Below are 72,089 nucleotides of genomic sequence, written 5' to 3'. Positions count from 1 at the left end.
ATATACTTTTTGTTATCTCTATTAACTCTCGTTATAATTGAAAATGTGTTCATTTTTAAATTAACAGATAATTAAGTAATTTCAAGCAGTTTTTTTTAGTTTTTGAATGTTTTTTTATCAAGTTCAATAATTTTTAAATTTTGCTTCTCTCTGTAGTTTTTTACTCAATATTTAGTTTAAAGCTATTTTTTGGTACAAATCATGCAATTGAGGCATAGTCAGTGCAATTTTGCGTTATGATATCTTGATCATAATTGAATTACATCACCCAATAAAACTGCATGGGAATTCTACAACCTAAAAACAAGATTGAATAAGTTTAAGGACAAAGTAACTCATGTGTGCGAAAAAGCTCCAAATAAAAAGGCATCTTCGTATCTGTTTTTAACTATCTTTATTAAAATATAATTAAATGATCTTCCCATTTCTTTTTTAGTGGCACTGGTAACTTTTTGAATTTATGTCTGTATCTGTTTTCACCTTTACCAGATGACACGCAAGTCTATTTTGCAGCTACTGCAGCAGTTTGCTGGCCATTTTCTTCTTTTTCTGAATAATTTTTCACCGATAATTTATGTTTTGTTCGCTAAGTTGTAAGTTTTTTTTATTTTTTTTTCCATTTCGAGGAGCAATGCAAACTTTTATAGCTAGTAGTGGAGTTGACGTGTAAAATTAAGGAAAACAAAAATGCTTTTGATATATTAACAATTTTTTCCTTGAAGTCAACTGGTTAACTTCAAGAATACAATGATTTTGAGAATCATTATATTCTTGAAAATTTTGAAAAGCTTGGACTTTTTTGAATTTATTTTGAGCGAATTTTCTGCAAGCCTGCAGTTGGGTAGATTTTGACCATAACCGTTGATTTATATTGTATAGGTATCAAAAATTAAAACCAGTTGTTAACGAAATTTTTCAGAAAAAAAAAACATTTTTGCGATTAATGATTCCAATGACCAAAAAACTTTTTCGAGCTTAATTTTGTTTTCTCGTTCATATTTTCTTTACAGAACGCTGCTTTTGAGGGCATTAATAGCAAGAACTTCTCATTTTTAATTGCTCGCCAGCGAAATTTGTAGCCTTTATAATAGTACCGTGTTCTTTTCTATGCGAGATTTCGATTGACTGGTAGTTCGTCTGAACTTTATAGCTTTTCGTACTCAGAAACGGGATGAACTGGTAAGCCCTGGGGCATTATGTTGCTGCGCAGCTATCAGAGCTCAGCTAGTCTTAAGTGTACAAGTCGTCGAAGCTACGGAGATGACATAAAATCATAGTGTAAGGGGCAGGTTTTGGCGGAGAGAGTTTTCAGACGCCCATTCCCGCTCCATTGCTCCCAAATTTTAATACAATATCTTAGCATGCGCCGCTCGTTTGTATTAGATTAAATCAACCATCGCTAGTTGCTTTTTTCCTGTTTCTTGCTGTATACCAGTGTCTTCTTCATATCTCACGGAGTGCTTCCGTTAGCGGCAAATGATCTGTTATGACATTCTTCCTTTTTGATTGAAAAAAATTGGATTTTGCCGCTTACCCCCATCCCCGTTATGCAACTACGTTATGCAACTCCCGTTATAGAGCACTTGCTGTTGAATATCAATTTATTATTTTAAAATATGGCACGTGAGCTTGGGGTGAAAAAAATATGCAATCACTAAGCTGTGGGGAAGCAAATGGAAAAATCCAAAACATTCTATCTACGACAAAAAATTACGGATCTTTTCTGTTTGTGGGGATCTATAGGTGAACACTATTTGACGTTCAAAAAATTTTTTTCCTTTACTATTAATTTTTTTTGGAAAAATATTTAAGGTCCTTTTGAATTTTGATCAGTTTTTTTTGTGTTATCACTTGGCGTCATAAAAGAGAAGTGTGCCACCAATTCTCCAAAACACTTGATTTGATAAAACTCTATGACATTATTTGATAAAATTTGATAAAACTCTATGGCCTCATTTGTTTTACTACATATCCTGCTCATTAAACGGCACATTAGAATCATGAATACGCAATGGTACCAAAAAGCCACGAACACTAGAGAAATTTTCAAAAAAAAAAACGAAAAACAACATTCTAAAATCATTCAGTTTTTTGTTAACGAATTATTACGAAGCCTTAAGGAATATCTACTAGGCTATTGGTACAGTTTTCACACAAGTTTGTGACGGCATCAGAGTAAAATTTTGACATTTTTTCGACGATAGTTTTTTTAAAGAACTGTCTCTTTTCATAACAGAAACAGATGCTTTGCCGTTGTCTACCTTTTTTCACGCCTCAATTACTGGAGAAATCTTTTTAAATGACTTTAATTGGAGTGAGTTTCGAAGCAGGTAATGAAACGAGTCAAAGATTTGGAGTCGGTTGGTTGCTGAACGAAATTGAAGAGCGAAACGAAAACAGCGTGGTTGTTTGTTAATACCACTGTTTTGGAGAGAGCGAGAAACTGATGCATGAAAAATAAACTTCTTAGCGAGCATTTCGTTCACATGCAGATTTTAGAAGAGTTTTATTAGTCAAATTTATTTATTGAGATGTTTGATTATAATATTTTATTAATTTTTGATTTCTTTGATAGAGATTTGAAAGTCTTCGTTTGTTTTTTTTCTCATACCAATTTTGATGAGTAAATGCCTGAGTAGAGATCAGTAATTTTAAGCAAATTTTGGCCTTCCTCCATCTGGTTTCTTGCTTACTGCTGATTTCTTCTAATTTTCACTACGTTTCCCTGTTCAGTTTTTATTCTGAGCTATTTTAGGGGTGTTACTGGAAGCGTCAATGTCAATGGAAGCGAGTGGGCACTTTTCAATGAAACAAATAATACGAATTTCTATTTTTTTCTTCTTTGCTTTTTTCGTTGTATACATCTGCAAGGTGTTTGGTGAGTGCACGTTTGACCGGAAGCCGTTATAACTGTTTTTTAATATAGTGATTGGGGAATAGCATAATGGAAATTTCAGCATTGTTTTTCGCTGAATTGATGAAATTTTGCTGAAATTTTATTTTTTTGTCCTTCATATCCCTTACCTCCGTTTTCTCTACTTGGAATACTTTTGATCGTTCTTCTGTCAATTTATACGCTTTTAAAAATGAAATTTAAACGTGTCGCATGGTCGGTTGCCAATAGTTGTTTTGGAGTCTCAACGCATAAAACATTTTTTTATCAGCTGCTTTATCAGATTTTCTGCTCAGATACTTATTCATTGTTCATTTTCATGCTATTGTTTCAAAGTGATTAGTGTTAACAAGTAGGATGTTCTTTATACCAGTTAGGGTGACCAATTTCCTCCTTCGAGTTGTTTACGGAATTCTTCTGACTATGTTTTAAATTTAAAATTGAGTCAAAATGAATTAAGTTCTACAAAGTTGTCCGGTCCTTGGACAACCCTCGCGTCAAACAATTAGCATTGTTATAACTTAGCCCTGCAAGTATTTCTATTTGCGGCGGGGTGTTTAGTTAGTTTACTGGTTCATACAAGAGGTTTCCTCTAATCTGACCTTCAGATGAAACCCTTTTTGTCTGCTACCATTGGATTTTGATGCTTGAACTCAATTTTCTTTGTAACAGTGTAACATTATTTTTCTCTATAATTTATGTAGAGTGGGCGGAGCATTACATGAAAGCAGCAGCGTTTTCAGTTTTAATTTTGGCAAGATATATTTTGTAGAACTTTTGAAGCAATAAAAAATGCTTAGTTTACTTTGTCATTCTGCTCATCCCGCATTTTTAGTTGTTTTGGGATTCTATTCCACAAAAACTAGAAAGCGTTGATTTTTTGGACATTCAATTTATAAGACCTTAGTGACCTTACAAAATTAAAGATAGGTTACGTGACGTTATAATTAATTATTGTAGCATTTATAAAATGATTTTTAACAGTCGGGGTTAAAAACGATAGTGTACCAAATTTTTGTACGCACAATAATCTTTCTCTTTCTCCCAACCAAAACGACCAGCTTCTCTAAGCTTCAGCTTGCTACTAGGAAACCAGATTCCTCGAAAGTCAGTTGAAATCAATTAAACGTTAGACGGGCATTTTTAAGTTTACAAAGATAATATTTCCCATTTGTGCCCTCGGTACGTTATGGACCTCCTTTACAGAGCACATACCATTGTAATTAATACGCGTGTACTTGTGGGTGCAATTAATATACACTCACTATTGTAGAAGAGATGAACCGAAAAGGTCATACAAAGATTATATGACAATTTTGTATATCGGTTCGAAGAAATTAGGAAATTCCTCTTCAAGGCAGTTGAAAAATAATTTTTAGAAGATATTACAGATAGCACAGCTAGAACTATTGTATAGAAGGTACACGTGAGCTCGGTCAACGTAAACATAGCTCGAGTTATGGAGCACCACGCAACGAACGATAAGTGCAACGGACCTTGTATGTGTACCTGGCCCAAACATAAATGTGTTTCTGATTGAGCCGATAAAGAACTTCGGGATTGCATATTTTCCCAGCACTGTGCAATCAGGCCAGGAGTGCGTTTATTTATTAAATTGGGTTAATAATATGGTGGTGGTCAAGCACGCCGATAGGCAAGCAAGCCGAATTATGAAAATGAGGCAAAGTAACATTATTATCAAGTACATTCAAGTTCAATCAATTTAGAAGGCATCAATAAGTAAAATAGAAAGTTCGCAATTTCGGAAAGATGAGTTTATGCCCCCGTTTTTACCGAGTTTTTCCTTTAAAACCAATTGATTGCTCTTGTTGATGGGAGCCATTTCAAGCGCAGGGAAGGGCTTCTGCTGGCTCTGCTTGGTTTACTCTCTTTCTTGGTGTTCTTGGCTAGCCTCGTAGTAGTTGATTAATTCGTCGTTTTTCTATGCGTGGTAAGATATCAATAAATTTTTATTCAAAGTAAAAAAAAAGTCGTTTATTAAGATTAATTATTCAAGAAGTAATAATGATTGAGAGTGGGAAGAGTAGATTAAAAAAGTAATCAAATAAAAAAATAGGACTGCGCTCGCGTTGGGGATTGAATTGCTGCGCCTCATTTGATCAAAGAATTAGAGGGCTGCGCTAGCCATGAAAAGTTTAATCTTGTTTAAGAAGGCAAGCGTTAAGACGCGTCAAAAGGAATTGTGGGAAGGTAAGAAAAAGTGCAGTTGCAACTTTTAATAACCTGTCTTCAAAAACAAAAGTGAAGCGTTTTGAAGAATGAAGTGAAATACTGAAGGAAAAATAAGAAGCAGTTAAAAGTGCTATGCTAACCTAAACCTTAAAACCACTGAACCAAACCACGCACAGCACTGTATTATGTCATTAGTTGTAAAACCGTATTTTAACTTTGTTAGAGATATCAGTGGACTGAATGTGAAAGATAGGAACGTTTAAATGGTTTCAAACGATGTTAATTGATTAATATTGTTCAGTAGATAAAAACTGTGTAAATTGCTCTTGTTTTCCTTGTGTTTCTCACATTTGAGCCCCAAATTTACTAGGTGAGCGGCTGGCTTAGCTGTTCGGTTACGACGTTGTTTGTTCGACTTTTGCCACGAATGAACTAAGCAAGCGGCTGGCAATAAGTCGTTGGATGATGGCTGTTCTGGCTTTTTCTACAATATAGGAACTGGTAAAGAACATTAATAGAACAGATGGTCCAGTGTGCTTTGATAACTGTTTTTCGGACGTTGTCGCTTCTTCTGGATGAGTTGTATTATCGATTCGATCTTGTTTTCTTTTGCACGTTTCAGGTACTCATTTGCTAATCTAATCTGAAAGTCTCTTACTGCAGGTATATTGACCTCGTCATGAATTTTTTTGACACTATATCAGTGGGGTTTCCTCATACAAATTCTTAATGCTCTACTTTGGTCAGTTTTATGATGTTGATAAATGAATTAGATTGGTCAATCCAGCAGGCATTTGCATAGAGAAATAGAGGTCGAACCCATGATACATAAAAAGTCAGCAAGCACTCTTCGTTAATGTTGAACTGACTTAGCCGCCATATATGGTAGATTCCTTTGTTTGCTCTTGCTACCAAACTTTTGGTGTGTTCGTTCCACTTTAGATGTTGGGTAAGGTTTACGCCAAGAAATTTGATTGAATTAGCGCTTACAATTTGTGTGCCCTTGATAAAAAGTTCTAAACTGAAAACCTTCTTTGACGGTTTTTTAAAAAACATAAAATTTGTTTTGCCTGGATTTATTTTTGTTTTCAGTTTTTCGCATCATTTGATCAATTTGTCTAGTGAATATTGAAGTTTCTCTTGAATTATTCTACAGGAGCGCGACCTGTAGTTAAGGGCGAAATCATCAGCAAATTGAGAAATGTGTGCAGGAGTTTCAGGGATGCCGCAGACATAAACCAGGAAGAGTATTGGTGCAATGACTCTGCCCTGAGGTACTCCAGCTAGTGTTGAAAATGTGCTACTTTTTGAGTTAGTATTTTTCACGAAAATGCTTCTCTGAGAAAGAAAAGAGTTTACCCATTTTATCAGAGGTTTATGCTCAACAATTTGTAGCAGTTTGTTTTGAAGTCCTAGTCTCCACACTGCATCAAACGCTTTTTCAATATCTAGGCAGACAAATCTAAACATTTCGGACCATTAAAATGCTTCTGTTACGTGCTGAGTAAATTTGAGCAAATTATCAGTTGTGCAACGGTTCCTTCTATACGCACTTTGCTTTTCACCGAAGACATCATTGCTTTCACAGTGCGCTAGGACAAAATTTTCTTACTGCTGTTTTACAACGTTTTGCAAAGCAATTGGTAAGCCTGATTGTTCGGTAAATTTCTGCACCTTTTTTGTTTTTGTTTGGCTTTGGTAACATTTTGACTTTAGACTCCTTCCATGTAGTTGGAACATAAAATTTGTTTATTGAGCTAGTTATCAGGAGACGAATGTATGCTTTGATGCCTTTAGGTAACCTTTTCAGGATGTTATAGCTGATTTTATCCGGTCCTGGACTTGATCTTCTTGTTTTGTTCACAATTTCATCATAATCGTCTACTTCAATAATACAGTAGTTATTTGGTTCAATATTTCCGCATTGAAGAAACGTTTTTGTCTCGTTTTCGACTTTCTCGAAGTGTTCATTTAGATCAAGTTTTGTATATATGATCTTTCATTGTATCATGTAGAAGCATTTTGAATATTTCGCATTTCTCAATGTCTGTGTTTGCTCTGATTTGTTTATATGAGACTTCATCACTTTTTTCAGTTTCATTTGGTTTTTTTGAGTAACTACATAAGACTTTAACTGCTCTCCAAACGCGTTTGCTCCCTTTATTTTGAGCACTCGCCATCAATTTTGATTGTTTGATTTTTTCTGATCGTTTCATGGGCCTCTTTATTTCTCGTTGGAGGAAATTTACTTCCTTTTTCAGGCATTTTAACTGTTCTCCGTTTATTTTTTTCTGCTGTCTTCTCTTTTTCTTCTTTTCACGGATATGTTTAGTAGTTTAATATCCAAATAGAAATAACTCTTGTAGAATATTCGATTTTTCATGTTCTTGTCTGACAATCTGGTTGAATATTTTGAAATCAATTTTTGCCTTCAAATCGAATCTGCTCTGAGTTACTATATTCAAGGTAGTAATGGTTGAGCTGTGGTCACTAACAAAGTCATCGGAAACATAAAATGTGTCAAAAATTTTGAAGACTAATTGATCAGCGAAATGTAGATCAAGCATATTTCGACATTCTCCTTGATATGATTGATACGTGTGATAACCGTTAGTTAAAAGCTTGAAAGTTCCAGTTTCAATGATTTCAATTATTTTATCACCATTCTCAGTGTTATATGTACAATTCAGCTCCTGATGTGGAGCATTGAAATCTCCAGAGATAAAAATGTTCTTCATATCAGATTCAAAAATTTCTGATAGATTCAAATCGCGACCTGGTGAGTCGTAAAGAGCTATGACCCAGAGATGACCTAAAAAAGGTACTTTAAAGCATGCTTATATTATTTCGAAAACTTTTCCTCGATCGTTCCTATCAAACATTTCTGGTGTAACTTCTATTACTGTCGTTCCCCTATTTGCTAAAGTCATTGAGCCATGTGACTTACTTGCTCTTGTTTCTGTAACCACGAAATAATCATCGGTTAGATTTTCCTTATGCCAGCTGTTGACTTCATTCAGGCACACAATATCAATATTTTTTCCTTAAGGAAAATGAGAAATTCTGATATTTTGTTGGGTAAACCTCGGCAGTTCCATTGCATAATCTTAATTTTGTCCATGTTGGCCGAATTGATGGCTGTTTGTTGTAATTTGTTTCGTTGGAACATTCGTGAAATTATTGTTAGCATTTTTGACGCTGTCATGAACTTTTTGACCTTCTATTTTATCACCAAAAGCTCTGCTTGCACTAACACTGACAACATTGATTATATAACTGTAAGACATTGTATTGAAGGTTGAACGGATTTTGCTGAGTACTTCAGCAACCAGAACACTTATGTCTATCGCTGAGAAAGTTGAGTTTGGTTATTACATTTCGGTTTGTCTTTTTGCCACTGATGAGTACTTGATATCTTGATTTCTCTTTGTCGCTTCATCAACTGCGTTTTGATAGGAGGAGCATCCTTTGTACACAGATGCGTGCAATCCACCAAAATTTGCACACTTGGCTTTCTCTTTTGGTTCGGCGCATTGTTTTGCTGTGTGCTGGCCTGAGCATCGCAGGCAACGCGGCTCGTTTTTGCACTCAATGGCGGAGTGTCCATATTTCCGACACTTGAAGCATTGTCTAACATTTTTGTTTTCAGTTTTTCGCATCATTTGATCAATTTGTCTTGTGAATATTGAAGTTTCTCTTGAAATATTCTACAGGAGCGCGACCTGTAGTTAAGGGCGAAATCATCAGCAAATTGAGAAATTTGTGCAGGAATTTCAGGGATGCCGCAGACATAAACCAGGAAGAGTATTGGTTCAATGACTCTGCCCTGAGGTACTCCAGCTAGTGTTGAAAATGTGCTACTTTTTGAGTTATTATTTTTCACGAAAATGCTTCTCTGAGAAAGAAAAGAGTTTACCCATTTTATCAGAGGTTTATGCTCAACAATTTGTAGCAGTTTGTTTTGAAGTCCTAGTCTCCACACTGCATCAAACGCTTTTTCAATATCTAGGCAGACAAATCTAAACATTTCGGACCATTGAAATGCTTCTGTTACGTGCTGAGTAAGTTTGAGCAAATTATCAGTTGTGCAACGGTTCCTTCTATACGCACTTTGCTTTTCACCGAAGACATCATTGCTTTCACAGTGCGCTAGGACAAAATTTTTTTACTGCTGTTTTACAACGTTTTGCAAAGCAATTGGTAAGCCTGATTGTTCGGTAAATTTCAGCATCTTCTTTGTTTTTGTTTGGCTTTGGTAACATTTTGACTTTAGACTTCTTCCATGTAGTTGGAACATAAAATTTGTTTATTGAGCTAGTTATCAGCAGACGAATGTATGCTTTGATGCCTTTAGGTAACCTTTTCAGAATGTTATAGCTGATTTTATCTGGTCCTGGACATGATCTTCTTGTTTTGTTCACAATTTCATCATAATCGTCTACTTTAATAATACAGTAGTTATTTGGTTCAATATTTTCGCATTGAAGAAACGTTTTTGTCTCGTTTTCGACTTTCTCGAAGTGTTCATTTAGATCAAGTTTTGTATATATGATCTTTCATTGTATCATGTAGAAGCATTTTGAATATTTCGCTTTTCTCAATGTCTGTGTTTGCTCTGATTTGTTTATATGAGACTTCATCACTTTTTTCAGTTTCATTTGGTTTTTTTGAGTCACTACATAAGACTTTAACTGCTCTCCAAAAGCGTTTGCTCCCTTTATTTTGAGCACTCGCCATCAATTTTGATTGTTTGATATTTTCCGATCGTTTCATGGGACTCTTTATTTTTCGTTGGAGGAAATTTACTTCCTTTTTCAGGCATTTTAACTGTTCTCCGTTTATTTTTTTCTGCTCTCTTCTCTTTTTCTTCTTTTCACGGATAAGTTTAGTAGTTTAATATCCAAATAGAAAAAACTCTTGTAGAATATTCGATTTTTCATGTTCTTGTCTGACGATCTGGTTGAATATTTTGAAATCGATTTTTGCCTTCAAATCGAATCTGCTCTGAGTTACTATATTCAAGGTAGTAATGGTTGAGCTGTGGTCACTACCAAAGTCATCGGAAACATAAAATGTGTCAAAAATATTGAAGACTAATTGATCAGCGAAATGTAGATCAAGCATATTTCGACATTCTCCTTGATATGATTGATATGTGTGATAACCGTTATTTAAAAGCTTGAAAATTCCAGTTTCAATGATTTCAATTATTTTATCACCATTCTCAGTGTTATATGTACAATTCAGCTCCTGATGTGGAGCATTGAAATCTCCACAGATAAAAATGTTCTTCATATCAGTTTCAAAAATTTCTGATAGATTCAAATCGCAGCCTGGTGAGTCGTAAAGAGCTATGACCCAGAGATGACCTAAAACAGGTACTTCAAAGCATGTTTATATTATTTCGAAAACTTTTCCTCGATCGTTTCAATCAAACATTTCTGGTGTAACTTCTATTACTGTCGTTCCCCGATTTGCTAAAATCATTGAGCCATGTGACTTACTTGCTCTTGTTTCTGTAACCACGAAATAATCATCGGTTAGATTTTCCTTATGCCAGCTCTTGACTTCATTCAGGCACACAATATCAATATTTTTTTCCTTAAGAAAAATGAGAAATTCTGATATTTTGTTTGGTAAACCTCGGCAGTTCCATTGCATAATCTTAATTTTGTCAATCTTGGCTGAATTGATGACTGTTTGTTGTAATTTGTTGCGTTGGAACATTCGTGAAATTATTGTTAGCATTTTTGACGCTGTCATGAACTTTTTGACCTTCTATTTTATCACCAAAAGTTCTGCTTGCACTAACACTGACAACATTGATTATATAACTGTAAGACATTATATTGAAGGTTGAACGGATTTTGCTGAGTACTTCAGCAACCAGAACACTTATTTCTATCGCTGAGATAGTTGAGTTTGGTTATTACATTTCGGTTTGTCTTTTTGCCACTGATGAGTACTTGATATCTTGATTTCTCTTTGTCGCTTCATCAACTGCGTTTTGATAGGAGGAGCATCCTTTGTACACAGATGCGTGCAATCTACCAAAATTTGCACACTTGGCTTTTTCTTTTGGTTCGGCGCATTGTTTTGCTGTGTGCTGGCCTGAGCATCGCAGGCAACGCTGCTCGTTTTTGCACTCAATGGCGGAGTGCCCATGTTTCCGACACTCTAAGCATTGTCTAACATGTGGCGGCTCTTTGCTCGGTTCACATCTGCAGATCAGCCAGCCAATTTTTACACCGTGCTTTTGCGCTGCTAAAACATGATTTCTTGAATCTGTTATTACTCTGATAACCTTTGTAGGTGATTTTATCTGGTCCTGGACTTGATCTTCTCGTTTTGTTCACAATTTCATCATAATCGTCTACTTTAATAATACAGTAGTTATTTGGTTCAATATTTTCGCATTGAATAAACGTTTTTGTCTCGTTTTCGACTTTCTCGAAGTGTTCATTTAGATCAAGTTTTGTATATATGATCTTTCATTGTATCATGTAGAAGCATTTTGAATATTTCGCTTTTCTCAATGTCTGTGTTTGCTCTGATTTGTTTATATGAGTCTTCATCACTTTTTTCAGTTTCATTTGGTTTTTTTGAGTCACTACATAAGACTTTAACTGCTCTCCAAAAGCGTTTGCTCCCTTTATTTTGAGCACTCGCCATCAATTTTGATTGTTTGATATTTTCCGATCGTTTCATGGGCAAAAACGCTGCTCGTTTTTGCACTCAATGGCGGAGTGCCCATGTTTCCGACACTCTAAGCATTGTCTAACATGTGGCGGCTCTTTGCTCGGTTCACATCTGCAGATCAGCCAGCCAATTTTTACACCGTGCTTTTGCGCTGCTAAAACATGATTTCTTGAATCTGTTATTACTCTGATAACCTTTGTAGGTTTGCTACTTGCTCCGCTTATAGTCCTTGACACTTTTACTGCATTCATTCCGTTATCGCTCCAGAGTTCCTCTTTTATTTCATTTTCTTGGATGCTGTGGTGCACATTGACTATAACAAAGTTTGGTTTGGACTTGGCTTTTGGCAGTGTATTTCTTGTGTTCACGTTAGCTTTGGGAATACTTATTGCAGGTTTGTACTTGACATGAGACTATCTCTGGAGGCTGTGTTTTCCGGTTGGATAAAGAAATCGAGTGAGTTTGGCAATTCTCTAATTCGTTGTATTTTCAGTTGTGGGAAATTTGTCTTCTTAGCTCGGGCAAATTGCACTTGAGTTGGTCTCGGATTGTTGTTATAACCAATAATTAATGGTAATATCGGTGTAACTGTCTCTGACATTGAATTTCTCTCGTTTTGGTAACGCGTACAGTTGTTTTGAACCTGAATAAAATCTTGTTCATCCTGTAAAGTATCATCAGCGGTTCCGATAGGAGAGCGCTCAGTTGGCTCATTTTGGCCAGGGCCCCACTGAGGGCTATTGCTTAGCGGAGCGGCAAGGATATGGAATTGAAGCAATTTTTAAAGCGTAAATAGTAGCTGTAAAAAGCCAGTAAAAAAATCTGGATTTTAAACCTTAATCAGTTTCTAGTTAAAAAATCTCTTTTTGTAAAAGACTCACTCCCAAAGGACGTTCCTACACAAAGTGGAGTATTTGCTTGTGACTTTTCTATCACACTTTGAGGTACTGATCCGAAAGTGACATTAAAAGCGGTTTAATCATCATTGACAACAATTAGGCTATGAAAATGAGGCAAAATAAGCCGAAAAATTTTGGGATACCACTACTTTAATTTGCCACTGGTGGGCCAGTGGGTGCGCTTTGCGCACGTATGGGCTTCATAGCGATAACTAACCCGCGGTTCCGGATAACATCCTACAGCAGATGAGAGGCATGGCCATGGACAGCGGTCCAATAAGGCCCGTACCCACTAGATGTCTGAAAATTGATGTTTTTTGTATCTTTTGTGCATTGGAATACATTATGCATAATTTTACTATGCGCAGTGTTGATTGTAATGGTTAACAATATATTATTTCTGAAAGATTACATAACTATTGCATATTTTTCGGTCTGCCTTTATGTCGGCCTCCTTTTACTTCGGCTTACTCTGCATTCATCTAATAATAAAGTTTATATTGTAGTGCTAGAGCTGCTCTAAACAAACGAATGGGTAATTATTTCCCGCAAAGCAAAATGACCGCATACATTTAAGCGTTAATTACCACTACTCTTCGCACCCGCCAAACAAATTAACGCGCACTAAGGCAAACAATATGTTAGCAATTGAGCCTTTACTTTTCTAATAAATAAACGAGCCTCAGTTTAGGCCTGTATTATCCAGGACCAAATTCAAACTAGAACTAGAACTAATTTGTAGTAGGCACCGCGATACTGCTCAATTTCCCTGCTCTTTGACTGACATTCGCAACTCTACTAAAAGCGGGTAACTACTAAAAGCAAAGCAGGTGCATCTGATGAAAAACAATTAATTCCCCCGTAAAGTTACAAGAGCGGAATTGAGGCGCGTACGCAAAGATGAAAAAGGCTCAAAGTCTCCCGTTTTGTTAATTATTTTTAAGGGGAAAAAATCATAATTTCATGAGAAGAGCAGAGTTAATTCTCTCAATTTTTCGGCCAATAGGAAACCGTTTCACTTTGAAACTGAACGCTAACACAGCAGTGAACGCACACTTTAATAAAGACAACTAGAGAAAATTATAACAATTTTTTCACCAAAATACAGTAAATTTACACAAAAATAGAGACAAGCAGTTGTCTTTTTAGTCTTGTAAAAACATTTTGACCCAGTTGGGGTTATTCTATGTTCAATTTTTAGTTTATTTATATACAAATTGATGTATTAGCATACTATATAGCCACCATTTAACCAAAATTCATCACCCCAAAACAGATTTAAACTAATTTTCACCTAACTTTCAACAAATTTATGGTTGAATTTTAGCATTTTCACGATAAATATACAAAATTCAACTACATTTCACTCTCTCAAAACGTATTTAACCTAATTTTTTACCCAATTTTTATCAAATTTATGGTTGACTTTTAATAATTCGACTCTATTTAACACAATTTCATTCAGAAATCATCCCCCCAAAACCAACTAGCACTAAATTTAGCCCAATTTTTAACAGATTTATGGTCAAATATTATCATTTGCATTCTAAATAAGCAAAATTCAACCGGATTCGATTATCTCAAAACGTACTTAGTGTAATTTTCAACCAATTTTTTTTCAGATTTATGGTTGAATATTAGTATTTTCTCACTATTAAGCGCAATTCTAGATAAAATTTGACACACCAAAACAAAATATATCTATAAATGACCCAATTTTTATCAAAATTAGGGTTAAATTTTACATTTTTTACTCTAAAAAACCAGAATTCAACCAAATTTTATCCCCCAAAACCCATTTGAACCAAATTTTATCTAATTTTTACAAAAGTTATGGATAAGTTAATTTGTTTTCATTTTACTTAAGCCAATTTTAACCGGAATTTATCCCTCCAAAACTAATTCAGAGTAATATATGTCCAATTTTTGCCAAACTTTTGTTTAAAATTTGGTATTATTAAACTATTTAACCAACATTTAACCAAATCTCTTCCCCCCAAAGTGTGTTGAGAATAATTTATATCCAGTTTTCACCAAATTTTTATTAAATTAAATGTGCAGGCACACTATTTAGTCAAATATTAACCAGAATTCATCCCCCCAAAAGCTGTAATTTAGTAATTCATCATCTGTTTAACCAAAATGCCGCCCAAATTTTGAGAAAATAAGCAATTTGGACGCTAATAGTTTGCAATCGCGGCCAACTAATAAGCAGATTACTGTAGAACTTTACAATTTCAACGCGGATTTTACGCATTTCATTGACCTTTGCCATTAAAACAACACAAATTAACAAAAACTTTACCCCAAAAACTAGCGCAAAATCCGCATATTAACAAAAAGGGTTGCCCAAATACCTACAATTACGCTCAGTAATGCACTGTTGGTTGTAATTCTGACAATTCAGCTCGTAAAACAATACATTAAAGCGTAAGCTAACAAAATTCCACCGTGAAGAAAAGTCCAAAACAAAGAAAAGTAATAGCGAATACACCGTTTTGGTAATTCCCATTATAGTAAAAGTCATATAAAAATTTTTATCATTAGTTTAAATTTTCCAAAGACTACTAAAATTAACTTTTAAAAGTTAGAATAACCATTTTTTATGACCCATATACAAAAAGACGTTCATCATTTTAATTTTACAGTTAAAAAAGACAACAACAACGGAAAAGTTCTTTTTATTTAACTAACCTTAATAGAACATGTTTAGCAATTTTCTAAAAGTTACCAATAGATAATAGATTACGTATTCACATAAACTTTAAACATTTAAATCCTAATTTAGTCGAATTTTGTATGCTCTAGAAAATAGTAACACAGAAATAGAGATACCCAGTTCTGCATAATAAAAGCAAAGTAGGATCATCTGAAGAAAATCAATTAATTCCACCGCAAACCGCAACGTTACAAGAGCAGAATTAAGGCGCCTGCGCAAAGAGGAAAGAAGCTTAAAGGCTCCCGTTTTTTTATTTATATTTTAAATGAAAGCAATCAGAATTTCATGAGAAGAGCAGAGTTAATCCTCTCGATTTTTCGGCCTAAAGGAAAATTAGGAAACCGTTTCACTTTGAACCCCAACGTAGTTATCCGCCCCCTATCAGCTCGATGCCTCGCTGATAATTTTGAGAAGAATATGCAGGATGAGATAACTATTGTTCTGAGCCAGACCGCAGAAATTGGTCCTCTTTCTGTTTCAGTAAATTTTGACTAGAAAACCTTCTCAAAAATATACTGTTTAAACAGTAAACAACAATTTAACAACTTGCAAACTGAACAACAATTTCTTCAAATATTTTTGTAAATTTTTTTGGATTATCTTCAACGCTTACAATTCATCAACGCGGAACAAGAAGAGTGAAAACGATCGCGTCCTAGCTCATCCCGATAATACTACTACTCAACTGGTAAATAGTAAGCTTGTACTTTTATATTCACTCTCTTATAATTATAACAATTTGAGTCCCCAATCATTAAATTGAGACTTATAGCACAAACAGTTCTTAGGCATACACAATTGCCTTCGATTTGTCGTATCTTATATCAAGTTAGATCGCCATTCATAAAGAGATCCCGTGTTGTGAGTCTGTAACAGACCGCTTTGATAACCACTATCACAGTAGTGAACGCACACTTTAATAAAGACAACTAGAGAAAATTATAACAATTTTTTCACCAAAATACAGTAAATCTACACCAAAATAGAGACAAGTAGTTGTCTTTTTAGTCTTGTAAAAATATTTTGACCCAATTGGGGTTTTTCTATGTTCAATTTTTAGTTTATTTATATACAAATTGATGTATTAGCATACTATATAGCCAAAATTTAACCAAAATCCATCCCCTCAAAACAGATTTAAATTAATTTTCACCTGACCTTCAACAAGTTTATGAATGAATTTTAGCATTTTCACGTTAAATATCCAAAATTCAACTACATTTCACTCCCCTACAACGTATTTAACCTAATTTTTTACCCAATTTTTATCAAAATTATGGTTGACTTTTAATAATTCGACTCTATTTAATACAATTTTATCCAGAAATCATCCCCCCAAAACCAACTAGCACTAATTTTAGCCCAATTTTTAACAGATTTATGGTCAAATTTCATCGTTTGCACTCTAAATAATCAAAATTTAGCCAAATTCGATTCTCTCGAAACGTACTTAGTGTAATTTTTACCAATTTTTGTCGGATTTATGGTTGAATATTAGTATTTTCCCACTACTAAGTGCAATTCTAGCCAGAATTCGACCCACCAAAACAAAATATATCTATAATTGACCCAAATTTTATCAAAATTACGGTTAAATTTTATATTTTTTAATCTAAAAAACCAAAATTCAACCAAATTTTATCCCTCAAAACCTAATTAAAGTAAATTTTATCCAATTATCACAAAAGTTATCGTTAAGTTAATTTATTTTCACTTTAGTTAATCCAATTGTAACCAGAAATTATCCCTCCAAAACTAATTGAGAGTAATATATGTCCAGTTTTCGCCCAACTTTTGTCTTAAATTTGGCATTATTAAACTATTTAACCAGCATTTAGCCAAATCTCTTCCCCCCAAAGTGTGTTCAGAGTAATTTATATCCAGTTTTCAAGAAAAATCTTACTAAAATAAATGTCTACGCACACTATTTAGTCAAATATTAACCACAATTCATCCCCCCAAAAGCTGAATTTAGTAGTTCATCAACAGTTTAACCGAAATTCCGCTCATATATTGAGAATATAGGCCATTTGGACGCTAATAGTTTGCAATTCCGGCCAACTTATAAGCAGATTATTGTAGAACTTTACAATTTCAAAGCGAATTTTATGCATTTCATAGAGTTTTGCCATTAAAACAACACAAATTAACAAGAAAATTTACCCCAAAATTTAGCGCAAAATCCTCAAATTAACATAAACGTTCGCCCAAATAGCTACAATTACGCTCAGTAAAGCACTGTTGGTTGTAATTCTGACAAGAACGTTCGTAAAACGTTCGAAAAACATTAAAGCCTAAGCTAACAGAATTCCACCATGAAGAAATGTCCATAACACAGAAAAATAATAGCGAATACACCGTTTTGGTAATTCCCAATGTAGTAATTTTTTTATACTTCTTAGTTTAAATTTTCCAAAGACTACTAAAAATTACTTTTAAAACAATTAGAAAAACCATATACAAAAAGACGTCGATCATTTAAATTTTCCAGTTAAAGAAGACAACAACAACGGTAAAATTCTTTTTTTTTAACTAACCTTAACAGAATATATTTAGCAATTTTCTAAAAGTTATCAATAGATAATAGATTACGTATTCACATAAACTTTAAACATATAAATCCTAATTTTAGTCGAATTTTGTATTCTCTAGAAAATAGTAACACAGAAATAGAGATACCCAGTTCTGCATAATAAAAGCAATTAATTCCACCGCAAACCGCAACGTTACAAGAGCAGAATTAAGGCGCCTGCGCAAAGACGAAAGAAGCTTAAAGGCTCCCGCTTTTTTATTTATATTTTAAAAGAAAGCAATCAGATTTTCATGAGAAGAGAAGAGTTAATTCTCTCGATTTTTTGGCCTAAAGGAAAATGAGGAAACCGTTTCACTTTGAACCTCAACGTAGTTATCCGCCCCTATCAGCTCGATGCTTCGCTGATAAATCTGAAAAAAAGAGGCAGGATGAGATAACTATTGTTCTGAGGTAGACCGCAGAAATTGGTCCTCCTTCTGTTTCAATAAATTTTGACTAGAACACCTTCTCCAAAAAATATACTGTTTCAACAGTAAACAACAATTTAACAACTTGCAAATTGAACAACAATTTCTTCAATTATTTTTCTAAATTTTTTTGGATTATCTCCAACGCTTACAATTCATCAACGCGGAACAAGAAGAGTGAAAACCATCGCGTCCTAGCTCATCCAGATAAAACTACTACTCAACTGATAATTAGTAAGCTTGTACTTTTATATTCACTCTTTTATAAATATAACATTTTGAGCCCCCAATATATAAATTGAGACTTATAGCACAAACAAGTCTTAGGCATACAGCATTGCCTTCGATTTGTTATATCTTATATCAAGTTAGAACGCCATCCATAAAGAGATCCCGTGTTGGGAGATCTGTAACAGACCGCTCTAGTTTGATAACTGGTCCGGCCAGAGGAAAAAATCACGCCTGCTAAACCACTAACACAGCAGTGAACGCACACTTTAATAAAGACAACTAGAGAAAATTATAACAATTTTTTCACTAAAAAACAGTAAATTTACACCAAAATAGAGACAAGCAGTTGACTTTTTAGTCTTTTAAAAATATTTTGACCCAGTTGGGATATTCTGTGTTCAATTTTTAGTTTATTTATATACAAAACGATGTATTAGCATACTATATAGCCAAAATTTAACCAAAATCCTTCCCCTCAAAACAGATTTAAACTAATTTTCACCTGATTTTCAACATAATTACTGTTGAATTTTAGCACTTTTACGTTAAATATCCATAATTCAACTACATTTCACTCCTCCACAACGTATTTAACCTAATTTGTGGACACAATTTCATCAAATTTATGGTTGACTTTTAATAATTCGGCTATATTGGACACATTTTTAACCAAAAATCATCCTCCTCAAAACCAACTAGCACTAAATTTTGCCCAATTTTTGACAAATTTATGGTCACATTTTATCATTTTGCACTCTAAATAATCAAAATTCAGCCAGATTCGATTCTTTCAAAACGTACTCAGTGTAATTTTCACCCAATTTTTGTCAAATTTATGGTTGTATATTAGTATTTTCACACTATTAAGCGCAATTCTAGCCAGAATTTGTCCCACCAAAACAAAATATATCTATAATTGACCCAAAATTTAACAAGTTTTATATTTTTCACTCTAAAAAAACCAAAATTCAACCAAATTTCATCCCCCTAAACCAAATTATTCTAAATTTTATCTAAATTTTACAAAAATTATGGTTAATTCAATTTGTTTTCACTATAGTTAACCCAATTTTAACCAGAATTTATCCCTCCAAAACTAATTTAGAGTAATATATGTCCAATTTTTGCCAAACGTTTGTCTAAAATTTGGCATTATTAATCTATTTAACCAGCATTTAGCCAAATCTCTTCCCCCCAAATATAACAATATCAGTCGCCAGTCTTTAAATTGAGACTTATAGCACAAACAGGCCTTAGGTATACACCTTTGCCTTCGATTTGTTATCTCTTATATCAAAATAGATCGGCATACATAAAGGGATCCCGTATTGTGAGATCTTTACCAGCCTGCTCTAATTTGATAAGTGATCCTCCCAGAGGATAAAATCACGCCTGCCTAACCACTAGCACAGCAGTGAACGCACACTTTAATGAAGACAACAACGTAAATTATATCAATTTTCTCGCCAAAATACAAAAAATTTACACTAAAAAAGAGACAAGCAGTTTACTTTTTAGTCTTGTAGAGTTATTTTGACCCAATTGGGGGTAATCTATGTCCAATTTTTAGTTTCTTTATATACAAACTGATGTATTAGCCTACTATATAACCAAAATTTAAACAAAATCTACCCCCCCCCCAAAGCAGAGATAAACTAATTTTCACCTGACTTTCAACAAATTTATGGTTGAATTTCAGCATTTTCACGCTAAAAATCCAAAATTCAACCAAATTTCACTCCCCCAAAACGTATTTAACCTCATTTTTACCCATATTTTATCAAATTTATTGTTGATTTTTAGTACTTTGACTCTATATAACAGAATTTTAACCAGAAATCATCTCCAAAAACCAACTAGCACACTAAATTTAGCCCGATTGTCAGCAGATTTATGGTCATATTTTAGCATTTGCTCTCTAAATAGTCAAAAATCAGCCGGATTCGATTCTCTCAAATCGTACTTAATGTAATTTTCACCCGATTTTTGTCAGATTTATGGTTGAATATTAGTATTTTCACACTTTTAAGCGCAATTCTAGCCAGAATTCGTCCCACCAAAACAAAATATATCTATAATTGACCCAAATTTTAACAAATTTTAAATTTTTCACTCTAAAAAAACCACAATTCAACCAAATTTCATCCCCCTAAACCAAATTAATGTAATATTTATCTAAATGTTACAAAATTATGGTTAAGTTAAATTGTTTTCACCTTAATTAACCCAATTTTAAACATAATTTATCCCTCCAACACTAATTGAGAGTAATATATGTCCAATTTTTGCCAAGCTTTTGTCTAAAACTTGGCATTATTAAACTATTCAACCAACATTTAGCCAAATCTCTTCACCCCAAAGTGTGTTCAGAGCAAATTATATCCAGCTTTCACCAAATTTTTACTAAAATCAATGTGTAAGCACACCATTTAGTCAAATATTAAACAGAATTTAGTCATAAAACTTTTAAAAAATAGAATTACGATTTTTTATGACCCATATACAAAAAGACGTTGATCATTTAAATATTACAGTTAAAGGAGACAACAACAACGGTAAAGTTCTTTTTATTTAACTAAACTTAATAGATCATATTTAGCAATTTTCTGAAAGTTACAAAGAGATAATAGATTACTTATTCACATAACCGTTAAACATTTAAATCCTAAATTTAGTGAGGTTTGCATGCTCTAGAAAATAGCAAAACAGAAAAAGGAATGCCCAGTTCTGCATAATAAATGCAAAACAGGTGCATCTGAAGACATGCAATTAATTCCCCCGCAAACCGCAGCGTTACAAAACCAGAATTAAGGCGCCTACGGAAAGGTGAAAGAGGCTCAAAGGCTCCCGCTTTTTTATTTTTATTTTAATTAAAAGCAATCAGAATTTCATGAGAAAAGCAGAGTTAATTCTCTCGATTTTTCAGCTTAAAGAAACATAAGGAAACCGTTTCAATTTGAACCTCAACGTAGTTATCCGCCCCTTATCGGCTCGATGCTTCGCTGATAATATTTAGAAAAAGAAGCAGGATGAGATAATTATTGTTCTGAGCTAGACCCCTGAAATTGGTCGTTTTTCTTTTTCAGTGAATTTTGACTAAAATATCTTCTAAAAAATGTACTGTTTAAACAGTAAACAAAAGTTTAACATTTTGCAAATTAAACAACAATTGCTTCAATTTTTTTCCAAGTTTTTTTCGGTTAATTGAACAATTCGCGCTACAAGAAGAGTGAAAACTATCGCCTCCGAGCTCCTCCCGATAATACTACTACTGAACTGGTAATTAGTAAGCTGGTACATTTATATTCACTCTTTTATAAATATAACAATTTCAGCCGTAAATCTTAAAATTGAGACTTATAGCACAAACAGGCCTTAAGCATACACCTTTGCCTTCGATTTGTTATATCTCATATCAATTTAGATCGACATATATAAAGAGATCCCGTATTGTGAGATCTGCCAGCCTGCCCTAATTTGATAACTGGTCCGCCCAGAGGAAAAAAATACGCCTGCTTGACCACTAGCACAGCAGTGAACGCACACTTTAATAAAGACAATAGCGTAAATTATATCAATTTTCTCGCCAAAACACAGTAAATTTACACTAAAATAGAGACATTCAGTTGATTTTTTAGTCTTGTAAAATTATTTTGACCCAGTTGGGGGTAATCTATGTCCAATTTTTAGTTTCTCTATATACAAACTGATGTATTACCATACTATATAGCCGAAATTTAAACAGAATCCAATCCCCAAAGCAGATTTATACTAATTTTCACCTGGTTTTCAACAAATTATTTGTTGAATTTTAGCATTTTCACACGCTAAATATCCAATACTCACCCAAATTTCACTCCCCGAAAAGGTTTTTAACCTAATTTTTACCCAATTTTTATCAAATTTACCGTTGACTTTTAGTAATTCGACTCTATTTAACACAATTTTAACCAGGAATCATCTCCCCAAAACCAACTCGCACTTAATTTAGCCCGATTGTCAACAGATTTATGGTCACTTTTTATCATTTGCACTCTAAATAATCAAAATTAAATTTTACAAAGACTACTAAAAATAACTTTTAAAACAATTAGAATAACCACTTTTGTGTGCCCCATATACAAAGAGACGTTGATCATTTAAATATTACAGTTAAAGAAGACAACAACACCGGTAAAGTTTCTTTTTGTTTAACTAATCTTAATACGACATATTTAGCAGTCTCCTACAAGTTACCAATAGATAATAGAGTACATAGTCACATAATTTTAAACATTTAAATCCTAATTTTAGTAAAGTTTTGTATGCTCTAGAAAATAGTAACACAGTAATAGAAATACCCAGTTCTGTATACGTTTAGGAATTATCAAAGAAAGTTGTTACAATTTGCACTGAAAGAACTTAAATTTACAAAGCCAAAGTATTGTATTATACCCTTCGATCAGCTAGAAAAATAAACTTTGTATGAAGATTTACTTAAGTCAAATATAGAAGAAAGTAAAGTAACACAATAAGGTTTGGTAGAATACTAAAACTACCAGCAAATACTAACTATACAAAACTTTTGAAATTGTCATACAACCACTAAACGGTCCAAAAAAAAATGAGTTAAAAACACAAATGGTTTCAATTTAAAGTCTGCTCCTAACTTTCATTTTCTAAAATTTTGGTTAAGTGGTAGCTCTATATAATTTTTTAAACTTATAGTAAATTATTTAATCAAATAAATTCATATTATAAAATCGAATAAAAACCCTGCACTATCATGACAAAGGCCGCTGAGTACCCTGACTTTGCCTTAGAAAAATTAACTGGACTAGATCCATCCGAAAATGCTCAGAACTTTTTCAATTTAATACAAGGAAAAATACAGTTTCCTCTGGGAACACGCCCTCCAGATCCAGACCCGCAAGCGGTTTGATGCGCGATCAAAAGCCCTTTTTGGGTCCGTTTTACGAGGACAAAATTGGAATGAGGTCCAAGAACAGTTTATCAACAAATTTACTAACGCTAAGAATAATTACAAAAAAAGTATCGAAGTAAAAAACATAAAACGGCAACCGGACAAACTCCTCAAAAATTTTTCACACAGATTTAAAAAAATCAATAGAAAAAGTATGACCACATCCTGAATTTAATGCTAACTATCGAACAAGGTATTTCTTGGAAATCTTCGTGAGAAGTCTTGCACCACTATTACTTAAACAAAAAGCACATCATTAATCAATAGGAAACGCAGGCACAACACGGCAACAATCGCAGGACCATGTATCAAATAAAGACTTAAGCTACTCAATGAGCACTAATTTCACAGGTACTTCTTTCAACAGATCAGACCAATTAGAAATTGACGAAATAAAAAGTTAGCTCAAAGAATTGAATACACTTCTTAAAGATCAAAAACAAACGCTACATACCCAAACAACAATCAAACAGATAATCCTAGATTCAAAGAAATTTACGTCATGGTCACGCAATTGCTTACTGCTTTAATTACAAGTATTTCTAAAATGAGAATTGTTCACCTCCCGAATATATCACCTCCCCAAATAGTTTATAAATAACTACAGGCAAAATCGCAGTCAATCGCCCGGTCAAAATCGACAATACTCATTTAGGGAAAACAGGAACCGAAACCACTAGCAGAATAGTAGCAACAATTATAATCAAAACCAAACCAGATACAATCAAAATAATTTCCCCTCACGCAGTTCACATCAGTCTCCGCACCCATCAAGAAAGTCTAATCAATCAAGAACCTATTATATTCAGAGTACGTCACAAGACCTACAAAACAATGATAGATATACTAATAACAACTACGAAAATATTAGATCCTATAATCAAGTTAGGCAAATGGCAGAGTAAACAACAGTACAATGATAGATCAAGAGAAAGGGATCGCAATAGTGAAAGAAACAATTCTAGAGACAATAGTAGTGGACAAGAACCTCGTTAAAAAACTCAAGGAGGTTACTACGTTGACAAGAACAACAAACAAATCTGTTTAAACTAACCAAGTCCCCGTCACTTAACACTACTAATACAAATACTAAAGATCATTATTCACATATTTACATTAATTTATACCAATCCGTCGGAGACACCAATTAAAATAACGGTTTCGAAACACGGTTTTTCTAGACACTGGAGCCTCAAGTTCAATAAATAATTACAAATCTTATCTTGAACTCTGCAAAACACAAAAAGTCGAACTTAGATATTCAAAAAATCATACTCTTTTAGTAAATGGAGAAAAATTAAAACTTCTTGACCAAACAATCTTTAAAGCTTATTTTGACATAGCAGGCAAATATTCAGTAGATATTCAGGGTTTCGGCAAAATTTGGATGAAAGCCGAACCTATTGCGAACGGATTTTAATGAAAATACTGTAAGTTCTATCAAAATATCTGTTCCAAAAATAGATCTTAAAAACTTTCCTGAATTTTTGTTTCATTTTCCCGTTCTTTAATCAAAAAACTACCCATGCATCGGTGTTGTTATAATTGTAGCTCTTGAACAATCCTTACCAGTAGCACTAAAATCAACACGAGTCAAATCGATCAGACCCCCAACGTTTTTTGGGAAAAGAACTTCGTTTGTTATAGGAAGTAAGCTTCAGGAAAAAGGTATCTACACATACAATCTCCAATGTTTCAGAACAGAAAAAGATCATCCAATTATGCTAAATAATCCTTAAAATTGCAAAATTACCATAGAAAGAGGTCAAATTGGTCACACATTAGAAGACAATGAAATAAAACATGAACACGAATTCTCGGTCGTTGATAACATGGACTTCGTGAATCATCTAATGAATAGTGATAACAATTGATATCAGATCTTTCATGTAAGTGAAAAACAAAGCTCCAAATCAAATCAAGATTTCACAAGGCTAACACAGAGGAAATAGAAATTTAGAAAATCTGAAAAACTGAAACGTCAACAGGATTTCATAAACCAGTACGAATAAGAAACAGATTTCAGCAATGACTTCAAAAATTTTAGGCCAAAATTTGAAAATATCGAAGAAAACATACGACCAACGGATTTAAGCAAAGATCAGCTTAAAGTGTTGACCAGAGATGATCAACTTTTCCTAAAAAATTGACTTCAGCAAAACAGACTAAATGTTGAAAAATTAATGCAAATGATGAAAGTTCTAATCAATAACAAAGACGTTTACTCACAGCAAAAGTATGATAAAGGAAAAACTAAGCAAAATTTTTTTGTCAAATGATCACCAAATTCAACTCTTACCAAACAAAGACCCTCTAAGGTACGTCTACACTAACAAGAGAACTTGAAGAATCTTTTAGAAAAATCGTGTAAATCAGGTATCTTTCAAAAATTGAGTAATTTTAGAGAAAGGGGATTCAAATTCATCAATCCAATTATTATCCTACCCTAGGGGAACACTGTGAAATTGGTAAAAGATGCTATAGATTTGATTTCAATCACAAATTTGAGTAGATATTCGTGGCCTCTTGAACCTATTGGAAAGTTATTGACTAGACTGAAGGAGAATTACTTCGCAACGAGTGATCTTTGTTCTGCATACAACCAAATATCCATATCAGAGGAAAACCAGTAATTTGTAAGCTTCGTAATAGGGCCAAAATAAAACACATTTGAACGTGGATTCTTTGGTTTATGAGGACTTCCTAACTTCTTTAGCCGAATAATGACAATTCATGCACCTTTGATTAAAAACAAGCAAGCAATAACATACAATGATGATACAAAAAAGCAATCGCAGACAGAAGAAAAAAATTTTGAAATCATGCATAATTACTATCACCTACTGAGAAAGTCAAGCTTAAAAGTGCAAACTAAAAAAACAAATTTCCTTCTAAGAAATGTACAATTTCTCGGACTTGAAGCTTGTATGGATGGAATACAACCAGTGAAAAAGCGAGTTGCAGATCTTAAAGTATTAAAATCACCAGAAGACAAGCGTTATGTGGTGAGAGTCTTAAGATGTCTAGGATTCTTCAGCATGCATATCAAAAACTTACATGTAGATGGCAAACCATTTTACGATTTAACCCGATCTGAAACCAAGTTTGCTTGAACACCCGAACACGAAATTTTTTAATGATATCAAAAAAAGAATCAGTGAGGTCACCATATTGGCAATACTTGATTCTAAATACCCCTTTCATGTGTATGTAGACGCTTTATCAATTGGAGTAGGCTCAATTTTAGTTCAAGTATTGCCAGAAGGAAAACGAAAAGTGTCGTTCAACTCCAGAATTTACACTGAGGAGGGACAAAAAATGAGCTCAACAGCGCGTGAACTTTGTGGAGTAATATCCGACTTGCAAAGTTACGAATGTTACTCAATAGGTTCTCCCCATCCTGCATACGTACATAGAGACCATAAACCGTTAATGTGCCTATGGGGAAGAAGAAAAAAATTCTCGCTTAGATTTTTCCGCTACCAGTTATTATTATCACAGTTCAAAAAGTTAAAAAGTAAGTGGACCGAAGGAAAAAATTAAGCCTTCCCAGATACTCTCAGTGGCAATGTTAAAATTGAAGACTTTGACAGACACCAACTCACTCACAAAAAAAAACAAAAAACATTAGCTTTTGCGATCGAAACTGTAACGAGGAAGCAGACTTCATTCTGCGCGAAAATGAAAAAGGTCCAGCTGATGATTTCTTCCCAACTCGTAAACGAAGCAAAGTGGGAGTTGACAAATACATATTTTAAAATCGTAAATTGATTCCACAACGACATGAACCTATCCAAACAGACTTTGTTCGCGAAACAATGTATCAGAAAACTTTGCGTATGGCTCGTCTATCAACCAGTACAGAATCATCTTAATAGTAACATAACTCCAATTAATGAAGAAGTAGAATTTTGCCTCTTATCACTATACTGAACTTAAGTTCGATGATAAGGAAGAAATTGACGTGGAACTACTAGACTTCAAAACCAAGTTCAAATTGTTTAACGAAAATTTCCCTCCTCAGCCTAAAAATTGCATAGAGAAAAGCCAATAGATGGCTGATGATGAAATATGTTCTTCTATTGAACATTATAAGATCTTCCTTGCCAAAGAAAATTTTCCTGATAACATTAAATTTCCAAAAAATTCTTCCAATCTTTGAAAGATAGAGGATGCAGAAGAACTTTTTTACAACGTATCCGTCAAATGAGACCCGAAAAAAACAAAAAGGAGAAAAATATCGAATACCGCCAATCAAAAGCAATAACGTCTTACATAAACAAATTTGAAAAACTGTTTTGTGTGGGAAATCTACTTTGTATCAAGGAATATTCCGATAAATCAGACATTGAAGATCTAAAAATTTGTGTTCCGTTTTTTTTTCAAGGTTTTTCTGTTAGCACATTGTTCTCCTGTTAGGACATGTTTGACTAGACAAAACACTTGCTAACATAAAACGATTTTACTTCTGGCCTGGTTTCTATAAATAATTCGAAAAAATTAATTGCTGATTGCCTCGACTGTCAAAGAAATAAACTTAAACAAAAAAAAATTCGTGAAGCACCACTAACAAAGTGGACTGACAGAGGTACACATTCCATGCCATACTATTCACATTGATCATAAAGGATCTTTGAACCCTCCATCAAATGCAAAACATAATTGCGTGCTAATTGTAGATTCTTTCTCTTGTTTTATTCAAGTTTATCCAGTAAGGTCAACCATTCCAGGCACTTGAAAAACTTATTTTATCTTTTGAAATCCCACAAATACTAGTTTAGAATAAAGGTTCGGCATTTATGAATCAGGACTTTGCGAGTTACATACTTGTAATTGGTATAATTCACGCCCCAAGAACAGCTTTCTCTCCCTGAAGTGACGAAAATTTGAAATACAAAACAAACATCTAGGTGCACACTTCCGAATTTTCCTGGATCAGGCCCAATAAGATTGTTTTTGGACAAACACCTCAATTCTAGTTTTTTAAAACTAGGTCTTTCAAAAGACTCTAAATTAACTCTTAAAATAGGGAGTTCTGTAAGGATCTTTCATTACAGAGACACACCTTACAAACATCAAAGGAATCGAAATAGATAAGTTACTAAAACCAACCTTTAACAATTCACTCTGAAAATAATATTCAAGCGCATAAAAACAGCAACCAACACAAATTAGGTAAACCTCCTAAAATTTGTCAAAAAATTCCAATGGAAATTCATTGAATTGAGTTTGGTAAAACAAAAAACAACACGAGTCAAGATCTGGACCATACACAGTGACAAGTAAGATCATTAATGTAAACTATGAAGAAACCTTAGATAGTTCGCACATCCAGAGAGGTAGCACCAAACCTGTGAAGGGGGTAGCACACTAAAATCTTTTAATTGAATATTGCCCCACTGAGGAAGCGATTCCAGAACTTAAATGAGATTATGGAGTCAAGAATAGTAATTCAGACATTTTCTGCAAAACTTAATGACAAGTCAAGTGAAGGAAGTAAACAGCCCTTTCACTGAACTTTCTTTTCAAATTCTGTTTAACAGAGAGTTCTTCCAAGAAGAACAATTAGTGAATAATCCTAAAAATTCCTATGAAGAAATTGATCCAGATAGAACTACAACTGACAATCAGCAGGTTTCAAGGAAAGCGTCTAAAAGTGGCTCTAACCCAATTTCAAGAAATTTTAATGAGAATAGTTCCCGTTCATCAACTACTACATATGAATCTAGACAACCACACTGCCCTAATCTAAGGCCGATTGAACCAAGTGTTAACCAAAACCCACAATATCCACAACGACAAGGTCTTCAAAATATTGAAACAAGAAACAAAACAAACACAAATGTTAGATCCTCTAATGCTCAAAAAAGCATCTTCCCGCTACCAGGCTGGATTTTATTAACTCTTCTGGTTAAGTTAGCTGACAAAATTAGGCTGACCCCAGAAATCCTTGTTATAATCTATTTCTTTCATTGTCATCATTTTATACTTTTCTTTTTTTAATGCTCTTTTTGAACCTAATATTACACCCTGTGATTATTTAAATGATGTTTCTGATAAACTGCAAGTTATTCACTACGATAGCTCTCAACCTGTTTAGAATAACACGTATGCCCAAAGTAAAGTAGCGCCTTGTAAAATTACACCCGAAAACTTTCAAATTTTAGATACTCAAGAAACCATTTATCAACGATCTAACCGCACATTTGTTAAAACACTTATCTGCAGAGCAAAATCAAGGGTTTTGCGTTACAATTGTGATATGTATGAGGTCCCATACTTCTATTGTATTCAATGCTCCCATATTTACTTACGATTTAATCATTACCCCACAACAATGTTTGCAAGCTAACAAAACATGAAAAAAAATAACCGAGTTCGGTGATGAAATAGAGGTTGATATCAAACATGGAGTAAGCAAACTGTACTACCACAACAGGGGAACAACATAAGGAAAACCCTCCATTACCATGTGTGATGATCTCGGACAAATAAAACACCACTCTTTTGAAACATTTATGCAACAAAATGTCCTAGATATTGATACTAAAGATTTACAACAGTCAGGGACCTAAACGTCCTTGTTCCCTATCAGAAAATGGTTATTCTTCAGCATCTCTCGGCGCCTTTGCATACAATTGGGAGGCACCGAAAAATTGTAAATTTACCAAAAGACTAACAAATTGCTATCTTAAAACTTGAAACAAACCTGGTAACATATTTTATTTCATAGTAGGTGATGAAAAATTGGAGACGCCATATGAACTTTTTCTCCCGCTCAAATGGACATCAAAATGAGAATAACTGATGAAAAGGAAAAGGTGTGTGCAAAAACCTGAATTTCTTTATAGGCTGATTTAAAATGAAGATTAGGGTACCAAAAAAAACGTTATGCAACAGTTTTTCCATAAACGTCGTGTTGAACCTGTTAATAGTTTAAGGGTTAATGGATTTAAACAAGTGCCGTTCACTGGTCAGGAGAATTCATCCGCCCTTAATGGTTTCCAAACTGGAGAACATGTGTGAACGGAAAAACTGGATTATGATCCCAATCTCGCGCTAAATATGACTACATAATTTATCATAACTACCTGCAAATCTAACAAGCATCTAAATGTGTTGTCATGAATCAATGTGAAATTGACCGCATCCAAAAGCAAATGATAATTAGGTTATCCACTCAAAATAATCGTTTGGCTAGATTCATGCTGACCGGCAACCGTTCAATGTTTTTCGACACCGATGGTAGCATAGGCGGAATTTATCGATAATTTCTCCAAAACAAAATTTACCACTTAAAGTTCCTGATCAGTGTTATGATAGGGTTCCTATTCTTTACATTGATAGGACAATGTTTGTCGATCCTATTACCCGACAAACTTATCCTGATGCCATCTAAGTAAAATGTGTTGGAGGTTACAAAATGCCTACCAACTTGATATTGATAATGAAAGTTCGTGGTAATATTTAATGCCAGCACCTGTTCCTTCGAACCACCTAGAATATTTGCACCAAAATTTGTTGGTTCAATTCTCAAATATACCGGATACGAATTGCAACAGGTTTTTATACACCCAATGAACTAAAAGCTTTTTGAGATAACATTTTACATTCAGATGCATCAAAGAAGTCGTGATAAAAATTTCTAGAGAAGTTTTAATTGGCAGACAAATTGGTCACACAAAGAACGATATTTTAGCTTCCGCAGTGGGAATAAGCAGACAAATCTAACTTGATTCTCTATTGTGTCCACAATTTTTCTCCAATTGGTTCAAGAGTACTTTCGGCCCAATAATTTTTTACCTCGAAAAAATTGGAATGTACTCTGCTTGCTTTCTTTGTTTAAAATCCATCACAGACGTCGTAGTCGCATTATTAAGTGCATTTGAAACTCGTACCATCTCGAACAAAACACTCGGATTCTGGAAAAAAAGCTAGGGGCAACGTACAATTTATATTATTCTATCTCTTTATACACCAGTCTTTTCAAGTGAAAATAGACATAGTGCCCCAATTGCCTAAATTGCAATTCAAGATCAATACCACACCTAAAGTATTACAGAAGAACAACACTATTGTACTAACAATCCATTTAATAATTGAGGACAGTAGAAAGAACAAACAAATTATGTATCAGAATTGACAACAAGATTTCGAAACTGGAAACCACTGATTTTACCAACTTAAATATTTTTAAAAAATTCAATTTTCTCTTTCAGACATGAAAAACTGACAATTGAATATGTAATATAAGTTCACTGGACAACCAACATTCTATATATCTAATTTGAACAATATACTGGACATATATTAGCTTCAAGTATTGCATGCAGAGAAAAAAATAATACGATTAGAATTCCTTCAATCCAATATGACTATGTATTAGATTTAAGCGTATATCCACAAAACTTCAATTTCTTTTAATATTTACGAGCGTTTTTTGATGAATCAATCAGCTTTGTTAACTAAGGTAAAACATTCCAGATCGTCAAAACCTACACAAAAATGAATATTTAGGACTTTATTTATAGTAGGACCACGTTAATTTTTTTATTTTTTACATCACCTCACGTCTTAGTAAAATTCAATTAGTCGTTCTATGTACTTTTTGTGTCAAGACCCTATAGTCTCCAATTACCAGATTAGAAAATTTTCATAAAAGAGCAAAACAATATAGCCCTTTTTTGTTTTTAGACTTTGAATATTGGGATACTTGGGAAAAATGCAGCATTGCTAATACAACTCATTGCCCATATTGGAAATAGTTTTCGAGTTTTGGCGCTATTTATTTTAAATACTCTACCTACAGACCTGTCATTGCAACAATGATTCACGTAACAGACAAAAAACATATCTGTAAGAATTGGAAATGAAGAATATCTGCTTATAGCTGTGTAACACATTTCGGAATGGATGGTTGTTATCTTTTTAACACAGCCCAATAGCAAGGTTTATGAAACATTAGCGGTCCTATTTATTAACCTCAAGTTTATAGAATTCAACTTTTTTCTGGCATCTCAACAAAACAGTACCTTGATATTACCACAACCTTTTTATCTTTTCTAAAATTAAAATCTTAGAATGATCTTTTGCCTCAAAAATTGTTTGATACAAATACAGTTCTTTGAAAATTCGTTCAAAACGTCTGAAAACGATCGAGTTACTCCCTTGCTGATTTTACACTTTGCAGACTTTACATCTGACAATTAAAGCAGAAAATGGTTTCGTGAAATTTTCTTTTTCAGCCCAAAAGGTTGTCTTCCCAGCTGCACGGATCGTTGCAGCGGAGTTAGTGCAGCAAATTCCCCGAATTTGCACCTCCGGGCAGCGAAGAAAGACGTACCTTTGCCAGGGCTGCTCGCCGAGCATAAGTTTAAGAAATTTTTTCTTGACCCCGTCCCTTATAATTGTTTACTAAAATATTACTTTCCAGATTGGAAACATTTCGTTCTTCATTAAGTTTACCCCATTGGCCTAACAAAAACCAAATGATTAAATGTTTCATTTGTTCAAAAAATTTCCTGAAATTTGAAAATTTACATCAAGCCCTACCAAATGAAAAGCCCCAATTTATTTGAATGCCCTTTAAAGAAGCCCTCTACAAAAGATTTCCAAATCCAAAATGCCACGACTGTTTAAGACCAAGCTTGGCATTCACAAAACCATAATATTTTATATGTTACTCTTGCAGAATTATCCGAACGCCTTTAGTGTTAACAAAAAACGAACACTTCCAAAATAATGTAGAAATTTTCTGCAGAACTTGTACCACTCATCAAAGAAAAGCACAGTATGCAAAATTAGAATTATTTAGTGGTTCAAACAAATGTGTATTCTAAATTTTATTTCCGTCAAATTAATAATAAAAACATCCCATCAGTGGTGTTGCAGTATATCTGGTGGAAAAGCGCAGATAAAAAGAATAACTAGCAACAAAAACATTTTCATGTGTATTTTGTTCTATTCCCTACAATTTTTTACATTTCTATTATTTTAACGTGGTGAGGGCTGACCAAAATTAAACGAAAAGATAGAAAACTCAACAAATTGCTATTAGTAAAACAAAACCATTTTTAAAACACCTTACGATTAAAGGCATTTAGCATAAAAATTATTAAATAAAGCAATTTGCAACCGAAAATTACAAAAACATTTTTATCGTAGCAAGATAATTGCATACATGAAAATACGCCGTAATTCGTGATACTTATGACACACGCACAAAATCACACACCAAAAATATGCTTCAGATCCCAACCAATATTACAAAATGACCAGCAGGCAAAATATCCAAAGTGTCGTCGTTCGAACACCATCCATTTCACACCAACCATCAACATCACAGCCAGAAATTCTAAACCAAGAGCAACAGCAGCTCTCGAAACCATCACCGAATCGCCTGCAAACAATATCTACGACCCTCAAAATAACTGGAAAATCAGTAGAAAGAGACAGCACGAAAACCCCGAACAATTGAAACCACATATGGCAAAAAAGATTAGTGAAGGAAACATCGACGATCTAACTTTACCAGCAGAGAGGCAAGACACTAAGCACTGTCTAACAGTACAGAAGAGTCGAGAACAAGACATGAATACAGTAAACTCCCGATTTGTAACAAACCATCTATACAGCCTTAAACCGGCCTTCAATAAATACAAAATAGGCGAAAAAGTACCAGCTGTTTATGAGCCATCAACCACCTACCACCAACTTGCAGTCTCAAAAGTACCATTCATAGAAAAATTCACTTAGAAGTCTCATACGAGGCATTAAAAGCCTTTGCAGTCGACACCGATCTACCAACTGAAATAAATCAACAGGAGCTGATTGCTGAAAACAAACGATTATCACAGGAGTTATTCATCAAAGAAACTGAGCTCCAAGAACTTCAGCTCGCCCTTGAAAAATTGAGAATGGAATGCAAAGAAACGAAAAAAAATACATCGGATGAATTTTGGAGAACACAGTACCTCAACAGCAACAAGTTAAAGTAAACAGCAATAGCAACACGCAGGCCCTTTGCAAGTCCTTCTCGTTAAAGAACTTACAACTCAAAAATTCCATTAAAAAGTTGAATGAAAAAAACAAAAAAGCCCAAGAAAGAGATAACCGATTTGAAGAACGAAGTACTCTAGAACAAAAATAGCAAAAAACATCTCAAGAGGATGGAAAAACTGGAAAACGAACAGCAGCAGCAATGATATCAAAAGCTGGAGGTCGAAACAGAGGTCGAAACAATAAAGCAGACCAAAAATGATGATGATGCCCCAGCTGACGTGGTGGAAGTGATCGATATACCAGAACAAGGAATCAACCCTGCCCGCAACCAAGTTGTTTTGCCACAAGAGTTTTCCCTCGGACGTTCTCAGTGCCCTTCAAACTCTTTTGTATCTATCGCCATTTGCGAATATTTTATATCCTAACAAATTTATTGCCTTTTGCGATTGCTTTTCTACAACTGAGCTGTTTGTAACGGAGAACTTTAGTAGACTAAAAGTCATAAAAAATTTGAACAGTTAACTTAATATATATAAATATATATGTTTATATATATATATATATATATATGTATATATTTATGTATGTATATATATATATATATATATATATATATATATAAATTTATGTACGAAGCTTTTTCTTTTTTAATCAATTGTTTCTATCTTAAAATCGAGTTAGCTGTAGAATTAGAGCTGCTCTAAACAAACGAACGGGTAATTAATCCCGTAAAGCAAATGACTGCATGCATTTAAGCGTTAATTACCAATACTCTTAGTACCCACCAAACAACTTAACGTGCGCTTAGGCTTACAATATGTTAGCATTTGAACCTTTACTTTTCTTATTAATAAACGAGCCTCAGTGTAGGCCTGGATTATCCAGAACCAAATTCAAACTAGAACTAGAACTAAGTTTGAGTAGGCGCCGCTTATACTGCTCAATTTTTCTGCTCTTTGATTGACATTTCTGACTCAAGGGAACCACTAAAAGCAAAGCAGGTGCTTCTGATGAAAAGCAATGATTTCCCCGCAAACCTCAAGGTTACAAGAGCAGAAGGAGAATAATTGAGGCGCCTACGCAACGATGTAACAGGCTCAAAGGGTCAAACATTTTTGCCTTCGATTTGTTTTATCTTCTATCAAGTTAGATAGCCATACATAAAGAGATCCCGTATTGTGAGATCTGTATCAGCCCGCTCTAAATTGATAATATTGAAAAGTATTGGGAGATGTTCAAGACTACCGCAGGACGAATCGATGTTAAATGGCAAGTGAGGGGATATATTTAATTGCATCTAGTTCAAGCACAAGGAGGCTAGCTTCTGAGAGCGGGATTAAAGTTAGGAAAAGAGAGGAGAAAATGGAGGCAGGCGTTAAAGTGGTGGTACGAAATCAGTTTATAAATCATGAATTTCTGCCTCCAAACTTCGCTGAGCAATTTTGATGAATAGTAAAATTAGAGTTTTGCAAATATCCAAAGGATTTCTTTGGGGACTGCTTTTCATGCTAATCCGGTTCCTTTCACGACGCACAGTTGCAGAAATTCATTCAGTGTTACTGAGGACTTTTGTTTTCTACTCAAAAAATGAATGGAGTGATAGCCCTCCATTCATTGGTTGTTGTTATTTCATGATTAAAAGCTTTCTAATTCGGTAGTTCTAAACATTCTGTCCCTCACTGCATACCCACTTTTGACAGCAAACAACAGCTGACTCTTTTATTCTTCAAACAGTTCTGACATTGCCCGAGCGATGTGGGTACGTTTACACAAAAAGCCCAACTCCTCTTCAAATCGAAGTCCCTCTCAATAAGTCACTGCACCAACTGCTCCACCAGAAAGAGTCATTCCATCGTCAGACGCCATACCCAGGCCTAGGCGTCGACTTATCAAAAGAATTGAAAAGTCTAGTAGGATGCGGCAATATTGACTATAATTACACGGTCGAGCTTCTTAGTGAAAGTCGAGCTAATATCTTTTCATGGGTTGAGCTAAAGTCTTTTCATAACAAAAAAAATCCAGTTAAAGTCTTTTCATGGCTCCATCATTAGTCATTTCATACCCAACAAAGTCGAGTTAAGGTCTTTTCATGTGTCCCCCACTAGTCATTTCATAAGTCTGTTTTTTTCAAAGTTCAAAGTTTTTGTTTTTTCCTGCTTCTGTACATACAGAAGCTGAACCGGAGCAAGACTACATAGCTTTGCACCAGAGCAGTCCAACTTAAGGAATCAGTTGGAAAACTGCCGAAAGCCTTACGATTCTTGCCAAATCTTAAGATGCAGTGTTATTGCAGCTTGAGTATATTGCCACATTATTTGATTCAATGAAGCCAGCTAGCTTATGTTTATTGGTGCTAGTCCCGTTAGCCATGACAAAATTTCGGCGTTATTCAGTTTGCTTCCCCTTCCAAAATAAAGAGCTATATTTTTAAAAAAACTAATGCAGGTTCTTGAGGGATTTGTGGTTCTTTCGAATCGTAAAAGGTGAAGGAGCATACATGCTGACTACGTTATATGCAATATTGCACGTAAAATTTCAATGGCAAAAAAGCAGACTTATGAAAAGACTAATGATGGACTCATGAAAATACTTTAACTCGACTTTGTTTGCTGGCATTGTGTCGAACTCATTCCAGCCCAAATTTTGGGTCGTGCCAAAGTCTTTTGTAGAATTTTGCGAAAAATCCAGCTAAGGTCTTTTGCCAAAAATCTGAGTCGAGCTAAAGTCCAGAAAGTCTTAAACTCCAGCTAAAGTCTTTTCATAGCTCAAATGAGTCAAGTATGGTCTTTTCATACTACTTTTTGGTCGAACTTTGTCTTTTCATAAGTGTGTCCATTGACCTGGGTAACGCTTCTGCATTACAGCAATTTTCACCATTAGCAATTAGCATCTTTTCAACAATTGCCCCCATTTTGCAAAAGGGGGCTATTCTTGAACAGAATTTAAGCGAACTATTTATTAACCAATCAGAGACTAGTAATAACTTTCCACGCATGCTCATAATATGGTAAATTGAATAGAATAAAATACACCGTGGTATAGCAACTAGCCGAGCCCGAATACAAAGCGAAAAAAATTCCGACTGGTGGGTCGGTGGGCACGCTTCGCGGTTTCGCTGTGATAACCAACCCACGATTTCCGAATTACATCCAACAGCGCATGAGAGGCATAGCCTTGAACAGCGGTCAGCAATTCCACTTAAACTAATATTCGGCTATCTAAACTGTTGGCCTAGTAATATTGTGATAAAGTATAGTACAGAAGGGGTGGCGATTCTCCACTAGGTACAAAGGGGGGATTGTTGAACAGATCCGACAAAAGAGAGCTTTTACTCAATTAGAATTGAGTAGAGACTTCTTCGCGGATTGGGTTCACAACTCATGTTATCCGACCTGATTTCTAGAGAATTACGCTTTGTGCTTTTAATTGTTGACTTTGAAAAGCAAACTCAAAACTATTAATCTGGCAACTCTAACGCAGTGCAAAATATACGAGAATGAATTGATAACCGGCAACACAGAATGTAAAAAATATGATCAGACACGCACCTCAGCAATTACTGGAAAAATTACATACAATACTACTTATTCAAAGGTTAAATATATATCAACAATATATGTACTGGTCATGAATAGCTAGTGATGAAAATTAACGTGAAGGTTTTTAAATTTTTGTTTGAATGAATTTCAGCTCAATATTCCTCTTTCAGTACTAACTCATTTACTTTAAGTGACAAGAGGTCTTCGTCTGTCAAATTTCTTGAATGCCTTCGAGTGTCAGGAATCAAGCCGTGCCTAATATTAGCAGAAAGTTCGTTTAAGCCGGGATTTGGGCGACTGTGTTTTTTATTGTCTCCACTAGAGAAATTTTGGGCTACATATTCTCGATATCTCCTGCGCTTAGGCTTTGTTTGGGTTGGGGATCAGAATTCAAGGAATCCGAAGAACTTTCATAGTGAGCGTAAAAGTTGCCCTAGTCGAGACCTGGAATTTATGAAAAGACCTATTAACTCCAGGTGGGGGGGGGGGGGTAAATATTGAATTAAACTACACGGTCGAGGACCCTAGTTAAATTCGAGGCTAATTCTTTCCGTAAGCCCCGCCAATTTCTTTTCATAAGCAAAAATGAGGCAAACTAAAACGTTCTGACAACATCTGGGTTCGATTTCGTGACCTTCTCGAATCTTATCCAATGCTTAACCAATTCCGCTACATGTCTTTAGCTTTGAAGGAAATTAAAAACAAGTCATTATAATGGTCGCGAGCGTAATTACAGGACGTGTTTTATTGTCCAGCCTTATTCCAGAACACCTTTATTGTCCAGCCAGATTCCAGAACAACTTTATTGTCCAGCCAAATTGCAGGACGCATGTTTTAGTTCCAGCCAAATTCTAGGACGGTTGTTTTAGTTCCAGTCAAAGTCCAGGACATCACATTAGGTCCAGACACAATGTTTTTATACCCAATATCTGTCGAGGACAGTCTTTTCATACCATAAATTTGTCGAGGACGGTCTTTTAATATCTCCAGGTCTCGACTAGGGTTGGGTATCGGCGTATTCGTGAGCTTGATCGAGTGTCTTGGTTTTCGATAGCTCGTTCATTTAATTGCCGGATCTTTTCAACAATTGCCCCCACCCCTTTAGTAACTAGAAGAGAATTTCCACCCCTTCTGTGCTATACTTTATCACAATATTACTAGGCCTACAGTTTAGATAGCCAAATATTAGATTAAGCGCAATTGCTGACCGCTGTTCATGGCCATGCCTCTCATGCGCTGTGGGATGTAATCCGGAAATCGCGGATCGGTTATCGCAGCGAAGCAGCAAAGGGTGCCCACCAACCCGCCAATTGGAATTTTTTTTATCTTTGTATACCGGTTCGGCTAGTTTGCTATACCACGGTGTATTTTATTCTATTCATTTTCACATAGTATGAGCATGCGTGGAAAGTTATTAGTAGTCTCTGATTGGTTAATAAATAGCTAGCTCAATTTCTGTTCAAGAATACCCCCCACCCCCCCCCCCCCCCCCTGTTTTAGATGGTTGACTTCTCGAACAAAGGACTTTGACAGTACCTTACTTAATAAAACATAGTGATCAAGAACTGCTGGTATTATCTAATTTCAAAAGGTTATTTTGAGAACTTTTTTGTCATAACAGGTCCTGTTCCCTATCCGAGTTTTAGAACCCGCCCCATACCAACACCCCCATCTCTCCTTTTCCCTGAATTACCCCCAATCCCAATTAGCTACCATCCCCATCTTCTATCCTACAACCTACATAACACCTGTCTTTTCTCTTAAATTTCGGATATAGAGGTTATATTGTACGATTCTTCCAGTGATTTCCGGTCTTCTACTTGCTGTTTTTCATGCGATTATTCGCTTGACTGATTTTTTGTCTGACCCATTTGGCTTTTTGCCCTAAAAAAACGGGATCAACTGGAGACGCCCGGAGGGAATTAGGGGATCTTAGAGCCTCACGGCTTACCAGTCTCTGAGAATGCGATTCAACTCACCAAAATTGTTTTGAGGAGACAATTTCATGATGTGAATGATCTCAATCTTGAAAGTTTGACCCCTTAGGTCACCCCCACCCCAGCTGGATACTACTGAAGCCAACCGCTTGCCTGTCGCTTGACAGAAATTCGGCATACTAATTTTTGGCATTACTTTTGAAAAACTTTGTAATCAAACACCACAAATTGATTTTCGATTTCCTGACAAAATTAGCTTTTTTCTCATTAATGCTTATTTCGTTGTCTCCAGCAAGAGTTGTAGTGTATTCACTCAAAGATGGTTGGCCCTTAGTTTTCTCAAAATTGCATTAAACACCTTTTTACTATCATCGTGTAGGAATTGTTCGAGTGTCCTTAATGGTTTTTGTCTCGTGTTTTAAAGAGACTGAACGACGTAGTTGTGATAACGTGTCATTAATAGTTCTTAAACAAAGTTCGCGACAATAACTCTAGTATCTTTTAAGAAATTTTCTCTCTAATCATTTATTACGAAGCAAATGAATCGTCCGATTGATTTTTCAAGCTTGACTTCTGGATATAATTGCGTAACTTCTTACCCATCTAGATTTATAGAGATGAACTCAAAAGTGTTTCATAGATCAAAAAAGCGTTTAAATTGATTGCCTGTTCTCCTATTTAAATCATATAATAGTGTATGATACATTCTAATGACCCCATTTGAAGCCCATTTGTGATGTCATCCCACCCATTGCTCATTGCTTGAAAACCATTCCATCACTGTTGTCTGCTTTGATTTTTGAAAGATTTAACTAATGGTTCGTTCACAGCCACAATTCAAACCTTTCCTGACATAAGAGAGGATGTTGTTTTTCATATTTTAATTTTTCATATTTTAATTTTTTTACCTTTCATGTACATTCTTTTGTATACATGAAACCAAGTTGATAAACTCGAAATGCTTTTATATAACTGAAAAAGTTGAAATCGATGCTCAACCAGGTGCAAAGTTGTGGCGTTAGTTGAGGGCTTTAATCAGTTGTTTTCTATGTCAGAAACAAAAAACATATATTCCTTTTCAGCAACTTTTAACTCTCATGATGATCTACAATAGAGTCTTTCATGCTGTGGTGTAACACTTGTGTGAAACATTGAAAAATATTATTTCACTCTTCGGAACTGAAAACGTTGAACTTCACATATTTATATTTCACATTTTTGTATGTTTAGTCTTCATTGCGTATTAGCGCATTATTCTTCACATTAATAAGTAAGTGATCGACTTTAATGACTTCCTGTCGATCTGAAATTGCTTATTTTCAGTTAAACGAAATGCGGCACAGAAGTAAATCTAAAATTTTAGTGAATTGTTTCAACTGCAATTTAGTGTCAGTTTCCATCCTATTGAATGCTTCCTTATTCATTCTTTGCTTTATACTTTTTAAACCAAATACAAATTCTTATCATGAGAGGGTAGAAATCGGACATGAAAAATCCAAGACATCTGGTAGGTTAAATCAACAATCTCCCATTCCAAAATTGCGAACATAATTAAATGGGATTGATTTGAAACACCGTTTTAAATCGTCCAATCACAACTTCAGATTTTGGTGAAAGGACGCTTAAAATTCTTATTTTTTTGGTAATCGGCTGTTAGTTGCTAGTGAGAGCGGACACCCTGTTGGCCAATACGGTGTCCGCTCTTGCTAGCAACTGACATACCTGCTTTGCGGCCAGTGGGGTTCGGTGGCGCTAGTAGAACAATCGGGTTATAAATATATAATGAAAGCACAAAAGATGATGGGCCTCCTAACTCGAGATTTACCCAACAACGAGATATTCACCCGACAACCAATAAATAAGAATTTTAGCCGAGAATTCTCGTAATATGTGCAAGTAGACGCAATTCGAAGCTGTGATAGGGCAGGTTGCGGTCAAACAAGCCGATAGGCAAGTAAGCCGAATTTTGAAAAAGAGGTCAAGTAGGCCGAAAAATTTTGGGATACTGGTATTTTAAGTTGCCCTGGCGGTCCGGTGGGCTCGCTTTGCGCACGTAGCGGTTTCGCGATAACCGGCCCGCGGTTTCCGGATTACATCACACAGTGGATGAGAGGGATGGCCATGGACAGCGGTCCGCTGAGGCTCGTACCCACTAAAAATTGACGTATTTTTGTTTCTTTGGTGCATTGGAATACATTATGCACTAAAATACTATGAGCAGTGCTGATTTTAACGGTTAACAACGTATTATTTCTGATAGATTACATAACTATTACAGAACGTTCGGCTTGCGCTTTTGTGTCGGTTCGCTTTTACTTCGGCTTACTTTACGTTCACCGATAGGCCAATTTAAAAAATAAGTCTTGAGTGGACAAAATAAACGGCGCAGTTTATTTGTTGACAAAATAAACGGCGCAATGTATCAACTGGTGTAACGATGGTCCATCAGTGGTCGCACCCCCCCCCCTCCCCCCTCGCCCCGCAAAGTGGATGCGGCTACGGAGAGAGCGAGTGGAGTGACACCCGACCGCACGCTAAAGATAATAGTCTACCGAACTAATGATATTTACCAACGAATGAGATATTTTGGCCCATGGAATGAAAATCTCTGCAAAAGTTGTCACATTCTTCTGGTCATGAACTCGCAAATCAATCAAACTACAGACAGACAATTGTTCGATCTATTGTTTCAACTTTTCGTTCTGTTTTCCTTTCAATCTATTTTCCGTTCACCGCACAAATCATTTAATGACTTTACGCGCTTTCTATAAGATCATTTTTTAAAATCGTTCAAACGCATTGATAACAGAATTTTTGACATATAAAGTGAGCGAAGACTTCTAATATTTTTGAACAATTAATTTGATTACTGATTGTAGTGTCACAACTGGTTAAAAGTTCCCCTGTACGGCAGGATGATAAAATCAAATGGAGATTGTTGAACAGATCAGAACCCAAAAACAGTTTGTGCCAGCGACTTCATCAAGCCATTTGTGAATGTTCTTCAAAACAGGTCTAATTATAGCGGACCTTGTACATGGCCGAGGCCCAAAAACAAAAATGTGTTTCTCATTGAGACAATAAAGAACTTCGCTATTCCAAAAATTCTCTGCACTGTGGAAAGCGCAGCCAGGGATGCGTTTCTCTTGGAATATTGTATCGAAAAATACAACATCCAAAGTAAATTATGGCACCCACTGGTTTTAATAAATTAAAGCTAGATTTAAAACCTGATATTACACCAGCGTCTGAACAAATTTAGAAAAGAAATTACACCATCAGTACGCTACACTAAGTCTTGCATCTTATCAAATTAAAGCGCTGCTAGATACCTTGAGTTTTTGAAGTTGGAGATCCTTCAAAAATAGTGTCCACAGTGCTAAGTTTTTGAATAAATTTAAGTCAGTTTTGATGGTAGACTTCACTTTTTTCATCTTGGTACGCTAGCCATGCAGCCCACACTTGACTCCTGTTTGACTTTAATTGGATATTCAGTTGCTACTATTCATTATGGTTGCATTAATTTTTATTTTTACCCAATGCATAAACATTCAATGTGAAAATATACCCAGTATCAAGTCTCCCTATTTATTCCCTTAGACCTTTGTTTCGAGAATCCGATTATAAAATAAACGTTGGCATTAGAAGCATCCTTTATCATGGATGTGGTAGCTAGCTTGTTTAATAGCCGCACAGCGATGGCTGGGGCTATTATTGGCCTTCTCTTGGTTTTTTACGACTTGAAGAGGAGTATTGAGATTCTACAGGTTTTTTTTTTTAGCAGAAAGCAAGTTTGTTCAAGACTTGAATTTTGAATTCTTTCTGTTCGAGCATTTACCTCCGTTTTTGATTGTTGACTTCTGTTTCCGAACATTGGACTTTAACAGTAGCTTCGTTTGTAATGTATAGTAATTAGGAACTATTGGTAATTTTCAAAGTGAAGAGGTCATTTTGAGATTTTTTGTTCCCATATAAGTCAACCCTAATTATCTAAACTACACCGCACAAACCCCCCCCCCCCACCACCACCACCACCTATCTACCCCTCCCCCAACACCTACCTACCACCCCCCCACGCCGCCAAACCCCCCCCCCCCCAACTTACCCCCCATCTACCCCTACCCCCTCAACTACCCCAGCACTACCCACCTCCCCAACCTATCTACCCACCCACCCCACCTAGCTGCCCACCCCCGCACCTAAAAAATTGTCGGCATTTTTAAAAGACTTTAATGTGGTTTGTTGGGATACTTTTGTTTTTTCTCCTATCTATTTTGATGTTCTGATTTCGGTAAGGATAGGTTAGGTATTATAATGCACGACGATTCGAGTCGTTTCCGGTATTCTACCGGCTGTGTTTTTTTTAACCTGAAGTACTATTCGTTCAGACGATGTTTTGACCTAAAAGCAAAAATGAGTAAAATTGCCGTGTGAACTAATTTTTTCTGAGCGAGAGAAATTTTTTGATCATGCACTGTGTTTACTGAATGACTTTTCGACTTTGAAAAGTAGTTTTTGACTGAATGGCGCTTATAGATAACAGCTTTTAGCCGTTTTTTCGTCTAAGTGGCCCAATTTTTTTGGTTGTAATTTGGTTTTTTGTAGTAAAAATTTTTATTCGATGTTATAATGAAATTAAGACCTCTGAAATTGATACCAAATTATTTTGCATAAGCTTAGAATGCTTTTCTAGTTCAAAATTGGCACATATTTCATGATTGTTTAGTTAATTTTTGGCTTTTTTTTTCTATTAAATTTTGCATCTTTGGATGTTTTAGCTGTCTTTGGTCAAAAGCAGTTATTGTGGCAACTTCCTGTTGATAACTCAAATACAAAATGCCTATTTCTACCTCGATGTAATTTTGTTTCATAAATTTGTACATATGCTAATTCGATTTTGGTAGTATTCCCCTTTTTCTAAGTTTTTTGTTGTATTTTGCTTTTGGTTACTAGAACTAGTCTTTTGTGCAACATGAGGGCCTTTAATTTCGTTTGCATAAAAATTTAATCATTTATTGGTGTCAAATTTTTGGAAGACAGTTAAGATTTTTTTCAGAAATAAAGTTTTAAAATTTTTTTGACCATTTTTCTGTAAAAGGTTTCAATGTTTCGTATGTTTGAATTCTGTTTTTTTCTTTTTTGTTCTGTTCAAGAAGATGGATCTTTGGCTCAGATGACTCGTTATCTTTTCTATGTCTCGAATGCTAAACAATGAAAGGTATTCGTTATTTTTGATTGTTTTATTTGATTTTTAACATTCAAAATTAAAGAATTAGTCTTTTTGTTATGGTTTTCTTTACATTGTGTCCATATTCTTCACATTGTAGTTTGTATCATTCTAGCGTTGTCCTGGCCTTTAATTTTATATTCGTTATATTGATTTTTTCAGCTGTTAAAAAATTGAATGATTTCAGCTTTTTCTTAGATTTTCGTCATTTTTTTAGTTTGGAGGTGATTTAATTCAACTTAAGGCAGTACTGGGAGTTTACTAGAAAACCTCCGCCAACATTTCTACATTTTACTATTCATTGCAATTTTTTGCGGCCTCGGTATTGTTTTTAAACGATTTTTTGCCTTTGAATATTATTTTGTTGCTAATATCTTTTGTATTATTAATTTAATTTTTGAATTAGTATGAAATCATTATGTCTAACAAATATACAACAAGGAAGAAGTTTGTGTTGTTTTCGTCGTAATTGTAGTGGTTAGAAATTTAATTGTAGTGGTTATCTGATTCTTAAATTTGAGCAATCTTCAAAAATTCAACTTAGTTTCTCAGATTTTTTATCTAAAAGATTTTTGCCTCCGCAGTCTTTTTGAGATTAGAATCCTAAAATATTTACAGGCAATTGATAGCCCTGTTGCTATTTTTAGCTTATCAGTTTTTGAACCATCCTAAGTATTTCGGAGTTTTTTTAACGTTACCAAACGTTTTCATTGTAAAATTTTGCTGCATTTCGTTTCTCTTGGTGACAGTGGTTTCAATTTTACCAGTTTTTAGGTGAGACCTGGGGAGTTAGCGAGTTAATGGTTTAATACAAAAGGTAATGGCTTCAGCTTTTTTGGGAAGTTTTGACGCTTCAAATCGCTTCCGGAATTCTTCCGGCTATGTTTTTTATTCTGTCGTCGCGATTTTTGTTACGTTTATATGACATCACCACTTCAAATCTGCTTTTAATTCATTCGTTCATGCAATTTTAACTGAAATGCATGTGTGACGTCATTTTAATCTCTTAGTGGAGCGAGTTTTTTTGTTCAATCTGCGTGAGTAATTTTTTGGTTACACTTCACTTACCTCACTCTCAAAAATGACTTCCTCACTTTGAAATCGACTTTAATTTACTTTAATTCAAAGAGATAAGGTCAAATGGGCGTGTGTCACTTTAAATGAAGGTTATTTGAGAGCAGCTAATAGAGGCAGCAAAAACTTTACAGATTTTTAATCAAAATATAACATACCAGCCTTCAATGAAAAGACGAATTTTTTGGTCTGTCTTTTTTATTGTTTTTTTGAGATTGCAGATCTACGAAACTATTGCGTCTATTTTTTGGCAATCTGCCAGCTATGTTTTCATGTTTGGCTGTGATTGTTTCATATTGAGTCCCACTGCGAGCAGAAGCATGACCAAGGACAGTGCAGCTTGAGAACCAACTCGCCTCACATTTGATGTTTTTGTTCTTAGATTTATATGCTTTTTCAAGTTTGATTGCAGACAACCACCGAGATCTCAAATAAAAATTTCAGCAATTTTTTGGAGATTCATTTGTGACTTTTTGGTTGATCGATTTTTCGTGTTATCGATTTCACCAATCTTTTTCAAAAATTGGATAGACTGTTGCTCTCGAACGAAGTTTAAAGCAAAAATTGTAAACGTGTATGCCTTTTTGCCTTTTTTATGTAAATTCTTACTTGATCGTTTCTGTACTTTAATCACCAAGGTCATGGGTTCGAACCCCTATAAGGTGGCGTTTTTTTATCCATAAAGTATTTCTAATCCACACCCCCTATAAATTAAAATGCCCCCACCTGTCGTTCGAGAGCAGTTTATCCGACGTTATTAGTTTTGTTTTGTATGAAAAAAATGCATTTCCATGCTAGAAACAGTCATTCAAATTGCTGGTAAGATTCCTTGCATACATATAAAAAATGTCTAAATCTACTAATCATCGAAACAAAGAAGCTACGAAGCCACTACAGGGGTACAGAGATATTATTTGTACCGAGTTGTGAGTGAAATCATTAGAAAGCCCACCAAGTGTAGAATAAGTTAGTAGGAGCGTTTTTTTTTTAAATTTCGTTTTCTTTTCAAGGATTTATCAAGGTTTACGGATTTGTGAACAATATACTTTTTAAACTCAATTTGATCAGTTTTACTTTAGTTTTTGGCCAATTTCAGATCACATCTGCCCAATTATGGTAATACTGGCAACATATTTGTGTTTTATGTTGCATTGATGCAATAGCCAGGCCGTTATCAGTCTCATGGTAGTTTTGACAATCCAAATAACTTGGGTCGTATCAAGTTGTCATCTCACTTTTTTGAATCATTGACGTCAATGAGATAAGTAAAACTGAAAGCGAGCAAAAGAGTGAGTAGCGCAAAAAATGCAAAAATTATATTAATCTAATAGAGAGAGAAAATATTGTTTGAACAAATTTTCGGTTTTGAGCAATAACATTTTTTCACATGCGGCAATTTGACTAATATGTTTGTTGGTTTTCTCTTGATTTTCTGCAAATTCAACTAAAGTTGATTTATCTTTTCTATTGGCGCATGGATGCTCTTGTTTGAATCATTCAAGGAACAGCAAATGATGTGAACATGAGTTGACTCTAGGTTTGGTTTCCGTCAAAATATTTGTTTTTTTTTAAATTAGTTTCGTAGCTATTTGTTTTACTTTTTCATGTCTTGTTCCTTTGTCTTATTAATGACGAATTCAATTTCTGCTTATTTTCACAATTTTGACATTGGCTTCAGAGAACGATTGGTGAGTTTTTGTAACTTTCTGTGTTTTTGTGTTCTAATTAGTAAGGCCTTATTCGTAAGGTGTTATAATTTTTATGTTCTAATTATTAAGGACATAACATCTGGGCTTTCTAGAGAACTGATGGATTTGCTGACTTTGGGATTGCGTTTTCGGGAAATCATAATGAGTTTTTGAGTTTGAGCAGTATTTGTTGTTCTTTTTGTTTTCTCATCGGTGTAAAGCAGTCCGCGCAACGTTAGTCGGTTATGTTTTGTTTCTGTCGAAATGTCTGTTGGGTGCTGTATGGTTTTTTTTGGTCAAGCATGCAATAAATATTTTTGACTAACGCCGTTCTCTAAATTGGTATCTTCAATAGATCTAAATTAAGAATGCAAAATCTAGTGGAATTGAAATAGAGGTAAGTGGATTTGGTGGATAATTGAACTAAAAATGTTTGATCAACATTATGTTCAAACTCTCATTACAAGAAATCCTTGTTCACTTGTATTTTACCAAATACCAAAACTGTACTCGGGGAAAATTGGTTCAAAATTTCGGGTACCTTTAAATAGGTTTTAAAAACGCATGCTTGGTGCAGACATACGAAAGACTTTTGCGTAACTTTGATGATAGTGGACCATGATCCACCGAAAGAGCAACTGCCCATTTTGAGACAGTTGGTTGACCTGCTGCCCAATGTGGAAATCATTCACCTAGACGTGGATGACATGCTAGTTGATACTCCTTTTGAAGGCTTCTTTCACACCGAACGATTCAAAGAGAGCAAGATCTCATTTAACATGCCGGTAAGAGTCGATCAGGTTTATCCGGAAATGGTTACACAAAAAACCTGTATGTTTTCAGAAAGCATTTAGTAGGTATTTGGCACTTCTTTCAAAGTTACAGAATAAAGACCTTGAAATGATCTGTTTTTTTTTTCTACGGATCATTTGAATTCTTTTGAATTAATTTTGCGCTCGGGAGTTCTGGATTTTGAACATTGAGAACTTTAATTGAAAATTTTAATGTCTTGTAATACGTCTAGTTAAAAGTGCTCGGTTTAAATCAATTTAGCTCTTGATAATGGAACTTAAAACCTTTTTGATTTGAGAGGAGTTCTGCGGACTTTAGCTGGCTACTCATGTTGAGAGGTTGAGCATAGAAAAGACAAATAAACTGGAGGTGGGGAAACTCCCCTATCTTAACAACATGGTCGCGACCACAAGTCTTTTCATAAGTCGACTCACGGTCTATTCATACTCAATGTCGGTCGATCACTGTCTTTTCATAATTCGAGCTAGCTCTCAATAAGGGTATGTTGTGTGTATAAGGTGCATATAAGTGACGTGGGCAGGGCTAATCTTCTGTGGAGGTGGGGAGGAGTGTATGTGGACTTAGATGTGATAGTGCTGAAGAGTCTGGACAGAGCAGAACAGTACGTGGCAAGGACTCCACACGGAGGAATCGCCAATGGAATCCTCAAGTTCTCACAACACAGTCCCATGCTACTCAGGTCTCACTTCTCTCAGGCAATAGTTGTACTTGTTGAACAGTTGTACTGTTTCTGAATGGGACATAAAAGAGCCTCTTAGAAAACACAGTAGGCAAGATGTTTTGAAACAACCACCATAATAACATGGTACTCGAGAAGTAGCTCAAGTCTGCATTGTTACTATATACTCACGGTATGATCATGTCCTTTAATTAATAAAAAATGAATTCCGGATATCGATCATTTGGCACCTCAATTTCTACAATTATTATCGACAGTAGAGGATAATTCGCAGGCATTTTGCAATTTGAAAGCCAGGATCTATCTAAACCATATGTCACAATATTAAATTTAAAAAAAAAATTAATTAAGTTAATTATCTGAATTTGAAAGGGTCCTATTGTGAATAGCAAAATACCCTCGCGACGCTAATAACCCTTGCGACGAATTGTTTGTAAAGCTGAACTTCAAATCTCATATTTATCTCAACTGTTCACAGTGACCAAGAATTCAAGTTATCAATGCAGTTTAATATTTTTATTACTATGTCAAAAAGACACTTACTGTCAGCAGCTTGCTTTTTTTCTTTTTAATAGCCGCCTCAGCTTCTCAGTTGGCTATTATAGTGCTACTAATTTTTACAATTCAAACAATTTGAATTGTATTGGGGCGCTGTTTTTTTTTTAAAGATGTGTCCACAAATTTTTCAATGACTTTGATCTTTCAAAACGGGATAACAGGTAAAGCATAGACGGTATTAAGTTTCATTAGATGCCCAAAGTTGACTTTAGTAGTCCTTCAAGTGCTTAGAGTGGTGCAGCTGCTGGGGTGGCCTTAATTTAAGGTTAAAAGGTCATTTTAAGGAGTTTTTGGGCTCAAAAAGGTGCAATTTTTCATGTATTTTGTATTTTTTTTTAGTTTTTTGTTTGATTAGTCTTAATTTTAAGTTTTTAAAAGTTGATGAAGGCCTTTTGCGAGACAAAATTACTTGTTATGACCATTTTATGAGCCATATGTTTTGGTACTGCAAACACAAACACTCAAAATGATTCTAATTTTTGCAATTTTTTTGAAAGTTTTTTGTCATTTTTTGAGTTTTTCCTGCTTCAGGGGGCAGGGAATTTCTTTTTAGGTTTGATAGTAGGGCACTGCACAGATTCTAGTAACAATGGATTTGTTTTCATTATTTTAATGTCTCGAAATTTTGCTTTATTTTGAGAAAATCTGAAATTTTTTTAAAGGTTTCCTAAAGTTTTTGTAAATTTTTGATATTTGCCCATTCTCATGTGCTAGAAAACCTATTTCACGGTCAGATAAAAAGTTACTGCATGGTAGGTAGTTTTAATGGATTTGTTTTCAAAAATTTAACCATTCGAATTTTAAAAACATTTTGATAAAATTTTGCGATTTTGAAGTTTTTTCAAACCGTTTGTCTTTTATTCAGTTTTTCTTGCCTCACTGGCCAGATAACCTCATCCAGGGTTTCATAATATGTTATTAAACAGTTGCTAGGGGGCAATTGAATGGTTTTCAACATTTCAATAGAACGAATTTCTTTTTTTTGAAATTTGATATTTTTTCTAAAAATTTTTGCCTATCGATCTTTGAGCCAATGAATTTTTCAAGGCTTGAAATTGGGTTACTGGATAGCCTTTAGAGTCACAGAAATTCTTCTGAAGATATTAATATCCCAGTTTTTAGCAACATTTCTTTAAAACTTGCAATTGATTTCAATTTTTTTTTAAAAATTTTTGGTCATTTTCGAGTTAATCAAACTTCAAGGGCCAATGAATTTTTGTCAAGTCTTGCAGATATAATACTGGACCGATTTCAGAAAAAAAACAGGTTTTGAACATGTTTTTGAAATAGGTATATTTAAAGGAATCAAATTTTGCCTCAGGGGTACAAGCCTCAAGAGTTTTAGCAATGAGTATATATTTGTTTAGTTAGATTGATTGTTTTATTTTCTCAATTCTTTGAGATCATTTTGTTTGTGTTTTGGCTGGCATTGTTTAATTAATCTGCTGTACATGTAGAGTACTTCTAATTTTTTATTCAATTTTTTGAATTGCATTCCAGTCTTGTCCTGCTATGTTTTTTTACTTCGTCGAATGAAAATTTCTCGCTTTACCTCATTTTACCGCCTTTTCGGCATTTTGCATAAAATCTTTTTGACTTCTCTAGGCTGGTTTCACTCTTCTCTCATTCTGCTAAAAGTGTTTTTATACAACAGTAAAGCAATTCAAAATGAACACAGTCAGTATCAAAAAAACGAAATCAGAAATAGAAACGGAATAAACCCATAAAGCACAATTTTAGCTGCCCGTTACTCAAACTTTGTTTTTTTTACCTTCTCTAATGCTTATTTGTATTGATACTAGCCCCTTTTTTCTCTTTCAATCCCAATCTTGGTGATGGGAATCAACGGTGGCTATTTTCCGGCAATCTGCCAGGTTTGTTCAAATTATTCCAAGACTAAAAAAAAATTAGTGAGGACAACTGTTACTCCCGAAATGAAAAATGAACCATTTATGTGAGAATGAAATAATGATTCAGTCACGACCGACAAATATGCAGGTGGAAATTTTTAAAACCGGGAGTATCTAGCCGCTCTTTTATACAAGCAGATTGGGGAAGTAGTTTTGGAAATCACCTTATTTGTCTTTACCTAAACCTTATCAAAGCTAGACCCTCCTCCTGCACACACACTTCATTCGTGTGAGAACAATTTCATTACATTGCAAAAAGGACATTTGCTCGGGGATATATACTCGGCTCATCACTGTTTTACGCATGTATTTTGAGCACATGCATCAAGATCAGGAAAGTAAGCGAGTGCGAAGAGGTCCGACAGCCTCAATTTATGGTATACAGGTCGCAGGTTTTCGCATATTACTGTGCGCGAAAACTAGCAACCTAATCCTTTGATCTCGTCGCCGACTCTAATCTAATCCTGTGATTTTCGGGGATTGTTCAGGAATGGCAAGTTGGCCGGTGATTTTCGCATTGCCGCTGATTTTGGGCAAATTTGCTTAAATACGAAAAACCAACGAAATGTTCTCCGGCAGTTAGTGTCAGATGCCCGGGAAATTTGGTCTTTTGATATTCGAATGATTAATTGCTCTCGAGCAAAGTTTACAGCATTTTGCTGGACTGTTTTTCATCTAGAATGTTTGTTCGCTCGCTTCAGGGTTTTGAATTTTGTGAAATGATGACTTGAGCACTACCCGAAAACTTCTGGTGAATTTAAAAGAATGTAAATGACATTGCAGATACCTGTCTAACATGTGGACAGACTACCGGCCTGAGCAGTACTCTCGACTGTTCTACGTGTTGCTTGAGACAGTGCACAACCACTGTCTCCGCAAGAACATCAATATTGTGCAGGAGGATGGGTATGGAACTCTTACACAAGGAAAGGTGGAGCAATGTGATGGAGTCAGGTTAGTAACCAATGGTTACATCACAACTTACACAATGCCACCTCACCAAAATTGCCAACATGCCCTAACCCAAAACATTGATAAAATTGATAAAATTGCCAAAGTACCCACAGCATTATCCAACATTGATCAGATTGATTACTTTTGATCTTCATGTTTAATTGCTCTCAAATGAAGTTTGAGGCAATTATACTGAACGCCAAAAATAAGTTAGCACCCCCTACTTTTACGTGACTTGATTTTTAAATAGCCGCAAAGCGACAGAGGGAGGCTATTATCGGTCTTCTCATGGTTCTTTTACAATCCAAAGTATATGGATTGTATTGTTATGCTGCCTTTTTTAAATTGCTCTTGAAAGAAATTCATAGCAATTATTGTAAACGTGTGTGTTTTTTACGACTCGAAGAGGAGTATTGAGATTCTACAGGTTTTTACGACTCGAAGAGGAATATTGAGATTCTACAGGTTTTTACGACTCGAAGAAGAGTATTGATATTCTACAGGTTTTACGACTCGAAGAGGAGTATTGAGATTCTACAGGTTTTTTTCAGCAGAAAGCAAGTTTGTTCATGACTTGAATTTTGACTTCTTTCGGTTCGAGCATTTACCCATGTTTCTGATTGTTGACTTCTGTTTTCGAACATTGGACTTTAACAGTAGCTTCGTTTATAATGTATAGTAATTAGGAACTGCCGGTAATGTTCAAGGTGAAGAGGTTATTTCGAGATTTTTTGTTCCTATATAAGTCACCCCTAATTATCTAAACTACACCGCACAAACCTCCCGCCCCCCACCTATTAACCCCCCCCCCAAAAAAACCAACCTACCCCCCCCCCCCCACTACCCCAGCACTACCCAGCTCCCCAACCTATCTACCCACCCACCCACCTACCTACAGCCCTCCCCCCACCACCTATCTATCCCCCCACCTTACCCCCACCTAACCTACCCCCAAACTAACCCCTCCCTTCATCTAACTACCCCACCTCCCCCCACTACCCCATACCCCAGCACTACACATCTCCCCAACCTATCTACCCACCCACCCCACCTAGCTCCCCCGCATCTAAAAAATGGTCGGTATTTTTAAAACACTTTAATGTGATTTTTTGTGCTACTTCTGTTTTTTTCTCTTGTCTATTTTGATTTTCTGATTTCGTTAAAGTTAGTTTGGAGATTATAATGCACAACGATTCGAGTCGTTTCCGGTATTCTACCGACTATGTTTTTTTTAGCAGAAAGCAATTTTGTTCATGACTTGAATTTTGACTTCTTTCTATTCGAGCTTTTACCTCCGTTTTCAATTGTTGACTTCTGTTTTGGAACATTGGACTTTATCAATAGCTCAGTTTGTAATGAATAGCAATTGGTAACAGTCTGTAATTAAAGGTGAAGAGGTCAATTTGAGAAAGTTTGATCCCATTTAACTACCTACCCCCACACGTACCTACCCTCCCCCCCACCCCGAAACGTACCTACCCCCGCCCCCCCCCCCCAACCCCAACGTACCTACCCCCCTCGTACCTAACTACCCCCCACGTACCTACCTACCCCACGCAACGTACCTAACCTCTACTCCACCTATCTAAACCCCCCACCACCACCTACCTGCCCGCACCTACCAACCTCCCACCCCATCAGCACCTAACCACAACCCTGAACTGAAAAAATTTCAACGCTTTTTATGTTATATCGGTCTACTGTTTTTGTTATTTCCAGTGTATTTTTTGGTAATCCGATTTTGTCCCAGTTAGGGTGGAAACTTTTTTGCTTGATGATACGAGTCGTTTCCGGTATTCTACCAGCTATGTTTTTTTTAGCAGAAAGCAAGTTTGTTCTTGACTTGAATTTTGACTTCTTTCATTTCGAGCATTGACCTCCGTTTTTTATTGTTGACTTCTATTTTCGAACCATTGGACTTTAACAGTAGCTTCGTTTGTAATGTATAGTAATTAGGAAATGCTGGTAATGTTCAAGGTGAAGAGGTCATTTTGAGATTTTTTGTTTCTATATAAGTCACCCCTAATTATCTAAACTACACCGCACAACCCTCCCCACCACCTATCTACCCCCCAACACCTACCTAACCGTCCCCGTACCCCCAAGACCCCTCCCCCCACAACTTACCCCCACCTACCCGTACCCCTTCCCCCCTTCACCTAAATTCCCCCACGTACCCCCCAACTACCCAAGCTTGACCAACCTCCCCAACCTATCTACCCACCCACCCACCTACCTACCCCCCACCACCTACCCCCCAGGTTAGAGATTATAATGCACAAAGATTCGAGTCGTTTCCGGTATTCTACCGGCTATGTTTTTTTGCAGAAAGCAAGTTTGTTCATGACTTGAATTTTGACTTTCTTTTCGAGCATTTACCTCCGTTTTTGATTCTTGACTTCTGTTTTCGAACATTGGACTTTATCAATAGCTTAGTTTGTAATGAATAGCAATTGGTAACCGTCTGTAATTAAAGGTGAAGAGGTCAATTTGAGAAAGTTTGATCCCATTTAACTGCCTACCCCCCGCACGTACCTACCCCCCGCACGTACCTACCCCCCCACCCCAAAACGTACCTACCCCCCAACCCCAACGTACCTACCTCCCTCGTACCTAACTACCCCCCACGTACCTACCTACCCCACGCAACGTACCTAACCTCCACTCCACCTATCTAAACCCCCCACCACCACCTACCTGCCCCCACATACCAACCTCTCCCCAGCAGCACCTATCCACACCCCCTGAACTGAAAAAATTTTTAACGCTTTTTATGTTATATTGGTCTACTTTATTTTTTATTTCCCGTGTGTTTTTCGATATTCTGATTTCGTCCCAGTTAGGGTGGAAACTTTTTTGCTTGATGATACGAGTCGTTTCCGGTATTCTACCGGCTATATTTTTTTTTAGCAGAAAGCAAGTTTGTACATGACTTGAATTTTGGATTCTTTCTTTTCGAGCATTTACCTCCGTTTTTGATTAATGACTTCTATTTTCGAACAATTGGACTTTAACAGTAGCTTCGTTTGTAATGTATAGTAATTAGGAAATGCTGGTAATGTTCAAGGTGAAGAGGTCATTTTGAGAATTTTTGTTTCTATAAAAGTCACCCCTAGTTATCTAAGCTACACCGGACAACCCTCGCCACCACCTATCTACCCCCAACACCTACCTAAACCCACGCCGCTCCCGTACCCCCCTCCCCCCCAAAAAAAAGAACCCTGCCCCCCACAATTTATCCCCAACCTACCCGTACCCCTTCCCTTCACCTAACTTCCCCCACCTACCCCCCAACTACCCAAGCACTACCCACATCCCCAACCTCTGTACCCACCCACCCAACTACCTACACCCTCACCTACCCGTACCCCACAAACTACCCCCTCCCTTCACCTAACTACCCCCACCTACCCCCCCCCCCCCCACCCAACTACCCCAGCACTACCCACCTCCCCAACTTATCTACCCACCCACCCACCTACCTACCCCCCACCACCTACCTACCCCCCGCCTCAAATTTCCCCCGCCCCAACTTACCCCCCCCCCACCTACCCCTACCCCCAAACAACCCCTCCCTTCACCAAACTATCCCCACCTACCCCCTAACAACCCCAGCTCTATCCACCTCCCCAACCTATCTAACCAACCACCCCACCTACCTAAAAAATTGTCGGCTTTTTAAAAACACTTTAAGGTGGTATATTGGGCTACTTTTGTATTTTTTCTCTTGTCTTTTTGATGTTCAGATTTGGTAAGGTTAGGTTAGACATTATAATGCACGACGATTCTAGTCGTTTCCGGTATTCTACTGGCTTCTAGAACATTCTTTGGCTTCTCATATGACTCGTTTACGCTTTCGTTCATCATTTTTGAGTGATCTCTATTGCTCTCACTCCGAAATAAAGCTTGTTGCTAATATATAAACGGTTGCAGTTAGCAACAATAAGTGATTCAACGCGCAGTGGTTCGTGCGGGTGGCTCAGGATCGGGAGGTCAATGATTCGAATCCCGTTGCGGGAAATTTTTTTGCACCCATAAAGAAAATTTGATCTATGCTACAGACACTGAATTACATTGCCACGCCTGACGTTCAAGAGCAATTCTTCCGACATTTATCGGTTTATGTTTTAAAGATCTGTTCACAATTTTTTGTGTTTTTCCCCATAAATGAGAAGTAAATTTAGAGTGGTGATTTTAGTAACGCTCAAATAGCAAATAGAGCCAAAAATCGAGCAGGCTTGAGGCGCAATTTTTTTTTCAAACTACTTTTTCAATAGGGTGGGAAGTTTGAAAAAACTGTCGGTTTTCGAGAAGGTATTTTTTTCACGTGCGTCAGTTTGACTTATGTTTTCATTGTTTTTCTCTTGAGTGCTTCCAACATGATACATATTTTTTCTATTTGCGCCTTTAAGCAAATTTTTGAATTCATCGGAGGGCAGTTAACGCTTGCTACCACTTTGACACAAGTTATGGTCATAAAATATTCGTGAAATTTTGATTTTTTGCCCCCTTTTTTATTTCTGCTGTCTTGTTACTTACCCGTACTTAACTTTAAGTGCGTTTCAGTTTCAGTAATGGGCCAGTATGACTGCAATTTTTCATCATTACTGAATCATAGACTGCCTGATGTCACTTTTTTGACTTTTCAGACTTGCGTTCAGTCTGATTTTTAATTGTCAGACTTGGCCCAAGTGCGAAAACAAAGTTTCGTACGGGGATCGAACCCACGCTCTCCCGCTTCCTTGAAGTTCGTTCTCCTTCCTGCGCAACGGTGAAAGTTGCGTCTGCGTCTTTTGCGTAGTAAATATACGCTTCAAAGAAGCAAATTTCAAGCGAGAAAGCGAGCAAATTATTTAACATGGGAGATTTGCATTTCCAATTGCCCAGTACTGATTTACACTTGGAGTTTGGTACGGGTAGTATCATTAATGGCAGATCTGATTGATTGGCTATGAGAAACATATGAACCCAATTAAAGGTATAATAAAAATTTTTAGTTAATTTTTGTGTTCTGCTTTCAATTCTTGTTACTTTTGTTGTCCTTCATCGCATTAGGAACAGCTCCCATAGGGTACTAATCGCAATTATGTTAATCGATTCAACTGTTTTTATTAAAAACTTAAGTTTTCTGTAACGTTGCCATCTTTTTTTTCAAAAAGAAATGAAACTTTTGCAGGTTTTGAATGGCCACATTGTTAATCTATCTCTTAGTCTCATTAATGTCAGGTCGCGTGGTTGCTAATGAGAACTAAATCAATTGAAATGGTTGTTTCAGTCCGCAGCGATTGATTTCTGTGCTTTTTACACTTGGTTGTGTTCAAAAAAGTTAGCGCGACCTTGAAACTTTTTTCAACAAATAAGAATTGATTGTTCAAACTTGCATGTTTTTGTTGTTTTTTCGTATGATCTTATGGTTTTATCTAGAAAAAAATAGTTCTCCTAGGCCTTAAAACACTAGATCTTGCGAACAGAAATCTTTTTAAAGTTTTTTCTGTGCGTTTTATAAGATTATGGGCTTTAAGGAATGTCTTAGTTTAATGTGAATGCTAAAATCAAAAGTGTTGGTTGTCAAGTCTTTAGTTAATTCATTTGTTTGGGTTGTAATTAAAACTTGTCATTCTATCTTTTTTGTAACGACCATATGACGTCCAATGACGTTCAAATTGGCATGCATATGGGTTTTCTTGCCTTTTTAGTTTTGTTTTTATCTTTGAAGTTTGTTTCAGTTGAGGAAAACATTCTAAAACCTAACAAACTTTTTAACCAACATAAATTTTCTGGTTTTTAAGTTTTCATTAAACAACTGCTGTTTTTCAGCCTTTTTGAGTTTTTTCGTACTAATTTGCTTAGTTAAGATTCGTTGTAGGGTTATTATTCTTAAATGAAAACAATTAAATGTTTGTTATCATCTTTTTTAATAGAAACAAAATATTTCAATTCTGCAGTTTTCGTGTAGTTTTTGCTTTTATTTTTTTTGTCTAGAGTGTTTTACAGTGCGTTCGGGTGTTGTTTAGGCTCTCAACGAATAGGCAAAAATTGCTTTTTAAACTGTTGTGGAAAAAGATCTATCGAGATTCTGCAAGTATATGGAATATTATCCAAAAACTTAATTTTTCTTTGTTTTTGTCCTTTATTTTTTTCTTTTTTACGTGGTTTTGATATGTTTAACTGTTATTTTATGTTTAATGTTATGTTTCATTAGAGTCATCCTTCATATTCCCAGCCACTATTGTAAAGGCAGTATTTTTTTCATTGTCGATTATTTATTTCGCTTTACCTTAGTTCAGAGCTCGTTCATTAAATTGCGTCAAATCTTTTTAAACTCTCTAGGCTATTTTCATTTTTTGCTCATTCTGTTCAAAGTTCTTTTAGGCATCAAGTTTTCAGCAAAACCCTCTACAATCAACAGAGTCAGTATTGGAAAATTAAATCAAAATGAAACGGGTTAAAACCCATTTTAAGAACACAATTTAACATGCCTGCTACTCAAGATGCCTGCTACTTAATGGCAGGATTATGGAACCCTCCTCAGGAAACAGGAGTATGTCTAACTACGGAATGACATCAGCATAATTCACACTTTGAAATGTTTTTGTACCAAAATAAATCTGTTCAATTTCTTTTTTCAATGTCAATCGGGTTTACGGTAATGGCGTCTAGTTTCCAGTAATCTACGGGGTATGTTTTCCAGAATACGCAATTTTATTGAACCGATATTTTGTATATTAGACATTTTGATATTGAAAATTGGTAAAGGAATCAAAACTAATTTTGACAAATTGTCAAGAATTGTTTTCACATTTTTCTTTCCCTTTCTAATTTGTTTCTAGTTTTATTTTCATATTGAGTGGTATATTGAAGTAAATGGTTTCGGTAGTATAGTCAATGGTTGGCAGAGACGCGAATTAAATTCTACTTCGAGTCAATTCCGGAGTCCTCTGGCTATGTGTTCTGAAGACGTTTTTGAAAGCTGCTTGGATGGCTTTAATTCAAGGTTAAGAGGTGATTTTTTAGGAGTTTTTGAGATGCAAAGTTTTTTTTAGTTTAATTTCTGATCAGTATTGAATCGGCGTTTCTCAAAGTTGATAAAGATATCCAGCAAGATATTACTTATTATGTTTTATGGCCATTTTATGAGCTATATACTTTGGTACTGCAAAGAAAAAACACGCAAAACAAAACGATACTAATTTTTGAACATTTTTCAATTTTTGAAAATTTTTCTCGTTTTTAGAGTTTTTTCTTCAACCTCAAGGGCCAATGAACCTCCTTTTTGTTTTGACAATAGGTTACCGGATAATTTCGTGTGGCAATAAAGTTTTTCACGATTTCATTATCACGAATTTTGATCAATTTTTGATAAAACTTGCAATCTTTTTCAAGGTTTTTTGTTAACTCCTGTCGTTTTTTGAGTATTTCTCTCTCCAGCAGTCAGGGATCTTCCTCTACTGTTTGATATTAAGTTACTGTATGCTTTTTAGGGGCAATGAGATTTTTCAAAATTTGAAGGTCATTTTTTTAACAGTTTTTGATAAATTTTGACTTTTTTCAAAATTTCTGAAATTTGTTATCATTTTTGTAGTTTACCGACCTTCACGAGCCAGTGAAAAAATTTCACGTTTGCGATTGGATCACTGGATAGTCTTTGGCATCAAGAAATGGTTTTAAAGATATTAATATTACGAATGTTACCAATATTTCAATAAAATTTGCGATATTTTCCATTTGTCCCCCCAGAGCACAAGCCGTTACATAGTAAATCTTTATGCAAAAAATTGGCAAATGTTTCTAGGAGTGCAAATAGTATGCCCCCAATAAACTGGGGATGCACAAACAAAAATCTCCCAATTTTGCACTTGTTTCATTTTCTGAGTTTACGGATATTAACGGTCCAATGAGACTCGGGCCAATTTCAAGACTTGAGTCTCATTAAAGGCCAATTTCCTGCAGTTAGTTGTTGCAGTTAGTTTATTGGACAAATTCAGAGAAAAAAACAGTTTTGAAGAATTAAATTTGGCAAGATTTGGAAATTTTATTAAATTTTGCATTTTTCAGTATTAAAAGTAATTAAAGTACATGTCATATTTCTCGTAGCAATTATATTAGTCCTGTCGGTCTTTTTAATTTCTCTTAACCGAAGTTCATAGCAATTATTGTAAACGTGTGTGGCTTTTTTATGCAAAATTTTTGCTTGACAATTATGACTTTTCGAGTGGTTTTTACGTACTTGACTTTTGCGTTTCGCGTGATCTAAAATTCTCTATCAATCACAATTTCAAGAAGCTGAACTCAAATGGCAATAATTCAATACTAAAACGCAAATGAAAAGTGCGCCGAAAGTGGTGTCATTTCTTAACTTTAAGTCTTAATAGTGGAATATGTTAACCTCTAATGTGGTTATTTGAAGCCCACTATTGAACTTCTTAGTCCCATTTAGGCTCCCCCCTCCCCCCACCCGACTGACGGAAGCAGGCTGCAATTGATTAGACCTCCCAATAGTCGTTCGATAGCAATTCTTCCGACGTTTAGTCGGTTATGTTTTTATTCGATTTTTCCCTCGATCGATTTTTCGTCTGATGCTTTTGGGTTTTTGTCCTCAAAAACGGGATAAACAGGTAGCGTCCAGCGGGCATTAGGTAATGGTTAAGTGACTTTGCTTGAAGTCACTGAGAACGTCTAGCGTTTATCGACAACCGCGAAGTGGTTCGAGTTATTAAGTGAGAATTTAGAAGTGACTTCTGCAGAGTCGAAACACGAAACGCGCTTTTTTTAATATGAAGAAATTCAACGAAATTCAATTTCTGTCAAAGTAGCAACTTCTGGCATTTTGACTTCTGGCACTGCAGACTTTCGGCAATTTAAAATGTGCACGTGAGTGTTTTAAGTGCTCACTGAGACTTTCACCTCTGATTCAGTTGAAACTTTTTTGGAGGCTTATATTATGGTATGAAGGACGGTTCTTAGAGATTGAAGATTCTTCCACTGTTGACCCCCCCATATTGCCCCCAACCCCACCCCCACTGTTGCTCCCCACATCAGCCCCCGGTGCACCACCCTTCCCCGTTTCTAGCTACTGACAAACAACCACTCGCTAAAAACACGCAAGTTTAAATTTTTCTTGCAAAATTTTTTTCAAGCTTTTCTAAAATCTATGACATTTTTTGATTTTTACTAGCCCTGGGTGCCAAGGAAGCTCCTCTAGATTTTAATAATATGTTACTGCATTTTTTGCTAGTGGTAATGGAATGGTTTCAATTTTTTTACCTTCATTTTTCTTTATTCAGGTCTTTCCAGACCCAGGGGCAAGAAACCTCCTAAGGGGTTTGATAACTAGTTACTGAGAAAATTTTATTGGGCATGGAATAGTTTTTTGACCTTTTAATGTCACAAATTTCGCTATTTTTTTAATAAAACTTGTTTTTTTTCAAAACTTTAAAACCATCTGTCGTTTTATAGGTTTTTTCAGCCTCAAGAGCCAAGGAACCTCCTCTAGGGTTTGAAAATATGTTACATTATAATTTGCAGATGTATTGGAATGTCTTGCAAGATTTTAGCATCACAAATTTTAGCACTTTTTGACAATTTCTGCCATTTTTTTCAATTTGTGACATATAGTCATTATTCAGGTTTTCAAGGTTCAGAAAACCTCCGTTAGTGTGTGATAGTAAGTTGCCGCTAAAATTTTTTTGGTCATGGACTAATTTTCAACTTTTTTATATCACAAATTTTAGCATTTTTTTTCAAAATACTTGCATTTTTTTAAAAGATTTTTTCATTTTTTAGATTTCTCCAGCCTCAAGAGTCACTGAACTTCCTCTAGGGTCTGCCAATATGTTACTCCATAGTTTACAGAAGTAATGGAAAGTTTTTCAAAATTTTAATATCTCGAATTTAAGCAATTTTTTAAAATATTCGCAATTTTTTCATCTTTTTGAGTTTTTCTGGCACAGGGTGCCCTGGGACCTCCAAGGTTTGATAAATTGATGCATATTTTATAGAGTTAATGGAATGGTGATCAATATTTTTTATGACTCCATTTTTATTAATCTTTTTTGATAAAATTTAAACTTTTTTCCATTTTTTGGAAAATTTTACCATGTTCCAACTGTATGGATCTTCATGAGCCATTGAAACTATTTGAGGCTTGAAACAGGGATAATAGATAGTCTCTTGAGACATATAAATGGTGCTCAAGATATAAATATCTTTTGTCTTCTTTTGTAATTTTAACGACCATTACTGGCCAACGAAAGTTTTTATGTCTATGAGATGGGTTACTTGAAAGAATTTTGGAGACAAAAAATGGTTTTGAACTTTTTTAATGCAAAGTTTCAGAGTCAAAACACATCATGGAAAATGAAAATTTTCCTATCTCTGTCGCTTAGAGTTTCGTTCTTTCTTTTTCTCGTTCACGTTTTATCTCGCTCTGTCTCTCTCTTTGTTGATGCCGCACTTCAGCTGCTGTTCTGTGGCACAATGTCATCATCTCTGATCCTCATTAACAATGAGTTATAGTAGAATTGTTTTTATCATAATTGACTCAGCAGGCATATTTTAGGAAATCATTGTTAATTTTTTTACTCGATTTTTCGCTTGACCGATTTTTCGTCTGATGCTTTTCAGTTTTGTCCTCAAAAAAGGGATAAACAGGTAGCGCCCTGGGGGAATTAAGTGCTCCTAGAGCCTTTCAGCTCTGGTTCAGCTCCAACTGTTTTTGAAACTTATACTTATGGTGTGAAGGACGGTTCTTAGAAGTTGAAGACCCCTTCACTGTTGACCCCTCTTCCAACATTGCACCCCACCCCACTGTTGCTCCCCCATCAGCCCTCGGTGCATCCCCCGTGTCTAGCTACTGACGAACAACAGCTTGCTAAATACACGCAAATTCATATTTTTTTGCAAAATTTTTTTCATGCTTTTCAAAAAAAATTTTGACATTTTTGTTTTTTACTAGCCCTGGGTGTCAAGGAACCTTCACTAGGTTTTAATAATACGCTACTGCATATTGTGCTAGTGGTAATAGATTGAATTCAACTTTTTTGGACACTTATTTTTCCTTTTTCATGTCCTTCCAGACCCAGGGGTCAGAAAACCTCCTAAGAAGTTTGATAATTAGTTACTGAGAAATTTTTACTGGCCATGGAATAGTTTTTCAACCTTTTAATGTCACAAATTTTGGCAAATTTTTTAATAGAATTTGCTTTTTTTTCAAAATTGTAAATTTTTGTGTTGTTTTCGAAGTTTTTTCAGCCTCAAGAGCCAAGGAACCTCCTCTAGGGATTGAAAATAGGTTATCGTATAAATTCTAGATGCAATGGAATGTCTTGCAAGATTTTAGCGTCACAAATTTTAGCATTTTTTTGACAGTTTTTTGAAAAATTTTTTTCAATTTTTTGACATTCATAGTCATTATTCAAATTTTTGAGATTCAAGGGTCAGAAAAACACTGTTAGGGTTTGATAATAAGTTACCGCAAAAGTTTTGGACTAGTCTTCATTTTTTTAATATCACAAGTTTTAGCAATTTTTTCCATAAATTTTGCAATTTTTTTAAAGTTTTTCTTTAGGTTTCTCTAGCCTCAAAAGCCACTGAACTTCCTCTAGGGTTTGATATTATGTCATTGCATAGTTTATAGATGTAATGGAATGCTTTTCAAGATTTAAATATTACGAAATAAAGCAATTTTTTAAAATATTCGCAATTTTTTCATCATTTTGAGTTTTTCCGGAACAGGGGGTCCTGGGACCTCCTCCAAGGTTTAATATTAACCTGATGCATATTTTATAGAATTAATGGAATGGTTATCAATATTTTTATGACTCCAGTTCTAGTAATTTTTGGAAAATTTTTATCATGTTCCATGTATGGATCCGTGTATGGGTCGTTAGCTAGTGAAACAACCTCAAGCATGAAACAGGGATTTTAGATAGTCTCTTGAGACGTTGTCTTTTTCTGATTTTAACGACTATTAATAGCCAACGAAATTTTTTATGTCTCGGAGATGGTTTACTTGACAGATTTTTTGAGACAAAAAAAGGTTTTGAAACTTTTTTAATTCGAAGTTGAAAACTTTTTTTAATTTTGCGTTTACCAATTTTTTTTTCTATATGATATATTTGCTAACAAGGCTAGAAAACTAGAAGTTGCAGGGTCGAATCCCATTATGGAAAATATATCTCTCATTCTCTCTGTGTCGGTTAGGGTTTCTCTCCTTCTCTTTCTCTTTTTATCTCTCCCTCTCTCTCTCTCTCTCTCTCTCTCTCTCTCTCTCTCTCTATCTCTCTTTGTTTATGCCGCACTTCAGCTGCTGCTTTGTGGCGCAATTTCATCATCTCTGATCCTCATTAACAATGAGTTATAGTGGAAATGTTTTTCTAATCTTAATTGACTGAACAAGCACTTTAGGAAATCATTATTTCACTATAGGAAATGTTTTGAATTTATCGTAAATGAATTAAGAGGCACTTATTAGGAAATCATTGTTAGTTGCTCTCAAACGCAATTTGTAACAAATATATTAATCTTGTTTGTCTCTTTTATGTAATTTAACACTTGGCCGATTTTTGTTCTGACCCATTTGACTTTTGTCGTCAGAAACGGGATAAAGAGGTAGCGCCCAGTTTGCATAAAGTTCTCTTAGAGCCGTTCAGCGCACTGGTCTTCAAGTATGCGGTTAACAGAAACTGTTTTGGAGACTTATTCTTATGGCGTGAAGGGCGGTTCTTAAAAAGCGATCCCACACCCTCACCCACCCACCGCCGCCATATCAGTCCCCCAATCTACTTTTGCACCCCGGCTACGATGCACCACCGCTGCGGTACACCGCCGCTGCGCTCACCATACGGCCCTTAAATTAAATCTAAAGCTAACCTCACTAACCCGTGGCTAGCTCCTGATGAAAACAACCGCTCGTCGGTTGTTGGAGAGCACTTCGCTTGATTTTAGTCGGTTATGTTTCTATATTTAGCGCCCAAAAATCGAAAAAAAAAACAAGTATTACTTAATTTAGCCGTTTTGTTCTTTTTGGTCTACTTCGTACCCAGTTTCATTAATGAGTGGTCATTTAATACATTATCGGTGTTCAAAAAAAGGTGCAATCAAACAAGTTTTGAGGGCTAAAATTTGGCTTTGCGGCATCGAAAGCGGTTTCTGTCAATTTTTAATTGATTTTTTGTTTGTTGTCTATTTGTTGTTCTTTTCGTAACCGCAAAAAAAATTGAATACGAACAGTTCTTAAATCACTTCTGTAGAAGAATTGGTAATCGTAAACCTATGGGATTTTTTAGTTGAGTACTAATGGTTTGCATTACTTTGAAATTAATTATTAAAAAAAATAAGCGAATTTTTCAACTTACTTTTTTTGTTCTTTTTTGTCTAATTGTTACCAATCCTTATTGTGGACTGGTCCCATATCTTTTCTGGTGAATTACAAGTTATTTTGTTTACTTTCAGTTTTATCTGGCGCTATTTTGATTTTGTTATAAAGTTTTGTTTTTTAAAACGGAAAAAGTTTTTGATGTTTCTAATGTTTGTTGTTGTTTGATTTTGTTGTTCGTCTTGACTCGCTTTCTTAATATCGGCATATCTGATCAATCTAATGCATCATGTTTTACTCCACTGGGTTGTTTGCTTTGAAGGCTATCTTTTCGTTCATACACCAATTTTTTTTTGAAAAATACGTGAATTTTTGGGTTTTTCTATCTGTTCCTCATTTGGTAGACGATTTTGCCAAAATTGTGGATGAGCGGGGTCGGAACCATATGTGCCATCGCACATTACCGAGCCTCCTTGTTCCTTTTAATGGACAAACATTACGATGAGTTGATGACCAATTTCGACCAAAAGAATGCCAATTTTCATTTAGTCAGTTTGAATTTTGGCTTCGCTGCTTATTTGGTGCACTAGTTCTTGTTGGATTTGAGATGTTGAGAGCATTGGCTCTTTGACTTAAGTAACTTGAGCTGATATTATCATATGTTGTCCATTTCGATCACTCCTTGATAGCAATTCTTAAGGCGCTCCGCGGGTCAACAGTTTTTCTCAATAGTTCCCTTTACGTTTCGATGTCCAACATGTTTGCTATGTTTGTCTCTCACTAGCGTTTGCTCGTTGTTTTTGAAAAAGTATAACAATTGAACGCCATGTTCCTTGCTCATAAAGAGACATTTTCTATGGTGGGCCGAGAATCAAGTGCTGTAAGAGTTTCAATTGCGATATGCGGGTTCTTTTAGTTGGAAACTCTGCGTCCCTCAGTACCAAGTGAGAGATATAGAAATGAAGCTGTACTTTGTTTTTGTGTATCCAATGATTTTCTCAACAGAGAAATCTTTGATCTATCAGTTTTTGACAATTGTTTTGTCTGTTGGTTTTCACTTGAGCGTTACAAGCTCTTCTCTTGCGTTCTGGTTAGGCTGACAATTCAACAGTTATCTCCTTATAGTGATGGCCAGGAGGAAAAATTCATTCCTTCTGGTAGGGTTTGTGATACTTCTGGTGTGTTGTATTTTTTTCCGCGGGAGCTTATTTAAAATGGATTTTCCATTTTTACCCACGCAATTGTAGGTCATTTGACGGTTTGTCCCGAAAATGTTCACTTCCAATTGACGTTTTCTGTCGGTCACGCTTGATGACGTACTGTAGATTATTAGTTGACGCGTTTGTGGTATCATGCTACCAGTTTTAGATCTAGAAGTTTGATTCCCCAGTGATTCTGGAATTTTTATCGTGTAAAATTTGATAAGATGCTGACTAAGAATATTTATCGTGTAAGATCTAATCAGATCTTACACAATAAAAATTTCTCTTATCAGATCTTACACGATAAAAATTCTTGTAAGAGGAATTTTTATCGTGTAAGATCTGGTAAGACATCTTGTAAGATAAACATTCCTCTTATCAGAATTTTTATCGTGTAAGATCTGATAAGACATCTTATAAGATAAACATTCCTCTTATCAGAATTTTCATCGTGTAAGATCTGATAAGACTGAATTTTTATCGTGTAAGATCTGATATGACATGTTTTAATTACTTCAATATAACCGTATAACGTAGTCAGGGTCCTATGAAAGTAAAAAATAATCGGTCAGCTAACCAATTGTGAAACAAAAAATGCTTGTTGATTCTGTTTTGGCGGCAGTTTTATTGTGAGTCTTAACTGGGTACTATGGCTAAACTTAGCAGTCCAAGATAGTTTTGGTCTTTGAAAAAAAATTTCAGCCTTGGTTGATAATCACCGCTTCGGAGAAAGCCCCTGCCACTGAAATAATCTTTTTTACAATATCTAATAAGTCTTAAACGACAGTATAAGACATTTTTATCTTTGTTGCTCTGACACTTAAGTGTTGCATGCTGTAGTTTTTCGGCTACTGCTTGAGAGCAACTCTGAATTGTCTTCAAAATGAAGAATATACCATACTTCAGAAATTTATATCAGAGGAAATTTTTATCGTGTAAGATCTGATAAGATCGAATTTTTATCCTGTAAGATCTTATAAGAGGAATTTTTATCCTGTAAGATCTTATAAGAGGAATTTTTTCGTGTAAGATCTGATAAGATCGAATTTTTATCCTGTAAGATCTTATAAAAGGAACTTTTATCGTGTAAGATCTTATAAGAGGAAATTTTTATCGTGTAAGATCTGATAAGATCGAATTTTTATCCTGTAAGATCTTATAAGAGGAATTTTTATCGTGTAAGATCTTATGAGAGGAATTTTTATCGTGTAAGATCTTATAAGAGGAATTTTTATCGTGTAAGATCTTATAAGAGGAATTTTTATCGTGTAAGATCTCATAAGAGGAATTTTTATCGTGTAAGATCTTATAAGAGGAATTTTTTATCGTATAAGATCTGATAAACGTCTTATCAGATCTGATATGAAGATGCATCCCCTTACAGGCTATTAGCAAGATGGTTTTGTCAAAAATTTGTCAGATCTTACACGATACAAATTCCACAATCATTTCCCACTACAAGTCATCAGTTAGTTTTCTAGAGTTGTCGTGACATTTATAGCACTCCTATTTTTTGGCTATTATAGCGCTCCTATTTTTGTTACAATTCAAAGAATTTGAATTGTATTGGGGCGCTGTCTTTTTTTTAAGATCTGTTCGCACATTTTCATGATTTTTGAAGTCAAATTGGAGTAGTGATTTTGGTCGAGACGAAAAAGCGAGTGATTTTGCGGTATGAATCTTTTTTGCTCCAGTTTTAAAGTAGAGTGAGAAAAGGGTGTTTGAACAAAAATTCGGTTTCTCGGTAGTGGTTTTTTGTTCACATGCGGCAATTTCACTCTGATTTTTACTGTTTTTTCGATTTTTTGGACCGGATTTTTTTCTAAATGGTTTTTCCAATCCATTCACAGCTCATTCTAGACCTAGTTTTTTGTTTGAATTAAATTTTCGTTTCCCGCTAGTGGTTTTTTTTACATTGATTTTCCGTTTTTTCTTAGTTTTTTGATCTGATTTTTTTTAAAAAATGGTTTTTTCAATTCACTCATAGTCCGTGCTAGGTCTATTTTTTCTGTTTAGTCAATGAAAATTCTTTGAATTGTAAGTCAGGACTTGTCCTGCTATGTTTTTTTACCTCGTCGAACTTTTTTTCGCTTTACCAATTTTGCCGCTTTTTCGACTCTTTGCGTGAAATCTTTTCGACTTCTCTAGGCTAGTTTCACTCTTCTGTCATATTGCGCAAAGTCTTTTTAAACAGCAGCTGCACAGCAAAGCAATGCAAGAAATGAAGAGAACCGACTCGAAATGAAGAGAGTCCGTATAAAAAAATCAAAGTCATAAATAGAAACGGGATAAACCCATAAAGCCCATTTTTAGATGCCCGGTACTTGAACATTGCTCTCATAAGTTTTAGTTTCTATCTATAATGCTTATTGGTATTGATACTAGACCCGGTAGCCTCTCACTGAGAGACAGGAGTATGTTCAATTACGAAATGACATCAAAATAAATCGCACTTAAAAATGTTTTTAACAAAAATCAATTTTTATTGATATCTTCTTTTCTTTCAATCCCAATAGAGTTATGGGAATCAACGGCGGCTATTTTCCGGCAATTTGCCGGGTATGTTTTTTAGACTACATGTTTATCAAACTGTTTCCATCATTAGACTACGAGTTTATCACCACTCTTTTATCGCCGCTGTTTATTTAGTAACAGTGGCGATAAAAGAGTGTGATAAACTCGTAGTCTAATGCTGAAGCGTTTTTCCAGTGTCGACCGGGCATTCAAATTTATTACACTGGCAGTTTATTTAACTGCTATCATCGCAACAGGTGTTGATTAAAAAGATTTAACAATGCGGGAGAATTCGATTCAGTGACAAGTATTTGTTAGAACATGAATCTTAGCGGCCTAAGATTGCTAATTGCACGTGCCTCCAAGTCCAAGTTTTAGCGACCAAAAAATTCGTTCCCGGGGTTCTCTAAAGTGACTTGCTGGGCGAATCGTTCATGAACAAATAGTAACAGAAAATGGGCAATCAAAATTTAACCAATTTGTTTTCAATTGGTAGCGGTAGTTAGTACGGTACCACGCCGTACTTTTTGTCTTGAAAAAGTGTATATACGCGTAAATCCCTGTGAAACCAAGCAGTCTTTTAGAGTCTTGCTGTTCCCTATAAATCCGATTCACCGAAACTGCTGAAGCAACAAAAGAATTCCTGTTGTTCCGAAGTGCAGATTTGGGGACCACCCCCCCCCCCCCCACTCCATTCCCCTCTCCACACATCGAACTCTACTGTGTAGGTACAAATCTGCGGTTTAAAGAGTCTTTCCATGTGATTTGGATATACCCTCTCCACATTCGCCACCACTATCGCTTTTGCACCGCTCCCTCCCATTTCCATGCCTCCCTCTCCTCGCACAAGAAGAGCGACAAGACGCGTGCATTGTTTAACAGAATTTTTAAATTTTTAGAGCTAATTTGTTCTATGAAGGATATTTTGAAAAATGTTTTTGTATGAGATTGATGTAAGATTCCACAACAATGTATATATCAATGACTTAAGTTACAAGCTCCTTATGTGGCGTTAAGCGATGCCATTTTTGTTCAGCATTTTAAAAAAAGTTTATTTTGAAACCATTCTAGTTAAAATGTGTTGAACTATATATTGTCTTGTTTAGAATATTTGGGATAAACTCTGGGCTGTTTGAACCCTTCAAAACGACAGTCGCTCTGCAAACGATATTCAATGAGACACACGGAGAGGTATTTGAGAAGATACTGCTTGACAAAGACCCGACTGTGCTGCACTATGCAGGCAACTCAAAGGGACACTACAGAACCAAAACTGACATCAGAGAAGGAAACAGTCTATTCGCAAGGATGTTTCGAAAACATTGTCCGTTTGTAACATTCAAATATCCTAAAGTCTGAACCTTTTTTTTATCAAGTTAAACTTTTCAAAATTGTATTTATTTGAAGGCAGTACTTTTGCGTCAGCTGGATTTAGGCCGAGTGAATGTGCATCTAAGCTTGTTCTGGCTGGGCCGAGCAATTTTTTAAATCTCTTGAATATTTTTTCCTGCGTAATCGCAACGGAACAGCATTAGGCCATAGCGGCCTGTTCTCAACTGCCCTTTTTCTTATTAATCAGCTGAACCGTTGCTGAACCTACGTCATAAATACATGCTTGATTTATTCTTGTTGACAATAAATCATCCAATTGCTCATACGCCCCAAAATCAAATAGAGCACACCCATTCAACAATTTGTGAACTCTATTGCGCGAACTGGATTTTCGTATTTTCCAACTGGTTCAACCACAGATGTTTGGCCGTCTTTTTAATTGCTCTCAATCGAAGTTTGTGGCAACTATATTAGTCCTTCTAGTAATTTTTAATGCGATTCTTTTTGTACTACTGACTTTTCGTATAATCATCTTTTTTTCATCTGACCATATGACTTTCCGTTCTTGTTGAGCAGTTGTTTGATAGCCTTGGGCATTACTATTCTCTAAGTGTCCGATTCAGCGTTTTGACATAAAATTATTAATTGCTCTTGTATTAGTATACAATGCTCTCACTTTTAAAATCAAAATATTGTCTCCCGGGTGCTAGGACAATAGATCGAAAGACAACAGATCGAAAACGAAAATT

The 72,089-nt window shown here is 35.4% G+C and overlaps 1 protein-coding gene across 1 annotated transcript; it reads left to right on the top strand.

The window, feature by feature from the left end:
* The first annotated feature begins 41,211 nt into the window (after window positions 1–41,211).
* LOC142337058 (alpha-1,4-N-acetylglucosaminyltransferase-like) lies at window positions 41,212–71,418 on the top strand. The gene is made up of 6 exons (XM_075386122.1): window positions 41,212–41,581; window positions 43,021–43,207; window positions 48,641–48,848; window positions 49,374–49,555; window positions 52,807–52,977; window positions 71,115–71,418. The coding sequence occupies exons 1-6, from the start codon at window positions 41,362–41,364 to the stop codon at window positions 71,365–71,367; spliced, it is 1,221 nt and encodes a 406-aa protein (XP_075242237.1). The 5' UTR covers window positions 41,212–41,361; the 3' UTR covers window positions 71,368–71,418.
* Window positions 71,419–72,089: the final 671 nt, after the last annotated feature.

Source organism: Convolutriloba macropyga, chromosome 3 (assembly GCF_964194025.1).
Source record: "Convolutriloba macropyga chromosome 3, txConMacr16.3, whole genome shotgun sequence".
In the NCBI taxonomy this organism is placed as follows: Eukaryota; Metazoa; Xenacoelomorpha; order Acoela; family Convolutidae; genus Convolutriloba; species Convolutriloba macropyga.
The sequence above is the reverse complement of the archived record's forward strand: the minus strand, read 5'-3'. Positions and strand labels throughout refer to the sequence as shown.

What these genes read in the sequence shown, in the direction of transcription:
- LOC142337058 (XM_075386122.1), top strand. Translation starts at nt 41,362, where the DNA reads ATGACTTCCTGTCGATCTGAAATTGCTTATTTTCAGTTAAACGAAATG. An exon ending in AGATCTCATTTAACATGCCG is followed by an intron (nt 48,849 to 49,373) that starts GTAAGAGTCGAT and finishes TGTGTGTATAAG; the next exon opens with GTGCATATAAGTGACGTGGG. An exon ending in GAGCAATGTGATGGAGTCAG is followed by an intron (nt 52,978 to 71,114) that starts GTTAGTAACCAA and finishes TGTCTTGTTTAG; the next exon opens with AATATTTGGGATAAACTCTG.